Raw genomic sequence first — 72,089 nt, forward strand, 5'->3', positions numbered from 1 at the left:
CTACGGTTAACATTCCTGAGGAACCTAGGAGGTCGGGAAGAGTCTCTATTCCTCCGGACAGATACATTGGTATGGTCGAGGAACATGACATAGATGACGTTCTACTCTTAACGAGTAGTGAACCCGCAACCTATAAAGGTGCCATGACTAGTTCTGACTCAAAGCTATGGCTTGAGGCCATGCAATCCGAGATGGACTCTATGTATGAGAACAACGTGTGGGATCTTGTTGACTTACCTGCTAAGGTTCGTCCCCTTCAATGCAAATGGCTTTACAAGATAAAGCATTCTGTGGAAGGTCAACAAGATATCTACAAAGCACGACTAGTTGCTAAAGGTTTCACCCAAGTGCCAGGTTTGCACTACGATGAAATTTTTGCACCCGTAGTCATCTTTGCGTTCCATTCGGATTATCTTAGCGATTGCCGCTTTTCATGACTATGAAATTTGGCAGATGGACGTGAAAACCGCCTTCTTAAACGGCTTTTTGGAGGAAGAGTTGTACATGGTACAACCCGAAGGTTTCATTGATCCACAACATCCTAAGAAAGTGTGCAAGCTTAAGCGTTCCATTTATGGACTTAAGCAAGCATCTCGGAGTTGGAATCATCGCTTCGACCAAGTGATTAAAGAAAATGGATTTACTCGATCGGTCGAGGAACCATGTCTATATATCAAGTCGAGTGGGCGCAAGATTGTTTTCCTAATATTGTATGTTGACGACATACTCCTGATTGGGAATGACATACCTCTCTTAAATTCGGTGAAAGTATGGTTGAAAAACCATTTCCAGATGAAAGATCTGGGAGAGGCACAAAGAATTCTAGGCATCCGTATCTATCGAGATAGATCACGACGGATGCTATCTCTCGATCAGAGTCTTACATAGACAAAGTCCTAGAGAGATTCAAAGCATGACTAACTCCAAGAAGGGGTTCCTTCCTATGTCTCCCGGGGTGCATTTGAGCAAGTCTCGGCACCGAGACACCGGAAGAGAAAGAGCGCATGGCACGGATTCCTTATGCTTCGGCTATAGGATCAATCATGTATGCCATGATATGCACACGTCCGGACGTGGCATATGCATTGAGTATGACAAGTCGATTCCAACAGCATCCAGGTGAATCACATTAGCTGGCTGTCAAGAACATTCTTAAGTACCTACGGAGGACTAAAGATTGGGCATTGACTTATGGAGGCCCTCAAAAGCTATGCGCAACCGGTTACGCAGATGCTAGCTTCCAAACGGATCGAGATGACTCGAAATCTCAGTCTGGATTCGTTTTTACTCTTAATGGCGCTGCGATCAGTGGAAGAGTTCCAAACAAACTGTTACAAGCAGATTCTACGACCGAGTCCGAGTACTATGCCGCGTATGAAGCTACAAAGGAAGCGATATGGATGCGTCAATTCTTACATGGACTATCTGTAGTGCCTAGTTCGAATGACCCGATCACCATCTATTGTGACAATAGTGGTGCCATCTTCCAAGCTAAGGAGCCAAAGTCTAGCAACAAGTCTAGACATGTACAACGGAAAGCTCATCTAATCCGGGATTACGTGGAGCAAAAGGAAGTAGTGATAGAAAAGATTGCTAGAGATGATAACATAGCAGATCCTCTCACTAAAGCATTACGACAAGATAAGCATGAAGGGCACGTTAATTCCATGGGAATTAAACGTGTTCCTAAGTTGTAGTACTCTTTTATGGATTAGATTCATTCCCTTTTGTACTCTATACGACATCATCGTTTTGATATTTATATATTTTGTTTTTTCATGTGGAATTGTACGACAATTTTTGAACACCACAAAGTGAACTGAACGAACATTATATTTTTCAGTCCTTAATTGCCCACATGAGCTGATAACTCGGCAATTATTTTGTGACGTTGGTTGATGGTGGGTTCAACGAGCCATAAGTCAACCGGTTGACCGACCAATCACAGAGGCGATTTATACGGATATTTCGTAGGACACCATTGTGACATCGACGTGGAGTCCTAAATGTTTTATAACATTCGGTGCCGGTCGTGGATAGGACCTCCATGGTGATCCTAAGAGTCGATTCTTTTGACTATCGACTGTCTCTTGAGACTAAGGCAGATTTTGGGTGACTTTGGTTTCTTTCTCACGGTCATCCGTAACAGGGGGCCAAGTAGATTTTTTCTGGGTCATTTCATGCTGTGCTTAGATCGGAAGGAGTTCGAGTTGAAGGAAATATTCAGCCTTTATCAGGTACTCGATATTTCTCAGGGCCACTCGAGGAGTCAGAATCGAAATGCATGGCCATTCTCGGATACGGATTCGTTTTATCAGTTAAGTTACTCTCTAGTCGGGGAAACCACTCTAGATACAGATCGATTGTAAAATACGACCTTTGCGGATCCGGATCTGCAAATTGTTTTACATTGAGTGGGAGAAATTTTAAATGAATATGAGAATCGGTTATCGCACATACACTTGTACGGACAAGTGGGAGTTTGTTGGAGGTGGTGTCCTCCAGTTAGTGCGGATAACGTCATTGCACATACACTTGTACGGACAAGTGGGAGCTTGTTGGGGCTGGTGTCCTTAACGGTTAGCAAGGACTTATAAATCTCTAAAAGGATCAAAGGGTATACTATTGTATCATAATCAGTTGGTCCACGTTTATCAATAACGGTTGGCTTGCTAGATAAGTTTGACGTTATTGTCATACAGATGGCGGTGATCAACTGGTCCCTAAAAGTCACACCTATAGGATACGTTTGAGAGATGTGACGGTATGAAAAAACAAATCATGTAGATGCCAAATTTGACTAACCGGTTAGTCGAGTTATTTGACTAATATTTAGTCAAAATGTGATGTTGAGATATTTTATTTAATACGGATTAAATAATAATGGCTAAGACAAATTAAGCGGTTAATTCGTAAAATTGAATATAAGCGTTTTATATTTAATTAAATGTATATTGAATATAATTATACAATATTGTCTTTGTCGGACATGTATTAATAATTCAACTAATCCGTGTTATTAGTTGATGTTTTAATATCCGATAATCGATGACGATTTATAATAAAAACCGCGTCATATACATTTTAGCCTCGGACCACGAGTTAAACATAAGGAGAAAATGGAAGCCCATTTCCTCCTTGATCCACTCGGCCAAACCGAGATTAGGAGAACAAAAGGAGAGCTCCTCCTCTTGTTTAACCGAATCATCATTAGTGAAAAATAATTAGGGTTTTGGAGATTAAGTTTTCTCTGAAACCGAGATCTCACATCTCGAGAAAAACTCACATCAAGTTCTCCCTATATTGCAAGGCAATCGGAGAACACGTTCTAGCACAAGGGCATTTCTCGGACAATCTTGGGTGCAACAATTAGGAGGGAATCTCTGTTGATTTCTGTTCTTTACGCCGTGCACCAAAGGACCTGAGGTTGATTCTTTATCTTTTTCGTTTCATTGTTGTATTTCGTTTATGACCATATTTCACATGTTAAATTTACGTTATAGTCCTAAATTTATGGGTTTTATACGGATATTACCTTACAGATTCTTGGGTGCTACCTTAGGAGATTACCAATTTTGGTAATTAGTGTTCTTGGAGGATCATCCTTGTTGAATTAGCTCAAGAACAACATCAAGGAAGGAGTACTTGAGTTGTGCCCATATTTGCCTTATAGCAATGTAAGGAACTTTTGTCTTAAGATGGTTTAATACCATCTTTTATACATTTCTTTTGCATGCATTTAGATTTAGACCATTTTTAATTAATTTGTTATTTTAATATCATAAGATGAGTATTAATATGGTCTAAATAACTAACAAGTGGTATCAGAACATTGTTAAATACATGCATGTTATCTTAAGACGATTTTAGTAATTTATGAGATAAATTAAAAAAATTGATATTATGTTACTAAAATTCGTTTTATCACATAATATAGTCTTGCATGTAAATAATCTGGTCTTAGGATGATATGGGATGAAAATTTGATTTTTGTTAAATTTTTCTACTTTTTATAACTTAATTTGGCATAAAATTGAGTAAAAATGCATTAAAATTAATTAAGAGTTATTTAAATTGGGTTGCATGTTAATTTTATGCATATTTATTTAGAAATAACCACATGAATGTTCTATTTATGAGATAAGTAGATACTTTAGATTAATGTGATTAATTAAGGTAGTTTATTGTTTTTTATTTGATAAAAATGGGTAAATAATGGTTATTTTGTAAATAAATATTGATTTAATTTTGGGGCTCGAAATTTATGAATTTTTAGCTCCTGAAATATGTTCTAAAATGTATAAAATTTTATTTTAAGTCATTTCAATTTTTATGGTTTGATTTAGAATTAAATCGTAAAAATTGTCGCTTTACCGATTAAATTGTGAAATCGATTTAAATAAATTTTAAAAACAAAATTTTTCACTTGCATGGCATTTTTGGTGTAAGACAAGAATCTTCAAGGTTTTGAAATTTATTTTTCCATAAATTTTTACATTAAATGGAATTTTTGTATGATAATTGTGAATTATTATATCATTTTTGTCACAATTGTGTTTTAATTCCCATATAAATTCAAGATAATTGTTGAGAATAATTATTTTGATATTAGACCAGATTAGTATGATAAGTAAGTCTTAAAATTGTTTTAAGAATTGATTATGAATTTTTATTGGTAAAAATTCCGTCAAGGCAAGCTCAAATGATCATTGTTGGTAAGTTAGACGATTTGGCATGTCATTTTCCATAATGCATTTTATTATTCATTTAGATGAATGGTTTTTAGAATTATAATTATGTAATTTTTCCTAATATGGCCATAGGTAGAAGTTGGTATTTCCCGAAATGTAAGGGAATATCGACTTGTTTTGTAATTTATTGCGATTTCGCATCGCCTAATTTGTAATTAATTAATAGTTTTATTTTAATTTTATTACAAATTGTATAATAGGGTATTGTTATGTAATTTAATTATTAGTAATTAGATGAAGCTTCTAAAGACGGAGTTTTCATGAAGACGGTGTTTTCGGAAAGGCGTTCCGAAATCCTAAAGAAGAAGGCCAATTTATGAAGACTCAAGGGACCAAGGAGTTGGTTTCCGAAGTGTAATAATTTTAGTTAATTAGATTAACTAGGTGGCCATATTAGGACTTGTTTGTTTTAATTCTTTTATGCATTCATGCCAAATCGTCAATACATGTTTTTTTTTTTGTTATTATCGATTTAATTGTCTAGCATTCACCAATTTAGTTCACTTAAAAGTGATAGACAATTAAATTGATAAGATCTCTCACATTTGTTTAAAATTGAGATTAAGCCTTACCAAATAATAGCACCTATGAATCCCTTCTTCATTAGAGGTGGGTTCGGATCACCGAGGTACACTCTTTTTACGTTGGGTAAGTAGGGTAATAAAAGTTATTACGCGTGAAAATTGGTTGGACTCAACGGGATAAATATGAGTTGAATCGGTCCACCGTGCCCATATTTATTCTGGGGCTAAAAGATAGATTTTAAGAAAATCCGTCAACCAAGAGTTCTAGTAGTAGAATCAGTCAAAGATATTGACTCACCAAATTTATATAAATATGGGTTGAATCGGTCCACCGTGCCCGTGTTTATATAAAATTGGATCTTGGAATCATTTATATAATTCAGTGGGAGATCATTATATAAATGGGAACTTGTTAAATAGTTTCACAAGTTAAATATTTCTAGACGATAAATGTTAATCTTTCCTTTATTTCCTTTGTAGTAATCACGATGACTTTTACTAGTGAAACCGCCACAATAGCTAGAGATTCATGGCTACGTTCTTTTATGGACAAATATGTATTAAAAGCCGACGGTAGTAATTTTAAAGATTGGGAAGAACAACTTCGATTAGCTGCCGCAGGTGATGGCAAATTACGTTACCTTGTCGATCCCTCTCCCCCTTCGCCTAGTACTAGGGCCACTGCCGATGTAAGGGAGGCTTTTACAAATTATCAAAAGGAATCATTCTTTGTTAAAAATGTTTTGATTTTTTCAATGGATCCTGCTTTACAAAGGCAATGTGTCAAGTTTCGTGATGCACATGAAGTATTCTCGAGGCTTTCAACTATGTTATCTCAAGCCCGAGAATAATTCGATATGACATCATTGTTCGTTTCTTTGAGGCTAACCTCAAAGATGGTCATCCTGTAAGTTCACACGTACTTAAAATGATTGAGTACGTGGAAACTTTAGAGGGGTTGGGATGCAAGATCCCGACGAACTTGTTGTGGACCGAGTGCTCCACTCTCTCTCGCACGTCAAGGGATTTACCCAATTTAGGGTAAATTACAATATGACGAACATGAGAAAGAGTTTACATGAGCTCCATTCTCTGCTTGTGCAAGCAGAGAAGGACATGGGATTGAGTGGGAGTACAAGGAAAGATGTGCTTGCGATTAATGTGAAGGGGAAGAAGCAGTTTAAGAGGAATGCAGGTAAGAAGCCCGTTCAGATGGAGGGCAAAGGTAAAGCAATTGCGAATTGCTCTACCAAGCCAAAATCCATAAAAGGTAATCCTCTTAAAGATACTTGTAATTATTGTAATAACAAGGGACATTGGAGACGTAATTGCACAAAGTACCTGGATGACATAAAAGCTGGCATTGTGAAGCCGACATGTAATTTCTCAACTGAATCTTTTATGATAGACATAAATTATGCTTCAAATACAACTTGGGTATTAGATACTGGTTGTGGTTCTCACTTGTGCAATCATTTGCAGGGCCTAAAAAGCATAAGAAAGCTAAACAAAGGTGATGTCGATCTCCTAATGGGAAACGGGTCTAAAGAAGCTGTCGTCTCAGTAGGAACTTATGTACTTAGTTTAGCTTCGGGTTTGGAGTTGCATCTTAATAATTGTTATTTTGTACCAACGCTATCTAGGAATATAATATCCGTATCTGTGTTAGACACAGAAGGGTTTTCTTTTGTAATTAAAGACAAGTGTTGTACTTTTTCCCTTAATGGGATTATATATAGTCAAGCTATTTCAATCAATGGTATTTATATTCTAGATACTTGCAACGATGTTTATCATTTAGATAATAAAAGACTCAAAACAGGTGATCCTGATCTATCTTATTTATGGCATTGTCGATTAGGACACATCAACGAGAAGCGCATTAAAAGACTTGTGTCGACTGGTGTAATTAAACCTTTTGATTTCGAATCATTTGGTACATGCGAATCTTGTCTTCTTGGCAAGATGACTCGTTCACCTTTTCTAGGAAAAGGATCTCGAGCCGGTGAGTAATTGGGTTTAATACACACCGATGTGTGTGGCCCAATGACAGTCACTGCTAGAGGTAATTATGACTATTTCATTACTTTTACCGATGACATGAGTAGATATGGGTATATCTACTTAATGAGGTATAAAAGTGAAGCTTTTGATAAGTTCAAAGAGTTTCAGAATGAAGTAGAAAACCAATTAAATAAGAAGATTAAAGCATTACGATCAGATCGTGGTGGGGAATATTTAAGCAATGACTTTAAAGATCACCTTATAAACTACGGTATTGTATCTCAGTTAACTCCTCCTGGCACACCACAATTAAATGGTGTGGCTGAAAGGAGAAATCGAACTTTATTAGATATGGTTCGATCGATGATGAGTCAAACAGAATTACCTAAGTCATTCTGGGGTTTTGCCATTTTATCTGTTGTACAATCACTTAATAAAAGTCCCACTAAAGCAACTGACAAAACTCCATATGAGATATGGAAAGGGAAAGTCCCGAATCTGCGATACATGAAAGTATGGGGTTGTGATGCTTATATCAAGAGTAAGTCTGACGATAAGCTTGCACCTCGTTCTGAAAAGTGTATTTTTGTAGGCTACCCTAAAGAAACTTGTGGATATTACTTCTACAATAGTAACGAGAACAAAGTGTTTGTGGCTGGTGAAGCTGTCTTTCTAGAAAAAGAATTTATTTCTAGAAGACAGAGTGGGAGAAAATTTGAACTTGACGAAGTTCAAGAGCCACAAACTGATATGACAATACAGGAAGATGTTCCTTTTACGTCTGAATCAGTTATTGTTCCTTCTGAACCTAGGAGGTCAGAAAGGGTTAGTCGCCAACCTGATAGATACCTTGGTATTATCGAGGAAGATGGTGACTATGAGGTTTTACTTTTAGAAAGTGATGAACCCAAGACCTATAAAGCATCTATTATGAGTTCTGACTCTAAGCTATGGCTCGAGGCCATGCAATCCGAAATGGATTCCATGTATGATAATCAGGTATGGGACTGGTTGACTTACCTAAAGATGTTCGACCTCTTGGTGTAAGTGGATATTCAAGATTAAAATCGGCATGGATGGACATAAAGATGTATACAAAGCTAGATTGGTTGCAAAAGGTTTCACTCAGGTTTATGGTTTACACTATGATGAAACTTTTGCACCAGTTGCTATGCTTAGATCTGTTCGGATAATGTTAGCGATTGCTGCATTTCATGATTATGAGATATGGCAAATGGATGTCAAATTCGCTTTCTGAACGGGTTTTGGAAGAGGAAGTGTTCATGACACAACCTCGAGGGTTTTGTGGATCCTAAAAATCCTAACAAAGTATGCAAACTTAAGAGATCCATTTATGGTCTTAAGCAAGCGTCAAGGAGTTGGAATCATCGTTTTGATCATGTTATTAAACAGAATGGTTTTACTCGAAGTGTTGAGGAACCATGTTTATACATGAAGTTTAGTGGGAGTAAAGTTGTTTTCTTACTTCTTTATGTGGACGACATATTACTCATTGGGAATGATGTTGATATGCTTGCTTCTGTTTAGAAGTGGTTGGGAAATCACTTCCAAATGAAATATTTGGGAGAAGCTCAGCGCATCTTGGGTATCCGGATCTATAGGGATAGATCCAAAAGGATATTAGCATTGAGTCAAGAAGCCTATATCGATAAGATTCTTGACCGATTCAATATGAAAAACTCCAAGAGAGGTTTTCTACCTATGGGCAGTGGGATCACTTTGAGTAAGTCACAGTGTCCTACTGAGCCTAAGGATATTGAACGCATGAAATCGATTCCCTATGCTTCCGTTGTTGGATCGATCATGTATGCTATGATGTGTTCTCGTCCTGATGTCTCGTATGCTTTGAGTATGACGAGTCGTTTTCAGAAAACTCCAGGTGAGAGTCACTGGATAGCCATCAAGAATATTCTGAAGTACTTGAGAAGGACTAAAGATTCATTCTTAGTGTTTGGAGGAGAATCTGAATTACGTATAAGAGGTTATACGGATGCCGGTTTCAAACCGATAGGGATGATTTGAAATCCCAGCTGGTTTTGTCTTTTTGTTGAACGGAGGGGCGATTTCTTTGGAGAAGTTTCAAAGAGTCTGTGACTGCTGATTCTACAACGGAAGCTGAGTACATTACTGACCTCGAAGCCGCAAAGGAATTTTGTTTGGATTAGGCAATTTTTAGAGGGACCGAAAGTAGTTCCTACCGCCGAGGATCCTATCACTTTGTATTGTGATAACAGTGGGGCTATTTTTCAAGCAAAAGAGCCCAAGTCTAGTAACAAGTCTAGGCATGTACTTAGGAAATTTCATGTAATTAGAGATTTAATCGAAAGGAAAGAAATTACAGTTTGTAAGGTTGGGGACGGTGACAACATCGCTGATCTTTTAACCAAGCCATTGTCTCAAGCTAAACATGATAGTCATGTAGTTTCGATGGGATTGAGACGAATGCCAGAACTGTTGTAAATTATATGATATGTAATAATCAAAATATTATATTTATTATTTCATATATGATAAGTTGCATTTATCGTTATATTCAGTTTTATGTCTGAATTTATATACTTTGTTTTCTCCAAATAGGTTGTAAAGACAATGTCGAACCCTATTAAGTGAGCTAGATTAACATTGTATTTTGTCCCTAGTTACTTAATGAGGTGACGTCTCGGAGTGACTAGATTGTAAGGCGATAGATGACAGGTTCGACTGTCATATGGTCATAGTGATGACTGGTCGATTACATAGGCATATTGTGAGACAATTTGTCGGATAGTGACCGTTTATAGAGTCCTTTTGTTGCTAGGTCGTGGCGAGGACTTCTAATTATTCCTTCGAGTCAATTGTTTAGACTGGTGACTATTTGTCTGAGTTGGTACGGTTTTCCGGTGGCTTTGGTTTTTGTTCTAGGTCGCACCGTAAAAGGAGGCCGATGAGCATTTACTGGGTCATTGTGATCTGTATCGAATGAAGAAAATAGGTCAACGGGATTGTCCTTTTAAGTCATATTTTATCTCAAGGCCACTCGAGGAGAGATGACTGTGAATGCGTGGCCACGCTCGGATGAGATCTATAGTAGATTATCCGGTCAGACAGTCATTCTCCTGATCGAGGAAACCACTTTATGATATGATCACGTGCAAGAACGACCTGGAAGACATCTTGCATTGAGTGGGAGATATTATTGGACAAGAGAATTGGTAACGCACACTTGTGTCAGACAAGTGGGAGATTGTTGGAGTAGTGTCCTCCACAATGAGTGCGTTTACATAATAAATCTCGTAAAAGGAATATCAGGGATTTATTTATTTATTTATTCGTCGGTGGTCATCGTTAATCGGTAATGATTGGTGACTAGAGTTTGACATTCTTGTCGTGTGACGGCGGTGATCGGTGATCCCTTTAGGTCACACCTATAGGATGACGCCCAAATAGAATAAATTAATTGTTTGTATGAGATACGAGATAATTAATTCCTTGTATTATTTGACTCTTAGTTAGTCACATAAATGTATTATTTGATGACGGGTTACGAACTCGGGACAAAGAGATTTATTATTTAATTATGAGATATTTAAATAATAAATGATTAGAATTTATTAATTAATTGTTAATTAATTAATTTTATACGATATGTGTATATGTTTTTAGGAAGAATCAATTAGCTATTATATTTTACAAGAGGTTGTAAAATTAGCTAAATGGGTTAATATTGACACATTGTATGTTGATAAAATAGTCTTATGATTACTTAATGGTTAAGTAGTTATTGGTAGTTAATTTGTATTATTTAAGTGTTAAATAATTAAATTAATATTTAATTATGTAAGATAATTAAATATAAGACTTATAAGCATTTGTGGGGCAAATGTCGAAAACCGAAATGGACCCAAAGTAGTCCATATGTTCCGGTTTTTTAAAGGGCATACAAGTGTCTATTTTAGTGGATTTTCCACTTAAAATTGTCTCCCATATTTTGCTATATATACCCCACTATTCACCTCATTTCATGGGTTGAAAAATTTGAAGAAAATTTTGGTCTCTTTGCTCTCTTTGGCCGGTTTCTCTACATGGTCTAGAGACCAAATTTTCTTCTTATTTTGTTCATCATTTTCATCTTAAAACACATATAAAAACTAACTAATAATATTATCAAAGTAATAATATTATTTAGTACATCATATATACAACTACAAGGTTACTACTACTATTAACTAGTTATTAATTTTAGTAGTATTTTGGGTTGATTCTTGGGTGCTACCTTAGGAGATTACCAATTTTGGTAATTAGTGTTCTTGGAGGATCATCCTTGTTGAATTAGCTCAAGAACAACATCAAGGAAGGAGTCCTTGAGTTGTGCCCATATTTGCCTTATAGCAATGTAAGGAACTTTTGTCTTAAGATGGTTTAATACCATCTTTTATACATTTCTTTTGCATGCATGTAGATTTAGACCATTTTTAATTAATTTGTTATTTTAATATCATAAGATGAGTATTAATATGGTCTAAATAACTAACAGCAACATAAGGACATAACACGTTGAACACAATACAACATATGAAACAAGTATAAGCAACCAATGTTATAGTAACTTTAGCTATAACTTTAACATTAACCATTCAATGTTATAGTAACCCTAACCATAACATAAACTCTGGATGCGAGGTTATAGTAACCTCGACTATAACTTCAATATATACGACTTGAAGTTATACTTACCTTAACTATAACCTTGACACGAACCTCAAAGTTATACTAGTTCCAACCATAACCTTGAGCCATAAATCTCAGGGTACGTTAGTTCCAGCTATAACCTTATCTCGTACTTCAATGTTATAGTTGCTTCAGCCATAACTAGAGTAACTACCCCAAAGTTGTACTAACTTCATCTATAACACTTGAATCATCATCAATGTTATACTTGCCTGAGCTATAACTTTGGAAAGAACTCTTCGCCGCCTATCATGCCGCCACTAGGGTTTATTCGCAAACCCTAATTACGCTCATGACACCCATAATTTAACGCATAAGCAACATATGATATATGATTAATGCATAAAAACATATACAAACATGTGAAACATATTTAATCATGGTAACAAATAATCAAACATGTACCAATCATGCAAAACAATTATTAAATCATATTAATTACATCAATTGGCATAAACACAATTAAAAGAAAACACCTAGTTACCTTATTAAGCAAATACAACCCTATAGATCGTCTTCAACGATATAAACGTCTTCTCCAGGTGCAGTTTCCACGCCTTTATAGAAATCGTCCACGTGCCAAAGATAACGAAACTAATAAATATACTAACTATATATATATATAAACTATAAAAACTACGCGAAACATAAAACTTACGAAGAAGATAGATAAATCCAAGGAGTAGGATCGATCTAAGCACGAAAGATGATGAAGGAAGGAGGAAGAGGAAGAACGGCACGAAACCCTAGGCGAGGGGCGCACGGCACAAGGGAGGAAGAGAGGAGGAGAGAATTTAGGTTTAGGGTTTTGTGAGAAAAGAGAAGCAAGGGTTTGATTTCCCTTCTTATTTATAGAGAATCTCATGGGTTTATTCTAGGTTTAGGCCCAAAACTCACCCATCTATACCAAAAACACGTGAGACCCAAGGGAGGAGCGGGTCTTCATCGTTTTTCGAGCCCAACGAGCCCAAAAGATAAAAGACGGATATTATCCCGGAAAATAAAATATGAAATATGGGAAAATAAAATTAAAGAATTATATTATGGAAATTAGAGGTGTTACAATCCAACCCCCTAAAAAGAAGTTTCGTCCTCGAAACTTGATAAGAGAACTACCTTACTCGAAAAGATGTGGATGATTCTCTCGCATAGACGCTTCGGTTTCCCAAGTCTCTTGCTCGAACTTCTGACTCCTCCACAGACCCCGAACCAAAGGTACAACCTTATTCCTTAACCTCTTCTCCTGACGTTCCAAAATGCGAACAGGACGTTCCTCATAAGTCAGGTTAGGTTCAACCTCGATAACATCAGCCTGAAGAACATGAGAAGGATCACTGCGATAACGACGCAACTGCGACACATGGAACACATCGTGAACATTCGACAGATTCGGAGGTAAAGCCAACCTATAGGCTACCTCGCCAACTCTCTCGAGCACCTCATACGGTCCAATGTACTTAAGACTAAGCTTGCCCTTAAGCCCAAATCTCTTAACACCTTTCATCGATGAAACCTTAAGAAAAACCTTATCGCCAACCTCAAACTCAATCGGCCTACGCCGCAAGTCTGCATACGTCTTCTGTCGATCCTGGCCTGCTTTGAGCTTCTCACGGATTAACCTCACTTGCTCAATCGATTCCTGAACCAACTCTGGACCAAGAACGACAGCCTCACTAGAATCGTCCCAACACAAAGGACTACGACACTTCCTTCCATAAAGTGCCTCAAACGGAGCCATCTGAATACTAGCTTGGTAACTGTTGTTGTAGGAGAACTCCACAAGCGGTAAACTCTTCTCCCAACTAACATGAAACTCCAAAGCACAAGCTCGCAACATGTCCTCAAGCGTCTGAATCGTACGCTCAGTCTGACCATCAGTTGCAGCATGAAAAGCCGTACTCATATTAAGCTCACTGCCCAAAGCCAACTGAAGCTTCTTCCAAAACTGAGAACAAAACCTCGGATCACGGTCAGAGATGATATCCTTAGGAACCCCATGAAGACGAATGATCTCACGCTGATAAGCATTCGCTAGTTCCTCGAGACTCCAAGTCTCCTTCATCGGAATGAAATCCGCGACCTTAGTCAAACGATCAACCACGACCCAAATCGCATTCATTCCTCTCGGCGACCTCGGCAAACCCATAACGAAGTCCATCGAAATCGAATCCCATTTCCATGTGGGGATCTCCAAAGGTTGCAGTAGACCACCAGGTCTCTGATGTTCAAACTTGACCTTCTAACAGATCAGGCAACGACTCACAAACTCGACGATCTATTTCTTCATACCCGGCCACCAAAAACGTAGCTTCAAATCCTTATACATCTTATCACCACCAGGATGAACCGAATAGGGAGTACTATGAGCCTCCTTGAGAATCTTACATTTTAAGACCTCACAGCTAGGCACACACCAACGACCTTGGAATCGTAGACCATCATCAGGTCCAACGTCGAAGTCTTTGGCGCGCCCTTCGCTTATAGCGACTCGAACTCCTTCTAGGTATTCATCCTCTCTTTGATTAACTCGGATCTCATGAAGAATCCCGGGTTCAGCAACCATCGCACTCAAATCTAAAGTACCCGGAAGAACTACCTCAAGGCTCATCTTCTGGAACTCTCGACTTAAGTCATCAGGTAACACCAACACGGATCTCATAGCATGACACACCTTGCGACTCAAAGCATCGGCAACCACGTTTGCCTTACCCTCATGATACTGCAACTCTATCTTGTAGTCGTTAAGCAGCTCCAACCAACGTCTCTGCCGCATGTTAAGATCTCTCTGAGTGAAGATATACTTCAAGCTCTTATGATCCGTATAAAAGTTGCAAGAGACTCCATACAAGTAGTGTCGCCACAGCTTAAGTGCAAACACCACTGCTGCTAACTCAAGATCGTGATTCGGATAGTTCATCTCGTGAACTTTCAACTGACGAGAATCATAAGCCACAACTTTACCCTTCTGCATGAAGACACAACCCAACCCAAACTTTGACGCATCGCAGAAAACATCGAACTCAACGCCCTCTTCTGGTAGAGTCAACACAGGAGCGGTAGTCAACCTCTTTTTCAACTCCTGGAAAGCAGCTTCACAAGCCTCGGTCCAAATGAACTTGGATTCCTTCTTCATTAACTGAGTCATTGGTCTCGCGATCTTAGATAAATCATGTACAAACTGACGATAATACCCAGCTAGACCAAGGAAACTCCGAACCTCGTTCACATTCTTTGGACTTTCCCAATCGACCACGGCTCGAATCTTCGACGGATCAACCATAACTCCATCGCCAGATATCACATGACCCAAGAAGGTAACTTCCTTTAACCAAAACTCGCACTTTGAGAACTTAGCGTACCACTTCTGCTTACGCAGAATCTCCAAGATAACACGAAGGTGATTCTCGAGTTCAGCCTCATCTCTCGAGTAAATCAGTATGTCGTCTATGAACACCACGACACACTTATCCAAATACTCGCTGAAAGTGCGGTTCATCTGATCCATGAAAACGGCAGGTGCATTCGTCAACCCAAACGGCATCACCACGAACTCATAGTGGTCATACTCCGAACGAAAAGCAGTCTTAGGAATATCCTCATTCCTAACTGGAATCTGATGGTAACCTGACCTCAGATCGATCTTCGAGAACACACTAGCACCACGGAGCTGATCAAACAAATCCTCGACCTCGGCAAAGGATACTTATTCTTGATAGTAACCTTGTTCAGCTCACGGTAGTCGATGCACAACCGCATACTACCATCTTTCTTCTTGACGAACAAAACAGGAGCACCCCGCGGCGAAGCACTCAATCGGATAAAACCCTTATCGATCATCTCCTCAAGTTGCTTCTTGAGTTCCTGTAACTCACCTGGTGCCATACGATAAGGGGCTTTAGAAATGGGATCAGTTCCAGGTAGCAAGTCGATCGAGAACTCTACATCTCGCTCAGGAGGAATAGCAGGTAGATCCTCAGGAAAGACATCAGGAAACTCCATAACCACAGGGATATCCTCTAACTTAGGCTCAACTGAAACACCATGAACACTGCACAGATAGATCTGATGACCCTTCTACCCATGTTAACCATCTTAAAAGCAGAAACCCACTTGACCGTAGGTGTAACCCTAACACCTTGATAAGAAACCCTCGAACCTGTGGAACTCTTAAGCACAATCTTCTGATCACGACAAAGGAACCTAGCGTCATAGCGAGATAACCAATCCATACCCAAAATCACATCAAACTCTCCGAGTTTGAATTGTACGAGATCGGCAGGAAGGATCGCCCCTGCGATACTGACAGGTACGTCCTTGAAAAGAACGGAGCAAGAAACAATCTCGCCCGTAGGAAGGGATATAGAGGTATGAACGGATGAAGAAGAAGAGAGTCCAGCACGGACGGAAAAGGATTCGGATACGAAAGACATCGATGCACCCGTATCAAAAAGAACAAAAGCAGATAATGAATGAACGAGAAAGCTACCCGTAACCACATCTGGATTAGCATCAGCCTCAGCACGACTCATAACAAACACACGACCAGTCTTCGGAGCTTCCACCTTCGGCACTTCCGCCTTTGGTTTCTGGGGACAGTCAACAGCTTTGTGTCCCGGAGCTTTACACGTGTAACATGTGATCGGTGTACCAGGAGCACAACTCGTACCCGGATGGTAAGGCTTCCTGCATCTGAAATAGGTCATACCCTCCCTAGCTTGACCTTGATCGCGCGAGGTATATGGACGAGCCTCGTACTTCTGCTTCTTATGGGAAGCATTAGGAGCAACATAAGACCTCTTCAAGAACTTACTCTTTGCACTCTCCTCAGCCTCGGTCGCAAGAACTGAATCATAGATACTAAGAGCACGGTCATAGGCCTGCTGGAAAGAAGTTGAAGGAATGCCAGACATAGCAGTCCGAACTTTAGGAGCTAGATTCTTCTCATAGCGACGAGTCCTCGAAACCTCGTCCATAGCTACAGAAGTAACGAAACGTGACAGCTTCACGAACTTGTTGGTGTACTCCTCAACAGTCATGGAACCTTGCTGTAGACGAAGGAACTCCTGCTCCTTCGCCGGCGCATCTCCTCGGGATAGAACCTCTTCTTGGCGCCGAGAAGACAGCCCAACCATATCCTGGTTGAACTTCCAGACCAGCTCTAGTAAGAGCCCACCAGTTGTCGGCCTCGTCCTTCAGATAATAGGTGGCGATATCCACCATCTAATCCTCAGGACATCCAGTAGCGAGGAACAACTTCTCGATCTCTCGAATCCATGCCTCCAAAGCAGTAGGATCATTCGCACCATCATAAGTAGGAGGACGGTGACGAGCAAAGCGATCAAACACTGTCGGTTGCGGATGGTTGTTGTTATTGTTGTTGTTGAGGTGGTTAGTGAAACCTTCGGCCATAGATGCCAAAGCGGCCTCAAGTCTCCTGATGCGATCGGCATCAGATTCACCATTTCCATTGCGCACCATCTGCAAGAACGAAATTCCGTTATAAGTGGTAGAACCTAAGTACCACTCCAAACAACTACTCATACATTCTACAACATAAGAAAACCAACCAATCCTATTGGTTTCTACCCCATTTACTCTCACTCATTAACTAGGTCATTTATTTTAGTCATCAACTAAGCGAGAGTTGGGAGCGTGTTCGCTCTGATACCAACTGTAACAACCCGGATTATAAAACAAAGAAAAAACTTATATAAAGTAAATATCAGAGTACGATACTGATAAAAGGGTCAAGGTGGCGGAAACACCTGACCAATCCGGTTCGCTACTAAAACCAAACCAAACTAATACATTATTCAAAGGTTCTTGAAAAGATAAAAGCAAACTCCTATTTTTATTATTAAGCTCGCTTCGCACATTCCCCAAGTAAGCATCAACCAGACAGCAACAAGTGTTCAACCTGAACAACCTGAGAAGGGGGTCGACAATTCAGTCGGGAGTAACTAGATGCTCTCCCAGTCATGTTTACAACAATTGAATATAACTAACAATCAAAAACAATTGAATTTTAAAACCAGTAAACATGTGAGATCATCTATACTCATGAAACACGCAACAAAGCTTACCATGACTTAGTCAATCTTAAACGGATGCAACATGCAAACCTCGACCATATGCAACCACTAGACCATGAACACTTACAAGACTAGTAAAGACAAACGACCCACAACAACCTAAGGCACAAAGCTAGCATTGAAGCATAGCAAACATGGTGACACACAATCCACAGCAACAGAAGGGCACATAGCTAGCAACAAAGCATAGCGAATAGAGCGAACGCCCGTTAGAGCGTATAACCACTGCCTCTAACTTACCAGAGCGTATAACCACTGCCTCTAGCTGACGGAGCGTATAACCACTGCCTCCATCGGTGTGGAGCGTATAACCACTGCCTCCACGGTACTATGTATAGCGTATAACCACTGCCTATATGTCGAAGACCTGGCCAGACTCTCGGTGCAATAACTGTACACTGAATGACACTCGGGAACCAGAGCGTATAACCACTGCCTCTGGCTAGTTCCAAACACAGACCAAAATAAATCCCGCATCAACGGGTGGCGTTGGTTCATTCCGATAGTATATAACTGATACTACCGTCATCTATTCAAACTAGCAACAAACCAATGCACAGTATAACCGACTGTACTAACATGCGTGAACAACATCACGACTCAACTCGTAGATTAGTATAACCGACCATCCTACTTATCATATGAACAAGAGTAACCAAAGATATATGCAACATAAGGACATAACACGTTGAACACAATACAACATATGAAACAAGTATAAGCAACCAATGTTATAGTAACTTTAGCTATAACTTTAACATTAACCATTCAATGTTATAGTAACCCTAACCATAACATAAACTCTGGATGCGAGGTTATAGTAACCTCGACAATAACTTCAATATATACGACTTGAAGTTATACTTACCTTAACTATAACCTTGACACAAACCTCAAAGTTATACTAGTTCCAACCATAACCTTGAGCCATAAATCTCAGGGTACGTTAGTTCCAGCTATAACCTTATCTCGTACTTCAATGTTATAGTTGCTTCAGCCATAACTAGAGTAACTACCCCCAAAGTTGTACTAACTTCAGCTATAACACTTGAATCATCATCAATGTTATACTTGCCTGAGCTATAACTTTGGAGAGAACTCTTGGCCGCCTATCATGCCGCCACTAGGGTTTATTCGCAAACCCTAATTACGCTCATGACACCCATAATTTAATGCATAAGCAACATATGATATATGATTAATGCATAAAAACATATACAAACATATGAAACATATTTAATCATGGTAACAAATAATCAAACATGTACCAATCATGCAAAACAATTATTAAATCATATTAATTACATCAATTGGCATAAACACAATTAAAAGAAAACACCTAGTTACCTTATTAAGCAAATACAACCCTATAGATCGTCTTCAACGATATAAACGTCTTCTCCAGGTGCAGTTTCCACGCCTTTATAGAAATCGTCCACGTGCCAAAGATAACGAAACTAATAAATATACTAACTATATATATATATATAAACTATAAAAACTATAAAAACTACGCGAAACATAAAACTTACGAAGAAGATAGATAAATCCAAGGAGTAGGATCGATCTAAGCACGAAAGATGATGAAGGAAGGAGGAAGAGGAAGAACGGCACGGAACCCTAGGCGAGGGGCGCGCGGCACAAGGGAGGAAGAGAGGAGGAGAGAATTTAGGTTTAGGGTTTTGTGAGAAAAGAGAAGCAAGGGTTTGATTTCCCTTCTTATTTATAGAGAAGCTCATGGGTTTATTCTAGGTTTAGGCCCAAAACTCACCCATCTATACCAAAAACACGTGAGACCCAAGGGAGGAGCGGGTCTTCATCGTTTTTCGAGCCCAACGAGCCCAAAAGATAAAAGACGGATATTTTCCCGGAAAATAAAATATGAAATATGGGAAAATAAAATTAAAGAATTATATTACGGAAATTAGGGGTGTTACACCTTGGGGCAAGTGTTAGTGTCATGCCATATTCGGTTAGCAAGAGGCTAGGAATGGGAGAACTCAAATGCACCAACATCACGCTTCAAATGGCGGATAGATCGACAAAGACACCTTTAGGGGTGTGGGAAGATGTTCCCGTGAGAATTGGAAAATTCTTCATCCCGGTGGATTTCGTTATTGTTGACATGGAAGAAGACTCCAACATTCCTATTATCTTAGGAATACCTTTCTTGCACACCGCGGGAGCGGTGATCGATGTGAAGCATGGAGAGCTCACCCTTTAAGTGGGAGATGAAACCATTACTTTCAATCTTGACAAGACTATGAGAGCTCCCCGATTGCATGAGCCATGTTTTATGGTTGATCACTATAGCCGAAAGGATGATAGGAAGAAGTTGGAATTTCAATGGAGAAAGAAAGTGGATGATGCCCCATCAAAAGAGCAAGGAAATTACAACAATGAGAGCTTGAAAAGCTCACCCATGACAAGTGAAGAAGAAGGCCTCATTGGCCAAGACAAGAAAGAAGGAGAGTTGCTTTATCAACTCAAGACTTTTTTAGTGAGCAAGTAGACGAAGTATGCGGTCTTTGGGATGATGAGTTTGAAGGGATATTCAATCCCTATATTGGTAATGCTATGACCCAAGGCCATCATGGAGAACAACAAGTGAAAAGGTCTATTGAGGATCTTTATCATGATAACGAGCAAGCTTTCGACTACTTCTTCAAGGTGTTGAGTAACATCAACAACACCTTGAACATGCCCCCTTGACATCTCACATTGGATGAGAGTTTGGTGGAGTCCTCCCTAAACCACCATTTGTAAATATTCTAACTCCCAAACTTGCATTTCAATTATTGTATTGCATTTTTGTCATCTTTGGATTTACATTTTTATGCCTTGATCATGATTTTCATCATTTTGAGAGAAGTGAGGGAGGGACTTATGAGTTTATTGATGTGTAGTGCTTTGCCTTAGTGTGGGGATAGAAATTGCCTAGGCTATTCATGCCTTTTTAGTGCCCCTACAATGAAGAACACGAGAATTGAAGAATGAATTGACACGGGTTACGAAGCACCCACAGATGGACCTGAATCCGTGTGGTCAAGGAAGAATCCGAGCAGCCCGAGGGACAATCCGCTCGTCCTGAAAGAACCCGAGCGTCCAAGTCACAAGACGCTCGTCTTGTGAAGCTGCAGAAAACATATTTTGGGTCTGACTGAGAATCCGAGCGTCCAAGCCAGTAATCCGCTCGTCTCAGTCTGGACGGTCGTCCAACAGGAAAGACGCTCGTCTTTTTACTGCTAAAATTTGGGATTTTTCACTGGAAAGTAATCCGAGCGTCCTGAGCCAAAGACGCTCGTCTCAGCCAAGGAATCCGCTCGTCTTTCCTGCAATCTGCTCGTCCCATGGCGTCTTTACCTGAACCCAATTTTTAAAGAATCCGAGCGTCCCGACACTAGGTCCGCTCGTCTCCCTCTGCATTTCAAAACCAACAGTTCTTTTTAAACCCTCCTTTCCCATTCATTTTCATTCTTTCAAAACACAAACACTACCCAAAACCCCAAAACCCTCATTCTCTCCATCAACAAAAACCAAATTCCTCAACCAAAATCAACCAAATCAAATCCAAACTTCCTCAAAACAAAAATTAATCACTCCTTTCGCATCAACAAGTGATTCAAACACCAAAATCTTTAAGTTTTGAGTCGATTTTTGGGATACAAGGCAACTTTCATTCATCCTAAATCGATTTGGGCATTACTAGAAATTGAAGATTTCAATCTTTCATTGGTGTAATTAAGTAAAGGAGTATGGCAAGAACAAAAGGTGGAAACAAGGCACCCCGAAAGAAGACCCTTTCTAAGAGGCAACAAGCCCTTCTTGATAAGCAAACATCAAAGGCATTGGTAGTCCATAAGGCAAGGTCGGAGATTCAAGAACAAAATCCTCCTATGGAAGTTACTACTTCTACCACTCCGGTCATTGAACAATTAGCCGACTATCCGGAGGTAATATTCACTTCCGACTCCCATAGGAAGAAATTTATTTCCTTTGCTAAGAAAACTATCATGCCTACTAAGTTCATATGTGAAGATGCATTGTCAAAATTGGGTGTCCTTGAGCAAACTAAGACCTTTTTCGAGTCTATGGGGTTGAGTAAATTGTTTACAATGCAAGAATTGACATACTCCTCCCTCACCTTAGAGTTTTTGAGCTCTTTGAAAGTCACAAAGGTGGAGACCCGAACCATTATTGAGTTTCGTCTTGAAAATGTTGATAGATGCTTATCTTATGACGAATTGGGTAAGATATTTGGCCTTAGTGATAGTGCAAAATTACAAAGATGCCTACCAAGTATGACCCCGCTCCTCTTTGGATGGCAATTTCCGGAAGGAAATTCACACGTTTTCATGATTGTCGTGCTCTCTTAGTCCACCATCCGGGCATTAGAGTATGGCATAAGGTCATTGGGAATACTTTGATAGCTAGAAATGGCACAAACCATCTTACCAAACTTGATTTTATCCTTCTTGAGTCGGATTTGAACATTGGGAGAGAATTTACCAAGCCATACAATGCTTTACGACTTTTGGTTGATCGATGGCTTAGTGTTGATTGTGGCAAAGAAGGCACGGCCTTTATTGCCAATGGAGGATTAGTTACCTATTTGGCTAAGCATTTTAACTGAGATTTCAACAACAACAACACTTATACACCGGTAAAAGGAGGCCATCTTATTGATTTGCCCACCATGATTCTAAAGTTCAAATGGGTCAAGAACGATACTCTTGACAACAAATTTGGGTGGTTGACAAATGAAGCTGGATCCTTCACTTTGCCTAGCGAAATTTGCCGATTGAATGTTCATCGACCGAACTACCTTCTCCCACTCTCCGAAGAGACCGAGTACATCATTCAACACCAAGGGGAAGAAGTTGCCGAGCCCTCCTCCTCCATTATCACCCCACCTTATCCGTTTGAATACCACGAGTTCAACCCCGAAAATGCCAAGGCGGGAAATGATTACTTGACTCTACTAATGAAGGAAATGCATAAACATGCTTTTAATGATAGCGTTGATGCTTACAAGGCCCAATATCCACCCCTCCTACATCTAGATAGGCAAGGACTTCTCGATCCATCTTATCCTTTGCCTAGTTGGGCGGATAGGAGGTATTCTTTCCTAGCACTTCTAGTGGTGGTAGACCGGGTGGAGAGGAGATGATTGTTGATGAGAGTGGTGACCAAGAAGGTGAAGATGAAGAAGTTCAAGAAGAAGAGGAAAGTGAGGAAGAACAAGAAAGTGAAAGTGAGAGTGGACATGACTCCACATCCATGGAGGTTGATGATGCCTCAAGTGAGGAAGACGATGATGATGATGACACGATGGGTGAGGACTGGCAAACTTTTGGAGGCTCCTACATTCTTACACCTCCTTTATGGTTTGTCTACTTCTCTTGTTTTTTTATTTTATCTTGATCATTTTGTGGAGTCCTCGCAACATTAGAGGACTAACACCTTGGCTTCATTAAGGTGTTCATTTTTATTGTTCCCAACTTTCAAAATCCAAAATGACAAATTTTAGTTTCATGCATTGCATTTTATGTGCATGAATTCCCCCAAAATTTTTGACATTAGAAATAGTGTCTATTTTGGATTGGGGAAGTTTATGCATATGCATTGGGAGCTAATCTAAATTATGCTCTACACCATAACAAAAACCATGCATCATATAGCATAACTTAGTTGCATTTACTCTTGTTTATATATCATTTTCATTTAGTTTAGAAATCATGCATATTCATATAAATTGCATAATTTCCTATCGTATTGGTCATTGAGGATAATGCTCATACTAGTGCGGGGATGGGAAATTCTAACTTGACCTTTTTAAAAAACAAAAATGATAAAAATTAAAAATTTTGAAAAATACAAAAATATGTCCTTTAATTTCATTAAAACAAAATACAAAAAAAATTAAAAAATTGAAAAATCCACAAACAAGTTCATTTCCTCTATAGTGTAGTCTTGTATATATATTGTATATATTGTGTTTGTTTATCCTTGTTCACATTGATTAACTACGCCACATCCGAGACATGAGGATATAGAAGACCGCATGGTATGATCTTTCCAATCTCTTTTTTCCTCTTTATGTTAATGACTATGTGGCTTTATTTTGATTGATGCGGTAAAAATAATGTGAATTTAGGACTTGCATTTAGATTATTTGGCATATTAGTTGGTAGAAGCATATGCATTAGGATGTATAAATGTTAGTTGCATCATGGCATGTAGTTGCATTTAGGAAAATTTTGTGAACCGTCTATTTAGAAAGCTTGAAAAGTGTATATAGGCCCTTGTAGATGCTTTTTCTTCTTAAGACTTTGCTTGTTAGAATACTTGTAAAATACTCTAGGATGTGTCATACTAGTATCCTTTGACCCATGGATTAAGGCCTAGTCAAGAGTACCTTGTGGTGTGATAACTTCTTGGCTACCGTGTATTCCAAGATGACCCTTGAAACCATGCAACCATCATCCATGTTCTACCACATTTTGTCATCAAAAAGGGAATGGGCACAAAAATTGTTCAAAATTTGAGTTCAAGAAGTGAAAAGAAAAGAAAATGTTTGCAATTGCATCAAAATAAAAGAGGAGTAGCAAAAATAGACTCCTAATGCTTCAAATATAAGCACCCTCACTACAAATGGGGTAGCTTTGAAAATGTTCAAAAGAAAATGCAAAAAGTTAAAATATTGTCAAGTATTGAAATGCCAAACATCAAAAGAAATGGCAAAAAGAAAGTGTTCTCAAATGTTATATGCCACAAAAAATTGGGGGGGGGGGGGGGGGGACAACAACAAAGCAAACTCCAATATGAAACTCAAATACTATTGATCCCTTTTCCATCGTATCCACTTTTGTGCATGGTAGAGAGGGACGACCCTTCTTCTTGTCTAGGCAAGAAGGGGAATTCCGCGATCCTCAAGTGTTTCTAACACCATAGGGAGTCTACTCTTGACGAAAGAATTTAACGATTGAGGAAAAAGGTACCCTAGCTTGACACAACTTGGAGGTGATTTATTGGTATCCTTCTAGGCTTAGTAGTTTGAAGAAACCATATCTATAATGGAGTGGGTACCCTTGAATTGCTTCCCCTTTGGATAATTTCCGCCACTTAGATGAGGAAAGTGGCTATTCTTTTGTAGATTCATCCATTACTTGATTTTGTGTGCTTTAATGCTTGGATGTGTCGCCATTTTGGCAAGACCCACCTTGCCTTGGGAGAAGGCATCCTACCTCATGGTTGTCTTGTTGTGAGTTGAAGGGGTGGAGTGAGACCCGCTAATTGTCTCATATCGGTTATATTCGTAGGATAGTTTAAATAAGGGTCCTAGTTTTTGTCACCTCTTTACTCGGGACGAGCAAAGGTTCGGTTTGGGGATATTTGATGTGACCAATATTTGAGCATATTTAGTCCCCTAATTAGCCTCGTTCCTATGCTTTTTAGTGCATAATTAGGTCATTTACTATCTTTAGTCCTTTGTTTTGCATATTATTTGAGGTTTTGTTTCCTTGGTAGGAGAGGAGTGCAAACCTTGCATTTTAATGGCAAAATGGAGCTAAATTGATCGAATCTAATGACCAAGCATCAAAGTGAAGACAAGACTAGAAGGCCTATGTAAATAAAGTAGTAGATGGGCAATGATGAAGACGATCCTTGCATCTCCGACAAGATCCTTGAGGATTGTTGGAAGAAGAAAAGAAGAAAAGAAGAAAAAGGTTGCTGAACTAGAATCTGGCCGTCGCAGTATCGGGACGCCCGTCCAACTCTCACAATCCGAGCGTCCCTCCAGCCAATCCGCTCGTCCAACACCTCCACAATCCGAGCGTCCAACCCTCTAGTCCGCTCGTCCAACTCCCACAATCCGCTCGTCCCGACCCCTTGGCCGCTTGGATTGTCATCCAGTACAGCACGCCTTCTCCTTGTTCTACTCGGGATGCGCATATTTCTAAAAGACTAGCAAAAAGGAGACTCGCGTCTTTCTTCGAGAGGAGCATTTCCTCAACTTTTCTTAAGGGTCTTAATCGTCATTTAAGCCCTTAGTAACCCTAATTTATGTACCTAATCCCCACTATAAATACCCCATTATACTAATTAGATTATCATCAATCCTTAGTATAATTTATGTTCTTCTAATATCTCTTTAATCTTGTAATCAACTTTTAATTAAGCATTAATACAAATCTCATTTCCTTAATTTCTCTATTGTTCATCATTTATTTTGGGTAATTGAAGATTATTTGGGGTTTATTTGGAGGATTGACAACCTTCCAATCATTCATCAAGTACTTCTATTATTCTTTGCTTATTATTTTGGAATCATCGTTAGGTATAATTCTCTTAAACCCTTTTTAATTATTATTAATCATCTTCATTTAGTCATCATATTTTGCTTCGTTAATATGATTGACAACCTTGTTAGCATGTTAAACTTGATAATGAGTGAGTAGTTTCCTTAGCTAGGGTTAATGGGGAATTAGGGGAAGCCAACATGGGGGATGATTCATGCTTAATCTAATATGTTCACATAATTTATTTGCTTGCTTGTTGTGATCTCAACTTATGCACATGTTATGTTTGATGAAATGCGAGCCTATGAATCCTTGCATTTTTTACCCATCACTTACCTTTTCATTAGACCATGCATATAGTTGAGTAGGGAGGATTAAGTCGACTTGTAGGTGTTGTACAATCTAATCGATTCGGCTGCGGGACCCAAACCTTCCTAGGATTGTAAGATATAAACCAACTCGATCCTATCACAACAATAATTGCTTGCTTATAATTTGAGAATATGTTTGTATGATCAAATCCCATGAATCCCCTATGAACTCATGACACCCTAGTGCTTTTAATCAATTGTTTACATCTCATCTTAATCATCTTGCTTGTTCATATACATTGTTATTTAGTTTAGTGGTCTTCTTATCTCAACCCAAATTGTGACACCCTTAGACACCACTACTTGCAATCGAAAATCCTACATCAATACCCGTCCCTTGGGATCCGACCTTTACTTACCTCTTTACTAATAGTAGAGTAGTTTGTGAGGTTATAAATATTGTTTTGGTCTAGGTGCTCCTAACGATAAGTAACCGAAAAATATAGTCCGACCAGGGATAAGCTCTCGGCCCCGGCTCCGTCCTCGTTGGGCGCGAAGCTCGGAAAGTAGGAGTACACCCACGCCTGCAAAACAAGATAATCAATGACGATCTTTCGTGTTTCAATAAAGGAAAAGGAATGATCTTTTATGATACGAAATGAAGGTTCATACCTCCAGCAGCAGTCCAGGGCCAACAGTAGCAGGAGAAGTCCCCTTCTTCACCAGTTCCGGACGAACCATGGCCCTCATGTAGCGAGTGAGGACCGCAAAGCCAGGAGTGACCCAGTCCCAATGACCTAGGTCACTCAAGTCAGAAAGGAAGGGAAGAAGCTTCGTCGACAGCCTCTCCCCTTGTCTCCAAGGTAGAGCGAAGACAAGAACCACTAGAGCCACAAACGAGCTTTCTGCTCCGCAGTACAAGGAGGAGGAGCCGTCTCCCTCCCATCGATCGTCACCATCACCGGGATCTTCCCAGCAAAGTAATCCCTGACATAGGAACTCGGCACCAACCCGAAAACCGCATCAGCTTTCGCCGCCAGGTTCTAACCGATCAGACTCCTAGCCTCAGCCGAGTCCAATCTCATGGCCGTCGACGGCCACACCACAGCCTTCGTCCCGCACGGCAAACTTGAAATCATACCGTAATCCTCCAACGTGACCCCAACCTCGCCGAAAGGCATGTGAAAGGTCTAGGTCGTGTCCTAGAACCGATCAAGAAAGGCTCGAACCAGGCAAAGGTTAGCCCGAATCTTCCTCCCCTTGATATCCCTCCACGCTCGTACCAAGGCCCCAAAAGCTCCCAACTCGATGATGGTCTGCTCCTCCGCTGACGGCCTCCCGTAAGCCTCCATCATCGTAGTGTAGCCGGAAAAGGACCTGGTGTTCCCGGCCTCCTATTTTGATTCAATGTGAAAGCTATCTTTAGTTCGAATGAAAAGGAAAAGGAATGGCAAATGAAAGACAAGAAAGAAGGTAAATGAAAGAATGATGAATTCAATTTACTAAGCTCTTCACCGTCCTGTAGGACAGGTGACTCTCCGTTGCCCAGATGAGATGTCGGCTATTCCATCTCTCAGCCCACTCCGGTGCTCCCCTCAGCTGACGACCACCTCGTCCGACGTTGGTCCGCCTCGGGGCCTCCTCCTCAACAGCCTCCTCGACGACGACCTCGTCCTCAGCAGCCGTCGCCGCAGCAGCAAAAGCCTCCTCTAACGCCTCCTCGAGCATAAAAGAAGGGTCAAGAACAATGTCCACGTCCATGAGATCCCTCCCTGACGTAGAATCCTCGTCACCTGTAAAATTAGAGTAAATTAGGCCGCGTCAAGTGACGGCGAGCCTTAGTTAGGGGGTTTTCAAGCTTTCAAGGCTCCGAAATCGCTCTTTTCTCGCCATCTTTGGCCATTTCCCCCGAAACCCGACTGCTCATGTGGTAATATGGGTCAGGCCAAGCCTAAATTCAAGCCTAGTCATGGGTTCGAGTCGGAATTTCGACAACATTTCGTTATAACGGCGATTATGCCCTAGAAAAGTGTCCTGAAAAAGCCGTCACAAATCAAAATTCCGAAATGATAGGAAGTTTACCCATCACACAAGGATTTCGAATATCAAGTTTCGTCACAAATGGGCAATCCTAAGGCTATTTTCGAAGCTATTTACAACTTAGCTGTGAGACCGTCACAATTTCACTCAAATGCTCAATACTCGATGAAAATTCGAAATGAACGCATGGTTATGATCCTTATGCTACCAATTATCCATTTATAAAGTCAATTTTACAAGGCAATATCATTTGGGGGAAAAGCCCCAAATTTTTCGACATTTAGGGTTGGAAACCCTAATTTTGTCGGTCCAAATTGCGCAAATACGAAAGTTTAATGCAAAATAGAACACATACCTCGATTAGTCATGGCAAATGCAAGATCTTGATCAAATTTTGATGAGAAATGGTTTGAATTTGAGAGAGTTTTGATGATTTATGTTTTGTTATTATGAAATAAAACACGTCCTCTGTCGAGCTTTTACTCGGACAGAGACAAGCCCAGGAAAAGACGCAGCAGGTGCTGCGCCTCTTCCAAGAGTCGCAGCTCTTGCTACGCCTCTTCCTCAGCTTCCCTCCAAATCAATTTTCGAAAATTCGTTACAAGTTCGTTATTTGTGGGCCCATCTTTGGTGCACCTCTTCCTCAACACCATATATCGTATATTTGGTCCATTTGATGTTTATTCTTCGTCCGGACCCGTATTTTTTAGTAAACTGCGAACTGTCGCAGTACTTTATCAAAACTTCGCTTGAAACAATGAGCGAAGTTTATCTGACAGGTGTTTTGACACGCCTCAATTATGTTCCCCCAGCGAGAGTTCAAGACAGCCAATTGTTCCTCTCAAGACGTGGAGTTCGACCTCAATCTCAAGTTTCTACCGAAGTTTGTTTGAGGACCGGCCCAAGCAGATTTCTCTCAGCAGTTTCTACCGACGTCCTGCTGCCCCTTCAATCCTTCAATATTACGTTTTGTTTCCCCTTGGAGTCCGACAGATTAAGGAGTCTCAAGGAATCTCATGTATGGTCTCTTCTTATGGCTGGCAAGCCTCCTTAAATAGTCTAATGGACTTTAAACGACCCTCCCCGATAGTCGACAGACTCTAAAATGTTTCCGACGACAGGTCCTTGGCTCAGACCCCTTGAGCCGCCTCGCGTCGCCATAGTCGTCATGTTGTAATCTTCGATTGACTTGATGGCTATACTTTGACTTTCGCCTTATCCAAGCCTCAGTCAAAGTGGGGGCTCTATAGATACCTCATTTCTGCACCTCCCGCAAGCCACCCAGTGATGATTGGGCCGCATGTTTGGTACACGGAACGATTTATGAAAATTGGTAAGTTTATCATCAAGTGATAGCTCAAATACTTGTGTCTACCCCTTGGTCGTCATCTACGCGTCGTCACGGTCGTTTTGACAGTAATTAAAGTACATTTGGAGTCCGGGTCAAAAACCGTCTTCATTTTCTAATAACCGTTTAAAATGCCGAGTCAGAATATTCTGGAATGTTCCGGATATTTCTATTCCATATTTTCAATATTTTAATCTTTTGGTAAATTATATCCCGAAATTATATTTTAAATAAAAAGGAAATTAAGATCAACCGCAATTCCATAATAGAAACACGGAAAATCTTTCTTCCGCAGGAGGAAACCCTTGGGAAAAGGACGTAGCACCTGCTGCGCCTCTTCCAAGAGCCGCAGTGGTTGCTGCGCCTCTTCCCCAGCTCCTTTCTGAGTATTTTAAGATCTTTTCGAGATTTACTTCCAAAGTTTTACCGAAACATTAATTCCTCCGTGTGATTAGTATAAATAGAGACCTTCGGTCCTCATATTTCTCACGCGAGTGTCCGCCCTTCTCTTCTCCCTTTGCATTCTAAGACCACGCTCTTGTTATTTGGCGTCTACGTGTTTGAACTTTCGACCACGTAAGCTCGGATCCTTCTGAGTACCAGCCTCGTTTTGCATGACCGACCAATTTGACCAACTCCACCTCAATCAACTTAATCAACTTTGTTTAATTTCCTCTTAAAGGGCACTTTCGTCGTACATTCGAGTCGAGCATCACTAAAAGCTAACTTAGTTAATCTCGTTTCGTCAAACATGTTAGTCTGAGGTTGTAAATCCCATCTTTTATTTGTTAGTTATTTAGACCAAATTAATACTCATCTTATGATATTAAAATTACAAATTAATTTAAAGTGGTCTAAATCTACATGCATGCAAACAAAAGTATAAAAGATGGTATTAAACCATCTTAAGAAAAAAGTTCCTTACATTGTATAAGGCAAGTAAGGGCACTACAAAGGTCTCCTACCTTTGTAGTTCTTGAGCTATGAAACTATGGATGATCCTCCAAGAACACCAATTACCAATATAAGTAATCTCCTTAGGTGGCACCCAAGATAAGCCCAAAATACTACTAAAATTAATAACTAGTTAATAGTAGTAGTAACTTTGTAATATGTATATTTGATGTACTAATTAATATTATTACCTTGATAATATTATTAGTTTACTTTTATATGTGTTTATTGTAAAAGGATGAACAAAATAAGAAAAAAAATATGGTCTTTTGATGGTGTATATGAACCATCCACAACAAGCACACAAAGACCAATTTTTCTTCAAATTTCCACCCTTAGAAATGATGGAATGACTTAGGTATATATAGGCATGCAAATGTATACAATTCACATACAAATTCTAGTGGGAAATGCCTACCTTCTCCACTCACAATGAGTGTATTAGTAGTGTATAAAAATCTGTCCAAATGGTTTCCTTCGGGTCCATTTCGATTTTCGACATTTGCCCCACAAATGCTTATAAGTCTTATATTTAATTATCTGACATAATTAAATATTAATTTGATTATTTAACACTTAAATAATATAAATTAACTACCAATGACTACTTAACTATTAAGTAATCATAACACCATTTTATCAACATACAATGTGTCAATATTAACCCATTTAGCTAATTTTACAACCTCTTGTAAAATTTAATAGCTAATTAATTCCACCTCAAAACATATACACATATCGTATAAAATTAATTAATTAACAATTAATTAATAAATTCTAATAAATTTATTATTTAAATATCACATAATTAAATAACAAATCTCCTTGTCCCGAGTTCGTAACCCGTCATCAAATAATACATTTACGTGACTAATTAAAAGTCAAATAATACAAGGAATTAATTATCTCGTATCTCATACAAACAATTAATTTATTCTATTTGGGCGTCATCCTATAGGTGTGACCTAAAGGGATCAGCTGATCACCGCCGTCACACGACAGTAATGTCAAAATCTAGTCAGCCAATCATTACCGATTAACGATAACCAGCTGACAAATAAAATAAATAAATCCCTGATATTCCTTTTACGAGATTTATTATGTAAACGCACTTATTGTGGAGGACACTACTCCAACAATCTCCCACTTGTCCGACACAAGTGTGCGTTACCAATTCTCTTGTCCAATAATATCTCCCACTCAATGCAAGATGTCTTTCAGGTCGTTCTTGCACGTGATCATATCATAAAGTGGTTTCCTCGATCAGGATAACGACTGTCTGACCGGATAATCTGATATAGATCGCATCCGAGCGTGGCCACACATTCACAGTCATCTCTCCTCGAGTGGCCTTGAGATAAAATATGACTTAAAAGGACAATCATGTTGACCTATTTTCTTCATTCGATACAGATCACAATGACCCAGTAAATGCTCATCGGCCTCCTTTTACGGTGCGACCTAGAACAAAAACCAAAGCCACCGGAAAACCGTACCAACTCAGACAAATAGTCACCAGTCTAAAGAATTGACTCGAAGGAATAAATAGAAATCCTCGCCACGACCTAGCAACAAAAGGACTCTATAAACGGTCACTGTCCGACAAATTGTCTCACAATATGCCTATGTAATCGACCAGTCATCACTATGACCATATGACAGTCGAACCTGTCATCTATCGCCTTACAATCTAGTTACTCCGAGACGTCACCTCATTAAGTAACTAGGGACAAAATACAACGTTAATCCAGTTCACTTAATAGGGTTCGACATTGTCTTTACAACCTATTTGGAGAAAACAAAGTATATAAATTCAGACATAAAACTGAATATAAAGATAAATGCAACTTATCATATATGAAATAATAAATACAATATTTTGATTATTACATATCATATAATTTACAATGATTCGGCATTCGTCTCAACCCCATCGAAACTACATGACTATCATGTTTAGCTTGAGACAATGGCTTGGTTAAAGGATCGCGATGTTGTCATTTGTCCCAACCTTACAAACTGTAATTTCTTTCCTTTCTATTAAATCTCTAATTACATGAAATTTCCTAAGTACATGTCTAGACTTGTTACTAGACTTGGGTTCTTTTGCTTGAAAAATAGCCCCACTGTTATCACTATACAAAGTGATAGGATCCTCGGCGGTCGGAACTACTTTCAGTCCCTCTAAAAATTGCCTAATCCCAAACAGCCTTCCTTTGCGCCTTCGAGGCGCAATGTACTCACTTCCGTTGTAGAATCAGCAGTCATAGACTCTTTGAAACTTCTCCAGCAAACCGCCCCTCCGTTCAACAAAAAGACAAAACCAGCCTGGGATTTCAAATCATCCCTATCAGTTTGGAAACTGGCATCCGTATGAGGTTATACGTAATTCAGATTCTCCTCCAAACACTAAGAATGAATCTTTAGTCCTTCTCAAGTACTTTAGAATATTCTTGACGGCTATCCAGTGACTCTCACCTGGAGTTTTCTGAAAACGACTCGTCATACTCAAAGCATACGAGACGTCAGGACGAGAACACATCATAGCATACATGATCGATCCAACAGCGGAAGCATAGGGAATCGATTTCATGCGTTCAATATCCTTAGGCTCAGTAGGACACTGTGACTTACTCAAAGTGATCCTACTGCCCATAGGTAGAAAACCTCTCTTGGAGTTTTTCATATTGAATCGGTCAAGAATCTTATCGATATAGGCTTCTTGACTCAATGCTAATATCCTTTTGGATCTATCCATATAGATCCGGATACCCAAGATGCGTTGAGCTTCTCCCAAATCTTTCATTTGGAAGTGATTTCCCAACCACTTCTTAACAGAAGCAAGCATATCAACATCATTCCCAATGAGTAATATGTCGTCCACATAAAGAAGTAAGAAAACAACTTTACTCCCACTAAACTTCATGTATAAACATGGTTCCTCAACACTTCGAGAAAAACCATTCTGTTTAATAACATGATCAAAACGATGATTCCAACTCCTTGACGCTTGCTTAAGACCATAAATGGATCTCTTAAGTTTGCATACTTTGTTAGGATTTTTAGGATCCACAAAACCCTCGGGTTGTGTCATGAACACTTCCTCTTCCGTAAAACCCGTTCAGAAAGCGGTTTTGACATCCATTTGCCATATCTCATAATCATGAAATGCAGCAATCGTTAACATTATCCGAACAGATCTAAGCATAGCAACTGGTGCAAAAGTTTCATCATAGTGTAAACCATGAACTTGAGTGAAACCTTTTGCAACCAATCTAGCTTTGTAGACATCTTTATGTCCATCCATGCCGATTTTAATCTTGAATATCCACTTACACTGAAGAGGTCGAACATCTTTAGGTAAGTCAACCAGGTTCCATACCTGATTATCGTACATGGAATCCATTTCGGATTGCATGGCCTCGAGCCATAGCTTAGAGTCAGAACTCATAATAGCTGCTTTATAGGTCTTGGGTTCATCACTTTCTAAAAGTAAAACCTCATAGTCACCATCTTCCTCGATAATACCAAGGTATCTATCAGGCTGGCGACTAACCCTTTCTGACCTCCTAGGTTCAGAAGGAACAATAACTGATTCAGACGTAGAAGGAACATCTTCTTGTATTGTCATATCAGTTTGTGGCTCTTGAACTTCGTCAAGTTCAAATTTTCTCCCACTCTGTCTTCTAGAAATAAACTCTTTTTCTAGAAAGACAGCTTCACGAGCCACAAACACTTTGTTCTCGTTACTATTGTAGAAGTAATATCCACAAGTTTCCTTAGGGTAGCCTACAAAAATACACTTTTTAGAACGAGGTGCAAGCTTATCGTCGGACTTGCTCTTGACATAAGCATCACAACCCCATACTTTCATGTATCGCAGATTCGGGACTTTCCTTTCCATATCTCATATGGAGTTTTGTCGATTGCTTTATTGGGACTTTTATTTAGTGATTGTACAATGAGATAAAATGGCAAAACCCCGAATGACTTAGGTAACTCTGTTTGACTCATCATCGATCGAACCATATCTAATAAAGATCGATTCCTCCTTTCAGCCACACCATTTAATTGTGGTGTGCTAGGAGGAGTTAACTGAGATACAATACCGCAGTTTATAAGGTGATCTTTAAAGTCATTGCTTAAATACTCCCCACCACGATCTGATCGTAATGCTTTAATCTTCTTATTTAATTGGTTTTCTACTTCATTCTGAAACTCTTTGAACTTATCAAAAGCTTCACTTTTATACCTCATTAAGTAGATATACCCATATCTACTCATGTCATCGGTAAAAGTAATGAAATAGTCATAATTACCTCTAGCAGTGACTGTCATTGGACCGCATACATCGGTATGTATTAAACCCAACAACTCACTAGCTCGAGATCCCTTTCCTAGAAAAGGTGAACGAGTCATCTTACCAAGAAGACAAGATTCGCATGTACCAAATGATTCGAAATCAAAAGGTTTAATTACCCCAGTCGACACTAGTGTTTTAATGCGCTTCTCGTTGATGTGTCCTAATCGACAATGCCATTAATAAGATTGATCAGGATCACCTGTTTTGAGTCTTTTATTATCTAAATGATAAACATCGTTGCAAGTATCTAGAATATAAATACCATTGATTGAAATAGCTTGACTATATACAATCCCATTAAGGGAAAAAGTACAACAATTGTCTTTAATTACAAAGGAAAACCCTTCTGTGTCTAACACAGATACGGATATTATATTTCTAGATAGTGTTGGTACAAAATAACAATTATTAAGATACAACTGCATTCCTGAAGCTAAACTAAGTACATAAGTTCCTACTGAGACGGCGGCTACTTTAGACCCGTTTCCCATTCGGAGATCGACATCACCCTTGTTTAGCTTTCTTATGCTTTTTAGGCCCTGCAAATGATTGCATAAATGAGAACCACAACCAGTATCTAATACCCAAGTTGTATTTGAAGCATAATTTATGTCTATCATAAAAGATTCGGTTGAAAAATTACATGTTGGCTTCACAATGCCAGCTTTTATGTCATCCAGGTACTTAGTACAATTACGCCTCCAATGTCCCTTGTTATTACAGTAATTACAAGTATCTTTAAGAGGATTACCCTTTATAGGTTTAGGATTGGTAGAGCAATTCGCAATTGCTTTACCTTTTTCCTCCACCTGAACGGGCTTCTTACCTGCGTTCCTCTTAAACTGCTTCTTCCTCTTCACGTTAATCGCAAGCACATCTTTCCTCGTACTCCCACTCAATCCCATGTCCTTCTCTGCTTGCACAAGCAGAGAATGGAGCTCATGTAAACTCTTTTTCATGTTCGTCATATTGTAATTTACCCTAAATTGGGTAAATCCCTTGACGTGCGAGAGAGAGTGGAGCACTCGGTCCACCACAAGTTCGTCGGGGATCTTGCATCCCAACCCCTCTAAAGTTTCCACGTACTCAATCATTTTAAGTACGTGTGAACTTATAGGTTGACCATCTTTGAGGTTAGCCTCAAAGAAACGAACTGCGGTGTCATATTGAATTATTCTCGGGGCTTGAGAAAACATAGTAGAAAGCCTCGAGAATACTTCATGTGCATCGCGAAACTTGACACATTGCCTTTGTAAAGCAGGATCAATTGAAAAAATCAAAACATTTTTTATTGCAGCGGATTCCTTTTGATAATTTGAAAAAGCCTCCTTTACATCGGCAGTGGCCTTAGTACTAGGCGAAGGGGGAGAGGGATCGACAAGGTAGCGTAATTTGCCATCACCTGCGGCAGCTAATCGAAGTTGTTCCTCCCAATCTTTAAAATTAATACCGTCGACTTTTAATACATATTTGTCCATAAAAGAACGTAGCCATGAATCTCTAGCTATGGTGGCGGTTTCACTAGTAGAAGTCATCGTGATTGCTACAAAGGAAATAGAGGAAAGATTAACATTTATCGTCGAGAAATATTTAACTTGTGAAACTATTTAACAAGTTCCCATTTATATAATGATCTCCCACTGAATTATATAAATGATTCCAAGATCCAATTTTATATAAACACGGGCACGGCGGACCGATTCAACCCATATTTATATAAATTTGGTGAGTCAACAACTTTGACTGATTCTACTACTAGAACTCTTGGTTGACGGGTTTTCTTAAAATCTATCTTTTAGCCCCAGAATAAATATGGGCACGGTGGATCGATTCAACCCATATTTATCCCGTTGAGTCCAACCAATTTTCACGCGTAATAACTTTTATTACCCTACTTACCCAACGTAAAAAGAGTGTACCTCGGTGATCCGAACCTACCTCTAATGAAGAAGGAATTCATAGGTGCTATTATTTGGTAAGGCTTAGTCTCAATTTTAAACAAATGTGAGAGATCTTATCAATTTAATTGTCTATCACTTTTAAGTGAACTAAATTAGTGAATGCTAGACAATTAAATCGATAACAACAAAAATAAAACATGTAGTGACGATTTGGCATGAATGCATAGAAGAATTAAAACAAACAAGTCCTAATATGGCCACCTAGTTAATCTAATTAACTAAAATTATTACACTTCGGAAACCAACTCCTTGGTCCCTTGAGTCTTCATAAATTGGCTTCCTTCTTTAGGATTTCGGAACGCCTTTCCGAAAACACCGTCTTCATGAAAACTCCGTCTATAGATGCTTCATCTAATTACTAATAATTAAATTACATAACAATACCCTATTAAACAATTTGTAATAAAATTAAAATATAAACTATTAATTAATTACAAATTAGGCGATACGAAATCGCAATTAATTACAAAACAAGTCGATATTCCCTTACATTACGGAAAATACCAACTTCTACCTATGGCCATATTAGGAAAAATTACATAATTAAAATGATAAAAAAAACATTCATCCAAATGAATAATAAAATGCATTATGGAAAAATGACATGCCAAATCGTCTAACTTACCAACAACGATCATTTGAGCTTGCTTTGACGAAATTTTTACCAATAAAAATTCATAATCAATTCTTAAAACAATTTTAAGACTTACTCATCATACTAATCTGGTCTAATATCAAAATAATTATTCTCAACAATTATCTTGAATTTATATGGGAATTAAAACACAATTATGACAAAAATGATATAATAATTCACAATTATCATACAAAAATTCCATTTAATTTAAAAATTTATGGAAAAATAAATTTAAAAGCCATGAACATTCTGGTCTTACACCAAAAATGTCATGCAAGTGAAAATTTTTGTTTTTAAAATTTATTTAAAACGATTTCACAATTTAATTGATAAACGGACAATTTTTACGATTTAATTCTAAATCAAACCATAAAAATTGAAACAACTTTAAAATTAAATTTTATACATTTTGGAACATTTTCCAGGAGCTAAAAATTCAAAAATTTCGAGCCAAAAAATTAAATCAATATTTATTTGCGAAATAACCATTATTTACCAATTTTTTATCAAATAAAAATTAATAAACAACCTAAATTAATCACATTAATTTAAAGTATCTACTTATCTCATAAATAGAACATGCAAGTAGTTATTTCTAAATAAACATGCATAAAATTAACATGCAACCAAATTTAATTAACTCTTAATTAATTTTAATGCATTTTTACTCAATTTTATGCCATTTTAAGTTATAAAAAGTTGAAAAATTTAACAAAAATCAAATTTTCGTCCCATATCATCTTAAGACCAGATTATTTACATGCAAGACCATATTATGTGATAAAACTAATTTTAGTAACATAATATCAATTTTATTAATTTATCTCATAAATTACTAAAATCGTCTTAAAACAACATGCATGTATTTAACAATGCTCTGATACCACTTATAAGTTATTTAGACCAAATTAATACTCATCTTATGATATTAAAATTACAAATTAATTTAAAGTGGTCTAAATCTACATGCATGCAAACAAAAGTATAAAAGATGGTATTAAATCATCTTAAGACAAAAGTTCCGTACATTGTATAAGGCAAGTAAGGGCACTACAAAGGTCTCCTACCTTTGTAGTTCTTGAGCTATGAAACTATGGATGATCCTCCAAGAACACCAATTACCAATATAGGTAATCTCCTTAGGTGGCACCCAAGATAAGCCCAAAATACTACTAAAATTAATAACTAGTTAATAGTAGTAGTAACTTTGTAATATGTATATTTGATGTACTAATTAATATTATTACCTTGATAATATTATTAGTTTACTTTTATATCTGTTTATTGTAAAAGGATGAACAAAATAAGAAGAAAAATATGGTCTTTTGATGGTGTATATGAACCGTCCACAACAAGCACACAAAGACCAATTTTTCTTCAAATTTCCAACCTTAGAAATGATGGAATGACTTAGGTATATATAGGCATGCAAATGTATACAATTCACATACAAATGCTAGTGGGAAATGCCTACCTTTTCCACTCACAATGAGTGTATTAGTAGTGTATAAAAATCTGTCCAAATGGTTCCCTTCGGTCCATTTCGATTTTCGACATTTGCCCCACAAATGCTTATAAGTCTTATATTTAATTATCTGACATAATTAAATATTAATTTGATTATTTAACACTTAAATAATATAAATTAACTACCAATGACTACTTAACTATTAAGTAATCATAACACCATTTTATCAACATACAATGTGTCAATATTAAACCATTTAGCTAATTTTACAACCTCTTGTAAAATTTAATAGCTAATTAATTCCACCTCAAAACATATACACATATCGTATAAAATTAATTAATTAACAATTAATTAATAAATTCTAATAAATTTATTATTTAAATATCACATAATTAAATAACAAATCTCCTTGTCCCGAGTTCGTAACCCGTCATCAAATAATACATTTACGTGACTAATTAAAAGTCAAATAATACAAGGAATTAATTATCTCGTATCTCATACAAACAATTAATTTATTCTATTTGGGCGTCATCCTATAGGTGTGACCTAAAGGGATCAGCTGATCACCGCCGTCACACGACAGTAATGTCAAACTCTAGTCAGCCAATCATTACCGATTAACGATGACCAGCTGACAAATAAAATAAATAAATCCCTGATATTCCTTTTACGAGATTTATTATGTAAACGCACTTATTGTGGAGGACACTACTCCAACATTATTATTGTACTTTATTTTTGTAATCATTATTGTAAGGTTTACGTCGAAAATATATTCAAAACCGATTTATAAAACCTTTATTCAAACCCTTTTTATGGATTAACGGGAGACAGGTGTCGAGAAGGAACGCAGCAACTGCTGCGCCTCTTCGAAGGGCCGCAGCATCTGCTGCGCCTCTTCCTGAGGCTGCCGCAGTTCCTGCTTTCCTTCTTCTTCCTTCATCTTCTGTTTATTTCGTTTGCTTGTTCTTGTTTCGTCTTTGCTTGCTCTTATTTCATTTGCATGATAATCTTAGAATATAATCTTATTAGTAATTTATCACCGTTTTATTCCCGACTTAAATCCCAAGTAATTAATATTTGCGAGTTTTCGTCATTAAAATCAATCCGGGTTTTATGGAATCGATTCATCAATATCAAGTCTCTGGAATTCATCCTTTGGTATATTTTCATGTGTTTATCGTCATCATCATTAATTTGTCATTAATTTAAGCCTAATTGGTTTGTTTTAATAAGTTCAATTTGTAATTAATCTCATAATTCGTCTTGTAATTAGCCTTAATTTGTTATAATTAGTTTTGTCTCATGTTTCTATTGTTTTTATGACCAATTTGCATGTAAATAATCCATTAAACCGCTTTAATCCGAGTCCAACATCCATAATCGATCATTAAATTACCAATGAATACTAACGATGTGCAATTCCGGCTTCACAGCCATAACTCACCTCAGGAACAAACGCGGTGAGCATTGCGCCTCTTCCAAGGGACGCAGCTCTGCTGCGCCAGTTCCGGGTTGAGTTCTGCCTCTGAACTTCCGTTGTTGCTTTGACCTAGTTATTAGTTCATGTATTAATTAACTATTACCCGTATTATCACCATTAATCTGTTCGTTTATTTATTTTCCCTTTTCTTTTCCCAAATTATCCATTTTAAATGTATTTTCGACGTAAATCATCAAACCATTGTAATTATTGTAATTTCAATTATCGTACTTTGTTTTATTCTTTATTATTTATTGTTTGTATGCCTTCACATGTAATTAACCTAAATTTCTACCTCGACATTAATGCATGTTAAACTACGTGTTTATCGACTTAATTAATTCTCACATGCTAGGATTAATCTAATGGATGTTGCATTGCATGCATATAACCGACAACATATCAAGTACGAACGACTTCCCTAATCATTAGTAGAGGCCGCTATCGAGGCGGGCGGGATTAGGTGTTCGACCAAAAGAGCTTCCTAATACGTACCCTCACCCCTTACTCCAGATCTCTGTGAACATCCGTGTTCATTGGCATCCACAAGAGTCATTCTAGGCATAGAGTGCTAAGGGTAACGAGTTCTTGGTGTTCATGTCACTACTTTGTGTCTTGACATGGCACGAAGTATTCGAACGGTTTCCAATTTTCCACAATAAATTGGTGGCGACTCCACAAATGCAAACGCTTGTTTTTCCAAGCGAACCCGTGGGCCCGCGTCCACAGAATGCTTCCCTCTTGGGCACAAATGGACTTACTTTTTCCAAACTCGGAAAATGCCCATGGTGGAACACATGGAGTAGGAGATGAAGGAGGGTCAAGCGGCGGTGATACGGTGGAGGTTAATAGTGAGGGGGACGAGCTCATGGACTTTTATGAGAGTGATGAAGTACAAGAACAAGAGGATAGTGATCTTGGAGGGGAAGATAGAAACTATTAAAGATCTTCATGACCTAGGTGGAGCGGGCATGAGGCACCCACCAAGGCCAAAGTGAGGTTTCTTTGTTTTTTCTCTCTCATTTTTCATAACAAGAATTTCATGCTTTGTTAACTTGTTTTATAATTGGTTGTTTCATTTTTATGGTGTCCTTGTAAAATTGAAGGACTATTATTCTACCTTGGCCACATCTAGGTGATGATAAATTTATTGTTCCCACTTGAAAAATCCAAAATGAAAAATTAAATTCATGCATTGCATACTTGTGCATGAACTTTCCCATTTTTGAACTAGAAATGGTGTCTCATTTGGTTTAGGGAAGTTCAAGCACAAGCATTGGGAGTTAATCTAAATTATGCTCTCCAACCAAACAAAACTTCATGCATCATATAGTATAGTGTAGTTTGCATTCACTTGTTTATATTCCATATAGTTTGCATTTAGTGTAAAAATCATGCATTCACGTATCGCTTGCATAATTTCCTATCGTATTGGCCATTCAGGACAATGCCCATACTAGTGTGGGGATGGGAAATTCTAACTTGACTCTTAAATCAAAAACCATAAAAACTGAAAATTTTTGAAAAATACAAAAACATGTTCATTCCTTTATAGTATAGACTTGTATATATTTTGTATATATTGTGTTTGTTTGTCCTCTTATCACATTGATCGACTACGCCACATCCGAGACATGAGGATCATGAAGACCGCATGGTATGATCTTTCCAATTTCCTTTTTCCTCTTTATGTTAATGACTATGTGGCTTTATTTTGGTTGATGCGGTATAAACAATATGATTATAGGATTGCATTTAGATTATATGGCATACTAGTTGGTAGAAACATATGCATTAGGATGTATAAATGTTAGTTTCATCATGGCATATAGTTACATTTAAGAAAAATTTTGTGAAAACATCTATTTGGGAAGCTTGACAAGTGTATATAAGGCCCTTGTAGATACTTTTTCTTCTTAAGACTTTGCTCATTAGAATGCATGTAAAACACCCTAGGATGTGTCATGATAGTATCCTTTGACCCATGGATTAAGGCCTAGTCAAGAGTACCTCGTGGTGTGATAACTCCTTGGCTACCGTTTATTCCAAGGTGACCCTTGAAACCATGCAACCATCTTCTATATTCTACCACATTTTGTCATCAAAAAGGGAATGGGAACAAAAATAATCCAAATTTGAGTTCAAGAAATGAAAAGAAAAGAAAAGGTTTGCAATTTGCATCAAAAGAAAAGAGGAGTAACAAAAATAAAAACTCCTATGCTTCAAATATAAGCACCCTCACTACAAATGGGGTGACTTTGAAACTGTTCAAAAGAAAATGCAAAAAGTTTAAAGTTGACAAGGATTGAAATGCCAAACATGAAAAGAAATTGCAAAAAGAAAATGTTCTCAATTGTCAAATACCACAAGAAATTGAGGGGAATAACAACAACAAAAGCAAACTCCCACATGAAACTCAAAATCTATTGATCCCTTTTCCATCAAATCCACTTTTGTGCATGGTAGAGAGGGGACGACCGTTCTTCTTGTCTAGGCAAAGAGGGGAATTCCGCGATCCTCCAGTGTTTCTAACACCATAGGGAGTCTACTCTTGACGAAAGCATTTAACAATTGAGGACAAAGGTACCCTAGCTTGACACAACTTGGAGGGGATTTATTGGTATCCTTCTAGGCTTAGTAGTTTGAAGAAACCATATCTATAATGGAGTGTGTACTCTTAGATTGCTTCCCTTGTAGATAATTTCCGCCTCTTAAATGAGGAAAGTGGCTATTCATTTTTGTAGATGCATCCATTACTTGTTTTGTGTGCTTCAATGCTTGGATGTGTCGCCATTTTGGCAAGCCCCCCTGCCTTTCAAGAAGGCATCCTACCTCATGGATGTCTTGTTGTGAGTTGAAGGGGCGGAGTGAGACCCGCTAATTGTCTCACATCGACTATATTAGTACGTTAGTTTAAATAAAGGTCCTAGTTTTGGTCACCTCTTTACTCGGGACGAGCAAAGGTTTGGTTTGAGGATGTTTGATGTGACTCATATTTGAGCACATTTAGTCCCCGAATTAACCTCGTTCCTATGCTTTATAGTGCATAGTTTTTTTTTTTTTGGTAGAATGTGAGCTTTTCATTAATAATAAAACACTATTACAACATTTATCAATACAAGTAAAGGCTACAAAATCTTAACAATATACTTGAATATTTAAGCTAAGTAGCCATTCCTTCTGCCTTTGAGGCAAAGTAGTCTGAATTTTCTGAAGAATGCGCGCCTTCACTATTGATTGAATCTCCTTAATCACTCTCCTTGGTGTAGCTAGTGTCAAGGAAAGCCTGCACTCATTTCTTTGTTTCAAAATACAGTATCAAGTAGCCATCAATGCCAGCCTAACAACTAGCTTCTGCAGCTTTGTACAGTTCAGGTTAGAACCAGACAATCTCCTGCATAACCAGCGTTCAATCCCATCAGTAATCTGTGAACTATAAACACAGCTGCCAAAAAGATGATCATGTGTTTCAACAGCTTGTTCACAAGTCACACAACTGTTACTGTCACAAATCTGCAACTGGAATAGCTTATCCCTCAGCTGCAGACCTTGATGCTTAACCATCCAACCAACTAAAGAATGCTTAGGTATGTTCCAAGAAGCCCAAACACTATTATACCACTGGACTAGGGGGTGTGGACCCTGCAACCAGTAGTAACCAGACTGAATTGAGTAGCCCCTAGCATCTGACTGCCAGTGACCACCCACAAAACCAGAGTTCAGAATATCCTTAACTTTACAGATATTCCTTCAGTTACAATTGGAATCAGGAGGAGGTTGATAACTTTGCCAGTCTGCTCCTTTTAGATAGACATGATCAATCCATAGTACCCACAATCTGTCAGCTTTAGTATGTATCCAGTTAACTAATTTACCAACAGTAGCCTTATTCCACACCTCAACACTTTTTATATCAAGTCCACCTTCCTTCTTCCTGCAACAAATTTCTCCCAAGCAATCAGAGGTACCCTGTGATATTCAGACTCCCCACTCCAAAAGAAATTCCTACAAATTGCTTCAATTCTTCTGATAACTCCTTTAGGGATAAGAAAGATAGAAGCCCAATAGTTATGGAGAGTATTTAACACAGAGTTGATTAAGACAAGCCTTCCTGCATAACTTAATTTCCTTGTACCAATGCCTCTGATCTTATGTACCACCTTATCCAAAAGTATATGACAATCAGCTTTAGACAATCTGCCAGGTTGGATGGGCACCCCCAAATATTTGAATGGTAATACCCCTTGTTGAAACCCTGAAACCTGAACAACATCCATTCTCACCTCATCAGAGACCCCATTAAACACAACCTCTGACTTAGAAGCATTGACCCTCAAGCCAGAAGTTTCAGAGAAAGTAGATAAGGCCCTCAGTAGAAGCATAATTGACCTGATATCACCCTTATAGAACATGAGCAAGTCATCAGCAAAGAGAAGATGGGTCAACTTTAGGCTCTTACAAAGAGGATGATATCTAAAGTACCATCTCCTAGTGATATACTCCATAACCCTTATCAGGTACTCCATACAAATGCAGAAAATGAGAGGAGATATAGGATCTCCTTACCTCAATCCTCTTTTGCCATGAAAAAATCCAAATTGTGAACCATTTAAATTAAGAGTATAAGAAGGAGTAGTAATGCACAGCATAATCAACTTCCTAAAATGCTCAGGAAAGTTAAGTGCTCGTAACATCTGGTCCACAAATTGCCACTCAATTGAATCATAGGCCTTCTGTAAGTCAAGCTTGAACATACACCTTGGTGAAACCATACCTCTATTATACAATCTTACCAGATCTTGACAAATGAGTATATTTTCAAGAATACTCCTCCCTTTAACAAAGGCACCTTGATTCCTACTAATAATATCTGGTAAGAACCTTGCTAATCTATTGCACATAATCTTAGAAATTGCCTTATAGAGGACATTGCAGCAAGAGATAGGTCTGAAATGTTTCACACTTGTAGGTCTATCCAGTTTAGGAATTAAAGTGATAACAGTGGAGTTAACCTGAGTCAAAAGCCTCCCAGCATCAAAAAATTTAATAACAGCAGCACCAACCTCATCACCTATAATATCCCATGCATCCTTATAAAATTGGCTTGAGTAGCCATCAGGCCCAGGAGATTTACCATTAGGAATACTGAAAATGTTGTGCTTAACTTCCTCTATAGTAACTGGTTGGGCTAAAATGAGCCAGTGTTCCTCAGTACAACAGGGACCACCAGTCACTACATGTTGCTGTACAGAAAGAGTCTGAGTATGAGAACCCAGCAAAGCCTGGTAATAGTCCAAGAAAGCCATCTGGATATCAGCTTCCTCAGTACAAAGCCTCCCATCCTTATCCTCAATTTGGAATACCTTATTCATCATAATTCTTTCTTTAATAGCATGATGGAAATAAGCAGTGTTTAAATCCCCCTCAATAGACCATTGGACTTTAGCTTTCTGAGATAAAAAACTATCTCTAGCCACAGTAAGCTCCTTAAGATCCCTAGCTAAGTCCAGTTCCTGTTGAATAAGACTCAAATCCCCAGGATTGTCAACCAAAGCTTGCTGAATATTAGCTAAAGCCAAACTTGCAATAGCAGTAGTGTTTTCAATATCAGAGAAGCAAGCACTATTTAACTTCTTGAGAACTGGTTTGAGGGCTTTTAACTTCTTAATTACTCCAAACATTTTAGTGCCAGGAAAAACTCTCCTCCAAACATTAAGCACACTAGCTTTGAAATCTGCAGCTTTGCCCCACATATTGAAATACTTAAAACTTCTTTTCCCTCCCAAATCAGCTCTCCTATTCACCACAGTACAAGGGCAATGATCAAAAAGACCCTCATGATGGAAATGTGCAATGTAATCACCAAACATAGCCATCCACTCAAGATTCCCCATTGCCCTATCGAACCTGCTATACACTCTAGTAGAAGCCTCTTGCTTATTGGACCAAGTATAGAGAGCCCCAGTAGCTGAAATATCATCCATACAACATAAGGAGGCACATTCTTGACACTGTTCCATTTCAACCTCAGTAGTTTGTCCACCAAGTCTTTCAATAGGAGATAGAACAGTATTAAAATCTCCAAGCCAGAGCCAAGGATCAGAACAATCAGTAGCAACATGTTTAAGAAAATCTCACAACTCCACTCTTTCATATAACTCATTAAAAGCATAAATCATTGTTAAGTAAAACTTCCGACCATCAGTTTGAGACTGGACTAACATATGGATATATTGTGCATTATAAGCCAAAAATTGTATATCAAAACAAGAAGGTTTCCAAAAAATCCAGATTCTCCCCCCTTTATGCCACCTGCAGTTAGTGGTTACACTCCAACCATCACAAATAGAAGTAGGTCTCTTAAGCAGAGTATTAGGCTTAAGCTTAGTTTCCAGCACCCCAAACAGACCAACCCCATTATTGTGCATAAACCATTTGACCACTTTCTGCTTATTCAGGTCATTAAGACCCTCAATATTCCAAAAACCTATATTATGCATCAGAAATGGTCTCTGGAGGATCCTTACCACTCTCAGCCACTCCCCCTCCAGGAGTAGCATTACTTACCAAACAATAGTCATATATGTACTCGCTACACCACTCATCGCAGGTAGAAGTTTTCAAACCTCTACCAAACCCTTCAGGTGGAATCAAAATTTAAACCTGTACCAAACCCACTGGGTGGAATTGAATATAGATCAAACCCGCCAGTTTTCGCTAACTTGTTATATCATAATTTTTCGTAGTTTTTTCAACAAAATTATAGTTTAACAATATGAATATCCATAAAAAAAATACTTTTAACTTTGTAATTTAAATTTCAACAAAAGTTACTGTCTCTGTACACTTGCATTTCTATAAGATGTAGTTTAATCAATATCAATATCAAAAAAAAATTATTTTTAACTTTGTAATTAATTTTCAATAAAAACTTGCACTCTCTGTTTATTTGATTTACATAGGTTTTCTTTTTTGGGTATTTATTTTGATTCTATACGTTTCTATTTTGAATAACTTTTACTTAGAGGTGGCAAAAGCTGACCCGACCCAACCCGCTTGAAACTCGACCCAATATAACCCGAAATTTTTCGGGTGAATCGAAACCAATCTGACCCGACCCAAGCCGACCCGTGACTCGATATTTTCTCAACCCAATAAATGACCCAATCAAGAATTAGCTTAATATTACTTTAAATAACACCAAGTTGACATTCATCTTGATTATTTTCACTTAAAATTACAATTAATATACACCTACCCATTGTTTAACATGTTGTTATTACCAAAAAGTCTTATTGTAAAAGATGATAAATTATTGTCATTATCATATAAGATATATTAAGGTTAATTGCCTAATTTTTATTTTGTTTAAAAGTCCTCGTTAAAGTGTCATTATCATATAAGAGACTCTAAGTTTCTCCTTTGTCTTAGTAATCGTAGTGGTACATTAAAAATCAGATTATATATGGAATATATAATGGTATGGAATTATGTTGTTAATAGGGAAGTCTTTGGGAGTGACGGTGGTAGATGTAAGCTCCCTTCCACCCATATATACCCACCAAACAATAGTCATGTATGTACTCGCTACACCACTCATCGAAGGTAGAAGTTTTCAAACATGTACCAAACCCTTTGGGTGGAATCTAAACTTAAACCTGTACCAAACCCACTGGGTGGAATCTAATTCAAACCCGTCCCATTTCCGCTAACTTGTTATAGCATAATTTTTCGTTGGTAGTTTTTTCAACAAAATTATAATTTAACAGAATAAATATCCATAAAAAAAATACTTTTAGCTTTGTAATTTAAATTTCAACAAAAGTTATTGTCTCTGTACACCTGAATTTCTATAAGATATAGTTTAATCAATATCAATATCAAAAAAAAAATTATTTTTAGCTTTTTAATTAATTTTCAATAAAAACTTGCACTTTCTGTTTACTTGATTTCTATACGTTTTCTTTTTTGGGTATTTATTTTGATTCTATACGTTTCTATTTTGGATAACTTTTACTTAGAGATGGCAAAAGCTGACCCGACTCAACCGCCTGAAACCCGACCCGATATAACCCAAATGTTTATCGGGTGAACCGAAACCTATCTGACCCGACCTGAACTGACCCGTGACCCGATATTTTCTCAACCCGATAAATGACCCAATAAAGAATTAGCTTAATAATACTTTAAATAACACCAAATTGACATTCATTTTGATTATTTTCACATAAAATTATAATTAATATACACCTACCCATTGTTTAAACATAAAATTAACATTTAAAACTAAATATATAAGATAAAATATATGCTGATAACCTAACTTGACACCGACCCGTTAATGACCCGACCCGACTTTGCCACCCATTGACGACCCGACCCGAACTCGTCAATGACCTGACATAAGCCGGACCCAATATGACCAACCCGCTTTGACCTGACCCGCAGCCAACCGAGTGGCCTAATTACCACCTCTACTTTTACTATTTCAAAATACCAACATATGCTTATACTTTTTCATTCATAAAAAGTGAAGCCACAATAAATAAGGATTGCCCCTTATCATCTAATTTCATTGTCACCTCTACTTTTTCATTCATAAAAAGTGAAGCCACAATAAATAAGGATAGCCCCTTATCATCTAATTTCATTGTCACCTCCATTTTCACTTCTTCCGTCAATTTACTTTCAGAAGTAGTACACAATTTAAAGCAGAGTTCGTTTTACTCTAAAGAAAATCAATATTTAGTGTTATAAAAAGATATTAATGTTTGTAGATCTGACAACCTACATAAACTATACTCAATATAAACATACGACAATTGGTCTCTTAAGAGGGATATATTTGTCTTAAAAGTAACACGGGTCAAATAATATCCCGCATCCCACATAGCTAGATAAGACAATTATTTTGCTAGTTTTTATGAACGGTTCTTTCGTCTTATCTATCCTACTAATCCGTCTTAAATCAGAATGTGTAAACCTACGATTCTATAAACACGTAATATTGGGCTGCCCAATTCGGTAAAAGGCCCAACTCCCTATAAATAAGTAAATATGATAAAATTACTAACCCTTATTCCGCCCACCATCATTCTTCCAACGCCCCCATTCTTCATTTCTTAATTACGGTCAACCTTATCTTTATCAATTTATAATTCATCTTTATCAATTTATAAATCTGCCTAGCTACCTACATAGATTCGTTTTACCTTGAAGAGATATGTATGTTTAGTTTTAATCTTGAATTTTGTAGAGCGAACAACTACTTGAAAAATAAAATTCCCAAATTTATTTTCAAAATTTTACAGCAAATTTTCATTTTCTTAAGTATTTCATCGTTATTTTTTAATATTGACTCGGGTGTTTTTCATATAACACTTTTGATGGTCTTTGTTTATGATTGAAATAAATTTAGATTTTTTTAAACCAGGTTTCATTTTATTTATTCCTTCACAAATCTACAATTTTCCCCCCTTATTTTTTTTTTGTATAAATGTGTTATTAAGTTTTATACGTCACATGACCATGGCGTTTTAATTGTTATATATAATTACATTAACAAAAAAATTTCAAGTCGATTAATTTTGTAATTGAACAATTTAGTGTGAGCAATTACCAAATCATCTAATTAAATTGTTGTTATGTTAGTGGGTCCGGAAATTTAGCAAAGAAAAACTGCCCTTTGAATTCTTGACTTTCAACCACAGAGCGACATCTAAGCTCCATGGTTGTTGCTTTATAATTAGGATTTATTCTCACCAAACCGTTCATCGTAATCTAATGAATTTTTTTTTACAGACTCTAGAATTGAAAATAACAGGAGTCTATTTTCAACATTTTTGCAGATTCAAAATAAAAACAGCCGATATAATTTTTACAAACAAACTGTCAGATTTGACAGATTTTACGACGGTTTTCACCAAAACTTATAAAACTCTTATTAAATCGAAATTAAGGTTTGAAGACCTAAAATTTTACACATAACCTAACACTCCATGTCTCTGCCACATACTAAATTTTCGTGAATAGATCATTTGATTTAGGAGTTTAAATATAACTAAAACTGTTCAGTATTACTATTTTTGCAATAATCGCAACAACTTTATAAAATCTAAATAAATACTTTAATTACAAACTAGTTTTAAACTCGTGCAAATTGCACGGGTCTACTATTTTAACATCGTTATCATAAAATAGTGTAAAAAAATGATTTAACTTCTGTATCAAATTACATTAAAATTTTAATTTTGAATTATAAATTTTTGTCTTAAATCCGTTCAAATTGGACGGATTTGTTGTTTCAAATTTTGCTTTCTCAAAATATGAAAAATAATAATTAAGTTTAAGTTGAAGTCCTACTTAAGATTTTTAAATTATATTATAAGTTTATTCGCAATTAGCAAGTACCTACATGGCGAGCATAGTAGATATATGGAAATATTAACTAAACAATTTACATTCAAAATATATCAAAATAAAATAAACACACATAAATTCGAAAAGAAATTATTAAACTGTTGTAATGTAAAATAATAAGTAGTTCCGGATTCACGAGGATATTTTAATTCTCTGGTTTTTTTAATAAATTTCAAGAGTAGTAAAAAGTTTAAGTAGTCATTTACATATTCTATTTTTTTTTTTAAATAATTTCTCTTAGAGAAAAGGATCCATATCGGAAATAGTAAATCTGGTTTCAAATTTTGAGAATATGTATCAGATAAAAAAAACGTAAATCTGTTTTTAAAGTTTGTCGATACTATTATGTTTTTTATTTTTTATAAAAACCGTATTGTATATTTTGTTGACCCTAACCATCTATGAGCTTATGAGATACGCATTTTAGGCTTATATACAATCATCTGAACACGTCCATATACATTATAACCTTTATTATTAGTATTTAGGTTCGGCCAGGTGCTTCACATCAACAACTCTTCTATAGGATTATTCTATATTATAAGACTGACAAACAAAAAAAAGCACAAACATAAGACATTAAACATAAGAAAAGCACAAATACAATGATACTTTAGCTGTCTTAAGCTTAAGACAGGTAATACCGTCTTAAATGAGAATTTATGAAAAATTAATATCCGTTTTGATTACCATTTTGGCCCATATAACTACTATGGAGAAATTTTACCCTCATCTAGACCTGTCAAAAACATAACCCTACCCGTAAACCCTACCTGGCCCGGTCTTTTAGAGTCAAAGACCCGTAAATATTAACCCTTGACCCAAAATGGCCCATTAATTTAAAAATCTTTAATATAACTTATATATCATTTGAATAAAATAACTACTAAAATAAATGCGTTTATATAAATGTCTTAATATAAGTACTAGTTTAGATCCCGCGCAATGAATGCGCGGTATTTATAGAGTTGTTAATATAGACATCGAGTAATATATGCACGGTATTTATAAAGTTTTACTTTCCTTGTCCCGGTCATTTGTTGTCTTTTTCTATGTTTGGGTGTCTCGGTCATTTGTTATCCTTTCTATTTTAAGATTGACCTTGATGAGTAATTTGATTATTCCCATTCAATTTGTTCCACTTGTCATTTAGTTATTGATCATCTCCTCTTTTCTTGGTCTTTGTGCCAGAACCCAAGGACAACAAGTGACCGGGACGGAAGAAGTACTTTTTAGTGTATTATTTATATAATTTAAATTGACAATTTATTTATTTTTCATGTTTCTCCTTGATGTATTTTATAGAGAAATAAATAAAAATTTAAATCGTAAAAAGTAATAAAGTGAGTATTTTTTTTGATTTTTTTTGTTTTTTTTACCGAGAAATTAATGATGTTAATTACAAATATTTATTAATACCATATTTTTTAGCCGCAAATTCTTATCGTAAAAAGTCAATAAATTTTTATCAATAAGTTTAAAAAAAAAAATTTCTTATCTTAACAAGATCGGAGATAAATTTGTGCAGAATGTGAAATATTAAATGTTATAAATATTTAAATACAAAAGATTATATCCATTTATAACTTATCATGTCCACACCTATAGTATATGCTAAAAATACCAATCACTATTCTAGGAAATATGTTTTAGGCGGGAAAAATTGGAGTTTCGCCTATTCATTTAGTAAATAGGGGATGATAAATGATGAATATAACCATATTATTATTAATATTAAATATGGTAAACTAAAATACGTCATAAATATTTTTCTAACCCGTATTTTCACCTTAACCTGACTCGAGACACGTTCGATGCGACTCATATTTGACTCGACTTTTATTCAACCAGTTCCATATTCTAACACAGCCCATATTACCGACCCGAAACCCCCACCTACCGACCCGTGCCATCCAATAGAAGTACAATATCAACCCATGTCCTAAATAAAATCCTTGTTTGACCCCAATGAGCCCGTAAATACATCTACCCATTTGGGCATTTGACCCATAGTACGGAGGTTAATTTCCAACCTTTCGTATTTTCATAATAATTTTCATCCTATCTTAATCGTATAAAAAAGGCATTAAAGTCTATTTTTTGACCCGTATTGCGACCCTAACCCGACATGTGTTCCGTATAACTCGATTCATATTCGATCTAACCCGTATTTTGACCCAACTCATATTCTGACCAACTCTTATAACCCAACCTGAGACCCGACCTATCCGACCCGTTTATCAGGTCTAGTTGGACCATATACTTTATGTAGATTGAGTCAAATTCACGGCATCATTTATTTGTGGATATAGGCCTACGAAGCTAAATATCATCTAAGATGGATGTATAATAATATGATCTACCACTTTGGCCCATTTAATTATTACCAAGAAAGCATACACTTAACCCGTATGAAACACTCGTATGTTACCCAAGTCCCTAAATAAATTACTCCCATCACTTTTCCAGCCTCTCCTTATTTAATTTTTCCTGTGTCAAATTTATTTTGTTTCTCATCTCATAATTCTTATCGTCTAATTAAACGCCAAAATAAATCTAACCCCGTAATGCTCTCTTTCTCACTCAATACACCGTCAATCTGATCATTAATGTTTCATGCATGAAGTACAGACTCATAAGACTTAAAAAAAAAAAATTATGTATAAATCCCCTTTGCTGACGATTTCTGGTGGTAAACGATAATTAAACTTATTTGATTTTTTCTAGTTATTTTTTTTATATTTTTATGCAATTTTAATAGATTTAATTATTTTGAACCTTATTTTTATCTCATCCTTCAATTTTATTTTTTTAAAGAAATTTTTTTGGGTATTATTTCTTTCGTATTTGTTATTTTTCTCATTTTTGTTGTTATTTTGAGTAATTTTTCCTCCAATATCAGTAGTTATTTTAAGTATTATTAGTATACAGGTAATATGGGTATTTCTATAAATATTTATACTGTGGAGTATATACAATATGAATTTTATTTTTATTTCACTACATGAATTTTATATTTAAGAAAACAGTCCTGTAATTTATTTTTTGGTTTCTAATAATTTTTCTTCTATAATTGTCCCTTTTAAGTAATTTTTTTCCCGATATTAATTGGAAGCTGTAAATATTGATTGATGCATTTATTTTATTTTTTAAGAATACTTGTATTTTAATATTTTGACTGAATTTATTTAATCATTAGGTTTTTTTTTGTTTCATTAACATTTTTAGTCATTTGAAGTATGAAATTTAATTCCCAACATTTTATATAATATCATCATTGAACAATTGAACAAATGAGAGAAACGAAGTATCAATTGTTGTGCATAATTAATTACTAAATAGAACGTGGGTGCTGAAAATATGGAAAGAAATGATGTAGTTTGAATTATTGACTTTCAACCACAGGCTGACACATCAACACTGTGGTTGTTTGTTTAATAAATAGGATTAGTCACCACGAAAATTCATGGTATCTTAAAATCCATTATTCATTCCAGAAAAATAATTTATACCACTATAAAATATAAAAACTAATTATTTCATCCTTGATATCAAAATAACCGATTAAAACGTAAAATCAATATACCAACTAAATAATTCCCAATTTGACAAAATAAAATTATGAATAGTCAAAATAATATATAAGCATTATAAAATTCCAGATCTTAATAACTTCAAAAATCCTATACCAATTTAGTTCATCATAAGATGCTAAAAACTTAATAATACATACAACTACAACAATTAAATCGCGTAATACCGATTAACGTCGTAGTTACCTTAATCGCTATTCGAATTAGGGTTTTATTGTCAAACACAACCTTTAAAAAAAAAATTCTTCCAAACACCACCTTTAGAAAAAAAAATTGTAAAACACAACCTTTAATAAATTTTTTGTTGTCAAACACGACTTTTTGCCCGAAGGACTTAACATTTTGCAATGGGGTAACTTTCAGTCGATGTTTAAGATAGTCAACGATGTCGGTTTGAGGCGTTTTTGGACTCGTTGGAAAGGTGGAAATACAAGCTTTCCAGGGATTATAAATACGATGGTCAAAGGTGGCTTTATGTGGGATCTATTGATGTGTAAAGTAAGGCTTGTCAGAGAGATTAGCGGGCGGTCGGGGATTTTTAGTGGGTCTTTTAAAGAGGTTATGATGCTTTGTATGGTCTGAAATTTGGTATGTAGGTAGCGGGGAGTGTAAGGTAGGTCTTAGTTGTGTTGTTTGTGGTGGTTGTTGGTTACAAATGGTGGTTCGAGGGGAGTTAATTTGAAGGTAAAAAATATTCAAAAGAATGTCAAAGTAGATTTTTTTTTTGTGGGTCAATTCACTCACCTCAAACCACCACTTACAACAAACAACCACAAAAAACAACACAACTACGGTAATGTTTGTTGGATGGTTTACATTAAAGTGAATTGATCGTATGTGAATTGTGTTGGTTGACATAATCGTAATTGTTGGAAGGGAGATTTATATTGCATATGTTGGTTAATCATATTGTAACTGTTGGAAGAGGAATTTATATTGAGTTGTGTTAATAATATTGATGAGGTGATTTATGTTGTTATCGTTGATTGTGAATGTGGTTATTGTGAAAAGCTGTGCGACAGTCAGTTGTACGTTGTTGAGGGAGTTTGTACACTGGGGTGTTGGTAATATGTACGTTGTGAGGGAGGGGTACTATTACATGATGGCGGTACGTTGTTAAGGGAGGGGTACCAAAGTAAATGAGCACGTTGTTAAGGGAGGTGTGCTAAGTAAAAGGATGGAGCATGTTGTCAGAGGGTTGTGCAATGTAAAAAGGAAATTGGGTTGTTATCGTATGTTTTTGTTGTTAGAATTTACTCCTACTCAACCTCACGGTTGACTGTGTATTCGTGAACACCTGCGGTAAACCGTTTTATGGGGAGCAGATTTGACAGGTACTAAAGATTAGCTGACTTGGGAGCATTGGGATGAGAGCTTGACTTGGACTATAATTGAAGTCTAGATCACATAGAATAATTATATAACTTTATTTATTTCCGCTGCGAATTGTAAATGTTTTTATATTAAGTTTTAGTTGGTTAAGTTGTAATAAACATGTAATCATTAAGTTTTTAATATAAAGTACTTTGGTGAGTTGGACTTTGTTATTCACTACCTCGGGAAACCGAGATGGTAACAGTCCTATTTATTTGGGAATGTCTAGCTAAAGGCTCCTGAATAAATGGGGGTGTTACACCGGGTTTGAAAATCGTCATTACGACGGCATAAAAAGGTATGCAACGGTCGACGAAAGACCGAGGTTTGAAACGGTTGTGAAAAACCGGGTTTGAAAATCGTCATTACGACGGCATGAAAAGGTCATTTGAAATTGTTATAAAAACCGGGTTTTGAAATGGCCATTATAACGGCATAAAAAGGTGTATTTGAAATGGTTATAAAAACCGGAATCGAAAATCGTCATTACGATGGCACAAAAAGGTGTGCAACGGTTGGCGAAAGACCGAGGTTTGAAACGACCATTATAACGGCGCGCAATGTGTTTTTGAAACGGTTGTAGAAAACCGGTTTTGAAAGTCGTCATTAGGACGGCATAAAAAGGGTTTGCAACGGTCGGCGAAAGACCGAGGTTTGAAACGGCCGTTATAACGGCGCAAAAAAGGCGTTTTTGAAAGTTTGAAAATGACACGGAAGGACTTATGATCACGAAACACAAAAGAACTCATAGTTCATTATATTATGCATAATGCTGACACGGGTTTTGGCTTAAAAGGGTGGTTACACACCAAGCAATCAATCCCCGATTTTTGAGAAGGATACCAATCCAAATAAAATGTGTAAGGAGGGTGCCCTAGCCTCGTGTACGAAGGAAATGAAAGCTCTTTGATGAAACAGAAATGTGTAACGTGAATGGTATGCTTGACTCAATCGGGATTTGATACGCGGGGATGAGAAAACTCACGCCGATGGGACGAGCCAATTGGTCGATAAAGGTTAGGTTGTGGGCCCGGACAAGGAACCCGACTTATGACCGTAATATTAATTAATGAATTTCAACCAAGACCTCGTTCGAGTCTCAGTATCAAGGGATCACAAAGACACAAGTGTCCTAGTTCTCCCTAGTGGAGTCGCGAATCTGTGGACATGGGCCACCGACCGGTCGTTGAACACGGGCCATCTACCAATCTATAGTCACAGGCCACCTGCACGCCAAGCCAATATGTGGATATGCAGCGGTCTTTTAAAAGCCACGCTCGGCGGCATAAAAATGTTTTTGACCAGATCGCTTTAGATCGGTCGGTTTCATCTCGACAAGGGCCACGAAACGATACAGAGATGTTCGGAGTCGCCACCAAGCAATTATGGGATGCCTGGAAACCGTTCGAATCCACTTTATACCTAGGTCAAACAAGGCAAAAAGGGGTGCTCTGGATAAGGACTCGTCCCCCTTTTGCATCATATCGCTAGAATGACTCTCGTACGCCCTGGATAAGGCTATCCACTATCCAAAGGTTCTGAGTAAGGGGTGAGGGTACGTATTGAGAAGCCCGTTAATCGGACACCCAATCCCGCCCGTGTAGCGGCCTCTACCGATCGATCGTGGTTGTTTAAGTGCAAGAGTTGATAAAACGGTTTAAATGTATGAATGTGCATCCAAAAGCTTAACCTAACATGTGAGAATTTTCTAAGTCGGTTTGTTTATCCATGTACCAAGAAATTGGTGTCAAAGTTGGATTTAGATTGATTTGCATGTGAAAACGGAAGTTAAACATCCATTTACCAAATTCGGATTATGATGCTTAACACGATCCATTTGTTTGAAAAGGTGTGTTTAAAGTATAAAGTATAAAATGCAAACTTGTCATCGGATCCGTCATATATTCGGTTTAACGTAATCGGGATCGTCCTAGACAAGTACCAAAATGAGACAGAACAGTGACAGGCAGCCCCATTGGGGCGCGAGTCTATTGGCGAGGGAAAGGGCTCTGCCCAGGTTTTTAAAATATGAAAACAGATAGCTTCTTGGGGCACGAGTCAGACGACGACCCAAGGGGCATCTCCTGGTTGCTAAAAAGGTTGTTTAAAACCGTTTTTGTGATTAAATGATTTGCATGACTCGGAATAATTACTATTATCTTAGTAATATTCGTTGTCGGATTTGGAAGTTTGAAAAATATAGTTTGCAAATAAAAATGTAAAATGTTTGATATGAACTAATATGTTAAGTTCATTTCTTTGTAATTAGTCAAGTTTGTTATCGTACTCGGATTAAACCGACATGGTATAAGGAACCAAGGATGATTATGAATTATGACTAATATATTTGCAAGTGTAAATAAATGAGAAAAATGGTAAATAAAAGAAAAGAGTGTTATAATACCTTTTAAAATGTAATTAACCAAATAATATCACCGAGTCACGGATAAAACCGTCATGGTATAAGGAACCAAGGGTGATTAAGATTTATGGTTAAATTATTTGTCATAAAAATGAATTAAAGCAGTAAAAGCCGTAAAAGAAAATAAAAGGAAAATGTTGCGGAAAGATGAACAAAAACACGGCTGGATTAAGGCCTGAGAGGGCATAGAGGCGCGAGCTCCCCATCTACGCAAGTAGCCCCTGTCTCAGGCCAAAATCCAGTTTTGGCGCATTTCTCCTATTTTTGGATCGTGTTATGCATTGTTCATGCTTATAAACTCATAAAAACAGCAAAGACATGAAATAAGTGGGTTATTTACACCCTCAAACTTACGTGTTTTTGATGTTTACGAGGTAGACGACTTCAGAGACGGTTTTATCGTTGTGACTACTCGCGATCAAAGAAGTTTAAAAGAGTGCCTTAAAAAAAGATTTTGTTTTGAAACTGAGTTGAAAATATGTTGTTGAAAAACATGCTGATTAATGTTGAGTTGGTTGAATGGGTCGAATGCACGGCGACGGTACCAAACAAAATGTGTAAGGCTTGTGTTTTCGATCAGTAGGTCGAAAACACGTGTCGATTTTGTGACTTAAGAAGTCGAGTCTAGAAGTTTAAGGGAGATGTGAGGGGGCGGACGCTCGCGTCAATATTATGGTGTGTGATGGTGGGTATTTATAGAGAAATGTGGGGTGGTAGGTCGGTTGAGTTTGCTTGGAGGCTAAGGAGGACGCCCATTGAGGCGCGAGCCACCTAGTGCCTCAATGGGGTGTCCTGTCTTTTTCAATTTTGACGTGGCCTTTCCCCTATCCATTGTTTGGTTGGTTTGATTTGTGGTAATCAAATAAGATGTCGTGTAACAATATGAGCATCTAATAAGATGATTTTTGGGTGTTATTTGGGGTAGGCATTTTGTGCTTGACTTGGGTTTGACCCGTGTTGAGTCGGGATTTGAATTTTGAGTCGGTTTTTGGCCCGGTGTCGGTTTTGATTCTAGTTACTGTCATCTTAATGCAAATGGCAAGATAAAATCATTTATGGCATTATTTTTGACATTTGAGACTCGGGTTGACTCGGGTTGACTCAGATTGACTCGAGTTGTGGGTTTCTGAGTCGGTTTTGGGTCCGAAGACGGTTTTAACTCTAAATAGTGTTATTTTAATGCAAATGAAGTTAGAAAACCATTTTTGAAATCATTTTTCATATCCGAGTAATGCATTAAACTGTCTCATGTATAGCCAATCCACGCACGCATATCAAAAACACGTTATAGTCCGATCATCATCGGGTGGTTTTTGGAAGGTGCAGATACTGGGTATCTACAATATCATCTCACATCTGTTTGCTCTTGAATATCAAGCCATTGGTTATAAGGAGAAAAAAAAGTAGAGGTATGACCAGCATAAAATCGACAATTGGACTAGAAAAAACATAGGCCTCCGGTAATTTGTCAAAGAAACAACTACTCGAATAAAGAGCAGAGTTAAGACCGATCAAACTAAAGATATTAAGCATAATAGATTAGTTTTTAAAAAATTCTATTTTGATTGAGTTATTGATAGAAAAAAAATCTTTCCTTTTTTGAACTTACTCACTCAATAAAAAACCTTCCATTCTTAATAGAGAATAGAAGAAATTCTACTTTCATATAATATCTTAATAGAATTTTTAGTAATGATCAATAAATTCATTTTTTCTATGTTTACATGTGTCGAAGTTAAAATACTAACCAACAGAATCTACTTGATTCTTTCGATAGTTTGGCTGGAATTGACGAACAATCAACAACAATATTATTGTTTATTAGTATAGAAATCGAAGTGGGGCATGGCCAAGCGGTAAGGCATCGGGTTTTGGTCCCGCTATTCGGAGGTTCGAATCCTTCCGTCCCAGAGCTTATGTAATTTTATTTTAGTTAATAATAAGAAGATTTTTTTTTCTTTTTATAAATTTTCTAAGGTGTAAGATTGGCTAGATTTTTACTCTTTTGGATGACGATTAGAATAAAAAAATGGGATCTTTTTCACATATTTCACAATGATACGAGCTCAAATTCCACGCAACGAATGGTGCACCCATTGGGTATTGAGGCACGATGAGGTTACATATTACAGAAATTTTAATTATAAAAAAGTTGTGCCTTTACCTATCCTATATCCATCCTCTATATCTATAATGATATAGGAATATATAATTTAGAAAAAATATTCATCTAAAACTATAGAAGGAAGTGAGTTCTTTTTTGTTCATCCCCATAAAACTAATTGTTTTTTACTATTATTTTCTTTTTAGATATATATTATATATAAATATAAATGAATGAGAATAAAATTAATCTATTTAAAGGTTTAGTTTAAAGCTCTCTTAGCTTATCTCTTAGGGATATGGTCTTATTGTCAATTTTAATTGTTTGTAATTTGTATAAAAACTGTTAATTAGGAAATAAAAAAATTAGAAAAAAGAACAGTACTAAGAAAGTGTAAGATATAATACATATCTAATCTATGTAACAATTGTATTAACTGTGAACCAATGACTATTCATGATTTGGTAATTGAATCAACCGCAAACCGGAACCCGGTTCCAAATTCGAGGAATGTTATGGTAAAACTTTGTTTGAAACGTTGTGGTAGAAAGCAACGTGCGACTTGAAGGACATGATATATTGTGGATTCTTATATCCATCATTCTATAATTTTTATAATAAAGGATGCTCTTAACTCGACATCTATTTTTTCTGTTTCACTCGCACCCGATTTGTTGGGGTGTAATGGAATATGATAGAGCTCGAGTAGAAAGTACTAAGCAATTTCTCAAGGAAGATTTATTTCGTACCCATCACTTAATGAGAAAGTGGTTCATATTCTACAGGATCAAACATATGGGATGATACGTGCCTAATGTATAGTCTTTTTAGCCTATTTCAGCACGTATTTCTATGCATTTTCATACTATTTTTATGGTATTTTGCCCCGAATTGGCTACTTTGGTTCGTTATGTCCATTTTTGTAGAAATGAACGCGAAAGTAGTGGAATCGTACCCTTTTTCGTCCCTTTTTGCATGCATTTAGAGGAGACGGGATTTTCCTGAGTGAGATAATGTGTTTGGAAGCGTCGTGGCATGGATTACGAGGCAATTAGGCGCAGACTTGAGCTGAAATGAAGTCAAAGTCCTCGATCGAGCAGTTTAACCACTCGATCGAGTGGTTTTCACGTCCCAGATTGGTCGATCGAGTAGTTTACTACTCGATCCTTAAGTTGCAGAAAGACCATTCACTCGATCGAGTAACTATTTGGTCGATCGAGTGGATTTTGCTGAAGAGTTGGTCGATCGAGTGGTTTTAATCCACTCGATCGAGTGGTTTCGATGGTTAATGTGCTTAATCAGCCCGTGTGTTAATTATTTCGCTAAACTTTGTTTGCTTTTCTATTTAAACCTATGTTAACTAGGTTAAGAACATCTTTTATCTATCTTTATCTTTATCAAATTTTCTACTGAGAACTTTGTTACGTTACTTTTTCATCATTCACTGTAACCTTGCTTTGGGATTATTTTTACTCGGGTTTTGTGTTCTTTACGCCGGATTCGCTTGGATTGTAATTCTTTTCTCCCTCTTAATAATAATTAATCATTTGTTTGCTCTTAATTGCTTGTTTTCTTCGATTATTACTTTTGCCCTAATTTCCCTTTATGCGACTTATTGGTTATTTCATTATGTTTACTGCTGGAAAATTATTTGCTTTTAGTTTAATTAGTAATATGAGTAGCTAAACCCCTTTCATGTTGGGATTAGGGGATCTGCGGTAGAAATGTGACGATGTAGTGAATGAATTAGATGAATTAATTGTGTGACCCTGTCGCCATAGCAATTTAATTGTATTTATTCGACTTAGTTGAGTGCACGCTTCTATGTCACCCTTTAATCTGGCTAAAATTAATCCTGGATCGAAAGATTGGACTAAATAGGCCTGCTATGAACAATAGACTACCCTAATGAGGATGAAAGTTAAGTTAGTGGTATTTTAGGATAGAAAGTGGACCGAAAGGACCTTTCAACATCCGTCTCACATTAGTTCATCTGAATCATTTACAGTTGAGTTACTGGACTATCGTAGTGAACCGAAATCCAGACATGTCCCTCTCTTCTTGATAGTTTAAACCGATTTTCCTGCTCTTATTGCTCTCACCTTTATTTCTCTTCCTTCAAACCTCGTAGTTTAGAAATCAATTCAACAAACCCCCCTATTTGTTACTGTAGGACTAGAATTAGACAGCTGATAGTTACATTACCTCCCTGTGGATTCGATACTCGACTGCCTCTGCTACATTTTAGTTGAGACCGTTAGGTTTTATCTTTGATAGGGTTGCGATAGCCGTGTCAAATTTTGGCGCCGTTGCCGGGGAGGCAATTGTTTAAATTATTTGTTGTTTTATTTTTTAGTCTTTCTTTTAGTTTAAGGGACATCCGTTCCTAAAACTATTCTTATATTCTATTTGTAGCTTCTTCTTATGCGCAGGTCACAGGGCGGTGAATTATTGCCTTACAATCCTGAGATTGAGAAATCTTTGCGCGAGTTGAGGCGATCAACTAGGATATTGCCGACAGAGGAAGAGCTGAGTACTCTGTCTAGTTACTACGAGAACGCTCTATTTGAGGAGGATCCACCTTCATCTCCAGTTTCCAATTCATCAGCTGAGACAGTCACTTCTCCAGACTTTCTAGAAATGGTGAAGAAGCAACTATTACCGATCACTCCGAGCCGACATTTGCTGAATCTCTATAAGGGATTTGTATTACAGGGGACGCAAGAAAATTCGAGCCGAAGCCGTCCTATATCAATTTGGTTGAGAGAAACCAATTTGGGGCTGCAATCGAAGATGCAGCTAAGCACATGGAAACCTTTATCGATTATTTCTTTGTTCCATACCCCCACCAGTGGCGTAACCCGGATCAGATAAAAGAAACCATTTTTATTTTCTCACTCCGCGATCTTTGCAAGGGAGTGGTATAGGGATCTGGACCGGGCTGCTCATGGGATAACTGACTGGAATTCGCTAGCTTTAGCATTTTACAAGAAGTACTTTTCCGCCTCGAAGACTATTGCCATTAGAGCTCAGATCACGATCTTTAAACAGGGGCCTGATGAGAACTTTCATGAAGCATGGGTCCGTTTCAAGAAGCTGGTGCGAACCATTCTTCACCATGGGTTCGAGAAGTGGAGTCTTTGTAATCAGTTCTATAATGGGTTGTACGACGATCAGAGAGCTATTTTGGATCTGCGACCAATGGCCGATTTCTTTGAGAACATGGGAGAGACTAAGGGGTGGAAGATCATTGATGATTTGGCCACCCATAAGGATGAATATGGGAACTCCAGAGGCAATCAAAGAAGAGTCTGAATCTTCTTCTCAGTAGCCGCACTAGAAGCTCTTCTTTGCGAGATTTGACAAATATGAGTTGGGAGGAGCTTCCAAAGGAGGGATGTACCAGGTAAATGCTGTTTCAGACGGTCCTTTCGTCTGTAGAAGATGTGGAGCTGAGGGACATGTTTCAGAGAATTGTCCTAGTCCTTTTGAGTCATGCGCTGCCTTTCAACATTACAGGCAGACGAATACTTATTATGAGCCGAATGTCCATCCCAATTTGAGGTGGACAAGCCAAAATGTGCTCAATCCTACTCCTCCTCTGAACCAGCAGCAGCCGTATATTCCTCCACACAAGAATCAACAAGGCTTTCAGAAGCCTCCGTCTTTCAATTCTCCTAACCATGGTGCATCATCTTCCGGTGGGGTGAGTGAAATAGGTGAGATAAAGTCTATGTTGCAATCCATTATAAAGCAGTTGTAGCTGAGTGATCAACAAAATCAACAGAAGGACGCGTCTATTAAAGCACTTGAAACTCAAGTTGCCCAATTGGCCGCGAATCAGTCCACGAGAAAGCAGGGTCATCTACCGACTCAAAATGAGAAGAATCTACATGAGACGGTAAATCTGATAGAATTGAGAAGCGGTCTTTCTTATGAGGGACCGGAAGTACAGAAATCAGAACCGAAGATGGCCAAAACTGATGATGAATAGTGTTCTGGCAAAAATAACGAGCTGACAGCCAAGAAAGTGCTCGATCGACTGATTTCAGGTGGTCGATCGAGCAGAAATGATGAATAAACGGGTCGATCGAGTGGTTTTTATGCTCGATCGAGTGAAGAGCAAAGAGGAGTTGGTCGATCGAGTGGAAATTGTACTCGATCGACTGACATTGATGAAGTAACTGCTCGATCGAGTAAAGAAATTGGTCGATCGAGTAGTATTGATGACGGGAAGCTTATTCGAGAGCCTGCTAGTGCTCATTTAAGCGAGATATCACCGGAAAGACCTCGTTCGAGAGGTAAGAAGCGTCCAAAGGATACAGAACTTGCACCGGAAGATACATTGGAAGCGAGAAACAAGGGACTCGAGATACCTATCACGGTTCCTTTCCCGAGGAGGCTGCAGAATATAAAAGCTAATCAACAATTCGGCAAATTTGTCGAACTTTTGAAGAGCTTGGAAGTCACTGTGCCGTTCACTGAATTGCTGACAAAGGTACCATCTTATTTAAAGTTTATGAAAGAAATTTTATCGCGTAAGAAGACTATTAATGATAGTGAGACTGTAGCTTTGACTGAGGTGGGGTTAGCCCTATTTCAAAATAAGTTACCCCCTAAGCAATCAGACCCGGGTAGTTTTTCAATTCCGTGTCATATCGGTATGCATTTGATTGATAATGCGCTATGCGATTTAGGCGCTAGCGTGAGTGTCCTACCGTTATCTCTGGCTAAGAGATTTGGTTTGACAAAGCTGAGTTGTACCAACATGACTGTCCAGATGGCCGACCGTAGTTTATCACGACCACTAGGTGTAGTAGAAGACGTACCTGTTCAGATCGGGAAGTTCTTTATTCCCGTTTATTTTGTTGTCTTAGACATCCCCGAAGATGCACACACCCCTATCATTTTAGGGAGACCATTTTTGTCTACTGCCCGTGCAGTTATAGACGTCGGGGGGAAGACTTTGACTTTCCAGGTAGGGGACGAGGAGCTGATTTTTCATCAGTCTAAGTTCCGGAGAGCTCCCATGCAAGCCCAGCCTTGCAATGCTCTCTCTTCTATTGATCCTATTATTGACACTCCAGATGAAAATTTGGAGAATCGTGCTGCTATTGTTAACGCTCCGCCTCAGACTGAGAGCAAAAAGGAGGAAAGTTCGTCTGTTTTCCTCGCTGCAGGTACAGATGAAAGCAATGAAGGAGCTGTCAAAGGACATGGTGCAATTATTATCAATCAAATTGAAGAAGATGACGCTAAAGCTGGTGATAAAGGAACAAGGACGAGGAAAGTTCGCGCTTACGTGGATGTGAACTACTCCCCTCCTACCGTTTCAAGTGATAATACATGCTCATGGAAGCTGAAGAGGACAGTCAATGTTGTTGAGATGACGTCCTCCAGTCAGGAGCCCACCAAGGGGCTGCTGAAATTTGTTGGGAATTAAACGGGGAAATGCCCCGTGTAACACCTTGTAATAGATAATTTTTGAATTTCTTTTGAATTTGTTTTTATTGCGTTTTAATTAGGACAATTAGTTTAGACAATTTTTAGCATAGACGTAAGACTATAGACTGTTTTTATGCGTATTTGGTATATTGGGGAATTTTTGCATGTGTTCTTATGCAGGTTTGGGGAAGTTTTACGCATTCCAAGGAAGAAAAGACGAAATTCAAGAGTATACGCGAGAAAAGCCCTCGATCGAGTACTTTTTGTACTCGATCGAGTGAAAAAATTGGTCGACCGAGTGCTTTTTCCAGTCGATCGAGTAAAGCAATAAAGGGGATTGGTCGATCGAGTAAAAGTTTACTCGACCAAGCAGCTGAACCATCAAAGTGCTCGATCGAGTGGTTTAGAACCACTCGATCGAGTGAAATGAACAGTGTACAGGGAGTATTTTGCCTTAAACTCTTTTGTTTCGTTCTAAACTTCATTTTCCCCTAAATTTTCGTCTATCAAACCCTAATTGCGATTCAAACTCTCCCAAATCCCTAATTTTCATGCCCAATCTCCAAATCCGCCACCTACAATCTGCTTCTTGCTAATTAATCTTTAATAGCCCCTTGTTTTTCCCTTTATTTGTGTTCATTTTCACGATTTTAAGGAAGGGTTAGGGTTTGCGATTTTTTTCGATCAAAAATCGCCTATTGTTGCTTGTTTAATTGAAGATTAATTGCATTTGTAGGTTTTTTATCATCAAGTAAGTGTTTCTTCCTTCCTCTTGCATTTTAATTTCGATTAATTCGAATTTTTATGAGGTGAAATTGAAAGAGGGGTCCGAAATCCCTGTTTAGTCGATTCTTTTCGACTTGATTGTGTTTGTTGCCCTTATCTTTCCTACTTGATGATCATAATTCCCAATTCCTCGCTGTTATATGTATTCTTTTCGAATTTCACATGATTTCTGTGATTGAGTTCAGGACAGTCGAATTTTTCGACTGTCACTTCGGTTTTGCTGCTGTATCTTGCCTAGTTAGCATCTTTGTTGCGATTTTGCTGCTGATCGTTAACTGAAATTGCACTCCCGTCGATGCCTAGATAGGTTTTCACTGAACCATTGCACAGAAACTGCGATTAGGGTTGTTTAAGTCGAATTCTTCGACTGACAGACGATTTATATGCTGCATTACTTTCATTAACCTCAGTTGTTCTCACTTGATGCTATTGTTAACTGCTATCCCGTCCCCTATTGTTGCTTACATTCTGTAATTCGAAATTTTTGAGGATTGTTGGGATTTATTTGCTGTAAAGTCGAATCTTTCGACTGGTAGGGGGTCATATGCTGTCACATGCTGGTTTTACATGCTGTTTTAGCCACGGTTAGCAGTTATTTTCTCATCATACCCCTGGTCTCCCTTAATTTCTGTTTGCAGGATGGATTCCAGTTCCTTACCATCCACTAGTTCGTCCTCCAGTCCGTCTTCGAGTGAGACAGTAGTCCCTGCTGTTGCCACTGTCTCTACTTTAGTGACCACTGCAGCCCCAGTTTTCCTTGTTTCAGCTGCAGGGACGGTTTTTACTCCATCTAGCTCAGCTGCTAGCACAGTTCAGGCTACCTCTTCCTCTACGGTCACGACCACAGCTAGCACTGCTGCTAGTTCCTCTTCAGCGGTGACCACAGTAGCCACTACCTCTGCACCACCCCCTGTTTTTACACCTGTGGCAGACTCGCCAGCAGTCGCAGCTGCCTTCAGAGCAGCCCTGGTTCCTCACACCGTCGCTTCACGAGCTTCTGCCTTGAGTTCCAGAGGCCGGGGTCGTAGACAGTCTCGAGCTACGCCAGCTCCTATTACCTCTACTTCCGCTCCTAGCACTTCTACTGGCCGTCGCTTCCTTCGCTTCTACTTACGCATTGTTATTACGGTCCGAGGGGACACCTCCCTCAACCCTCACCCAGATTATTCGCAGGTATTATTCGTCAACGCTTTACACCGTACGAAGTTTTATAACCTGCTTAAGTGTGTGCATGTACCTTCCCGTTTTCTAGAGAAAACGGCACTAGAGAGACTCGGCATTTACGAGTCGGTTTGTGAGTTATTACGGGTCACGGGGATGCCTGGTCTCATCACTATGAGAGGCCGTACCTTCTTAGAGCTGAGTCTCGAGTTTCTCAGCTCTTTTACCTTCTCCCCCGGGGCCTACGAGGCTGACCCCGAGAGCCTTTCAGTGTCCTTCCGGTTGTTTAACCGGACCTTTCCGATGACACTAGGGGAATTTGGTAGGTTACTTGACCTTTCCTCTACGGGCTTGACCGCGCCCGAGGAAGGTCTACCGTCACTTTGGCGGTGTCCGGCCCAGACCACTTTTCAGAGCGAAAGCTCCACCAGTCCACCTACCCCCGTCCGTGTTTTCCTTAGGCGATGGGGAGCACTATCTTCGGCCGAAAGGAGCCGAACAACATTACCAACAACGAGCTCTCCATCCTGGGCGGTTACCTGAACGTCGACTGCGAGGGTCCCTTCACCCTCAACATTGCCTACTTGACCGCCCAGTACCTTCTGAGCCAGGGGAAGAAGGAGGCGGGGACCATTGCTTGCGGTGGCATAGCCACTATTCTTGCCCGTCGCCTTTTCCCCGTTTGGCCTCGTGACTTGCAGTACCTCGCTGGAGAGAGGCTACTGAGTCTGGACGCCATGCCCTCTCAGCATTGGCTCACCCCAGACTACCAGACTTGGAAGATAGACGGCTCCTGTCTCCGTTAACTTACCCCGTCGACTCTCCCCGTCTTGAGCCCTTGCCTACTGTCGCAAAGGGCCACCGTCTGCCACCACTACCTCTCCTTCACCTTCCACCCAGACCTACTCCTGATGCACCTGCCGCCAAGAAGCGGCGACTTGAGACTGGAGAGGGGTCCACACCTTCCGGGAGTACCCATCCTTCCACGGCTACTCCCGATCCGACCCCTACTCCCACTACTACTACTACTCCTACTCCACCTCCCACTGACCAGACTGAGCCGGTCTTACCGGCTACTTTTAGACTACCTCCTCCTTTTGTGGCGCCCGCGGTCGTAGACCAAGGGGGCGCCGTTTACGGTTTGTTGCGTGAGATTGCAGAGCGTCAGGCTTGTATGGAGAGGGACTTAGCTTTGACCCTACACCCTCTGTACGAGTACCACTTGCGGCGACACAGACCGATCCCGGAGGGTTGGCCACACCCTTCCTTCTTCGGTACCACCGAGGGGTACCCGGCCGTCAGAGGAGGAGGAGGAGGACGAGGACCCCGAGGTGGCAGTGGAGAGAGCTCGCGCTGAGGAGCGGAGGAAGAGAGAGGAGGAGGAGGACCCGGAGTACAGGGCGGAGGTTGGCCGTGAGAGCAGTGACGACGACGCCGACGAGTAGCTACTGGTCTACTCACTTCCCCAGTTTTCGGGCTGGTTTGGGGAAGTTCGTATTTCTGTATGTATCTCTTACTCTTTTATTTTATCTCCTTTATTTTATTGTTTTTATTTTGTTGGTTGTATATTCCCGTTCCCCTGTATATATCTCTTTGGTGTATCTTTGGAGGACAACGAGGGCGTTGTCCGTTTTGGTTTGGGGAGGGTATTGCATCCTTTTGAGTCTGCATTTGCATTTGTTTTTGCATTCACGTTTATTTTTCAGCTTGCATTGTTGTTTATTTTCATAAAAATCCAAAAAAAAAAAAATTCACGTTTATTTTTGCATATAGGTTGAGTCGGAACGGTAGATTTCCATGATGATAATGCACTATAACTTGTCAATTTACTTGAGCCTTGCACTTCTGTTGATAGTTTTTAGCTTTGTCATACGCATAATCTACGAGTTTCTGTTCAAATATAGCTGACTGTTTAGACTTGACCTATAAATTGGCAAACTACTTAAAAATTCTGAGATATTAGAGCCCATAACTGGTGACATTCATGACCAGTTCATTAGGAATTTTGAGTAGTACTCCTTGCATAGCATGTTCGTCTTTTATGCACAATTATGACATTCAATTTCTCGTCAAATGCACATATTCGGGTTTGTGGTTGGTGTCACATGCAGGGAGGTGCTTGCAAATTTCTCTTTCCTTATATTTTTCACCCAATTAGCTCCACATTAGCCAAATTTGCCTTTTTGACCCATTAGCTACATCCCAAACTAAGCCTGCCTAGTCAAGCTAGTTAGTATGTTCTTTTGTGGAATGTTTTTCCATTGCAGTTTGGTCCGTATTTCCTGTTTTGGAGTTGGTGTAAAAATTGAGGAATGAGGAAAAGAAAGAAAAAAAAAAGTATTGAAAAAAAAGAGAAAAACGTGAAAGAAAAAGAAAAAAAAGAATGAAAAAAAATGAAAGAAGCTGAAAAACGTGGAACAAAAGAAGAAAAAAGAAAGAAAAAAAAGAGAAGTTTGAAAAAAATGATTTGTTTCAGTTAGTTCTTTCAGACGGTGTTTAAAAAAGGGAAGTTTGTGACTGTCTGACTCCTCCGTTTTATCCCATATTTTTTGAGGAGATTGTGTTTGAGTTTAGTGAGCTGTGTGCCAATTGAAGGGCACTTGTTCTTAGTCTTTCAGTCAGTCGAGATTCGGATGGTTTCATTATGGTCCTGTTAGGAACTAGCTTGACGCTTTTACCTCCACATTTCCATAACATGTTTTGCCTCTTCTCACCTGAACCTCACTATTCCCAAATTATTTGTAAGCCCCATTGTGACGGACATTATTGGTTGGAGTGTGTGCATTAGTACTTGAATTGTCTTTCATTTTTGTTGCATGCATGCTATGTAGGTCGCAGTTAGGTGAGTGACTGTCTTTTCTTCTCTCTTTTTCATATGATATTCACCCTTTGCTTCATGAGAGAAGAGTGACCACGAGAGAGTCCGATTTTGTTGGTCTTGCAAGGTCGATAGGTTGGCTATATTTCAATGACTTATAATTCGTTTTGCGTATTATTTGCTTAGCTTTAATCGTTAATTTTTGTTGCATTAAATTGGTTCAAGTAGACAAGTTAAGCTAGCTCTGAGTTATTTTTCCGTTCCATTAGTGTATAGTTTTGAGTTTACTCGAGGGCGAGTAAAGGTTCGGTTTGGGGAGATTTGATACGTGCCTAATGTATAGTCTTTTTAGCCTATTTCAGCACGTATTTCTATGCATTTTCATACTATTTTTATGGTATTTTGCCCCGAATTGGCTACTTTGGTTCGTTATGTCCATTTTTGTAGAAATGAACGCGAAAGTAGTGGAATCGTACCCTTTTTCGTCCCTTTTTGCATGCATTTAGAGGAGACGGGATTTTCCTGAGTGAGATACTGTGTTTGAAAGCGTCGTGGCACGGATTACGAGGCAATTAGGCGCGGACTTGAGCTGAAATGAAGTCAAAGTCCTCGATCGAGCAGTTTAACCACTCGATCGAGTGGTTTTCACGTCCCAGATTTGTCGATCGAGTAGTTTACTACTCGATCCTTAAGTTGCAGAAAGACCATTCACTCGATCGAGTAACTATTTGGTCGATCGAGTGGATTTTGCTGAAGAGTTGGTCGATCGAGTGGTTTTAATCCACTCGATCGAGTGGTTTCGATGGTTAATGGGCTTAATCACCCCGTGTGTTAATTATTTCGCTAAACTTTGTTTGCTTTTCTATTTAAACCTATGTTAACTAGGTTAAGAACATCTTTTATCTATCTTTATCTTTATCAAATTTTCTACTGAGAACTTTGTTACGTTACTTTTTCATCATTCACTGTAACCTTGCTTTGGGATTATTTTCAC

At 38.1% G+C, this 72,089-nt stretch overlaps 1 protein-coding gene and 1 non-coding gene across 2 annotated transcripts; both read right to left on the reverse strand.

The window, feature by feature from the left end:
* Positions 1-16,174: 16,174 nt before the first annotated feature.
* On the reverse strand, positions 16,175-47,533 carry LOC141613726 (uncharacterized). Its single transcript, XM_074432471.1, has 8 exons — positions 47,311-47,533; positions 45,540-47,052; positions 45,081-45,362; positions 44,809-44,907; positions 44,377-44,721; positions 44,124-44,259; positions 16,494-16,884; positions 16,175-16,188 (listed from the first exon to the last, which is right to left on the reverse strand). The coding sequence occupies exons 1-8, from the start codon at positions 47,531-47,533 to the stop codon at positions 16,175-16,177; spliced, it is 3,003 nt and encodes a 1,000-aa protein (XP_074288572.1).
* Positions 47,534-63,903: 16,370 nt separating this feature from the next.
* LOC141616116 (small nucleolar RNA R71) lies at positions 63,904-64,010 on the reverse strand. The gene has a single exon (XR_012530487.1). It is a non-coding gene; the product is annotated as a small nucleolar RNA R71 (small nucleolar RNA).
* Between the last annotated feature and the right edge of the window lie 8,079 nt (positions 64,011-72,089).

The sequence above is a fragment of the Silene latifolia genome, chromosome 11 (genome assembly GCF_048544455.1).
Source record: "Silene latifolia isolate original U9 population chromosome 11, ASM4854445v1, whole genome shotgun sequence".
NCBI classification, from domain to species: Eukaryota; Viridiplantae; Streptophyta; class Magnoliopsida; order Caryophyllales; family Caryophyllaceae; genus Silene; species Silene latifolia.

Excerpts from the sequence above, each read along its gene's own strand:
- LOC141613726 (XM_074432471.1), bottom strand. The coding sequence starts at position 47,533 with ATGCTACTCCTGGAGGGGGAGTGGCTGAGAGTGGTAAGGATCCTCCAG. Across the intron at positions 47,053-47,310 it reads ACCTACTTCTATTTGTGATG|ATTTTAATACTGTTCTATCT; the intron begins GTTGGAGTGTAA and ends TCTGGCTTGGAG. Across the intron at positions 44,722-44,808 it reads CATACTAAAGCTGACAGATT|GAATATCTGTAAAGTTAAGG; the intron begins GTGGGTACTATG and ends TTGTAACTGAAG.